Source organism: Coptis chinensis, chromosome 9 (genome assembly GCF_015680905.1).
Source record: "Coptis chinensis isolate HL-2020 chromosome 9, ASM1568090v1, whole genome shotgun sequence".
Lineage (NCBI taxonomy): Eukaryota > Viridiplantae > Streptophyta > Magnoliopsida > Ranunculales > Ranunculaceae > Coptis > Coptis chinensis.
Genome location: NC_141464.1, coordinates 46,997,178 through 47,069,266, shown reverse-complemented (window position 1 = coordinate 47,069,266; position 72,089 = coordinate 46,997,178). Strand labels below are relative to the sequence as shown.

At 36.5% G+C, this 72,089-nt stretch overlaps 2 protein-coding genes across 4 annotated transcripts; both read left to right on the top strand.

Annotated features, from left to right (window-relative positions):
- Nucleotides 1-23,217: 23,217 nt before the first annotated feature.
- LOC147476329 (Ubiquitin carboxyl-terminal hydrolase family protein) lies at nt 23,218-24,901 on the top strand. The gene is made up of 2 exons (XM_086583995.1): nt 23,218-23,303; nt 23,610-24,901. Exons 1-2 carry the CDS (start codon nt 23,268-23,270, stop codon nt 24,780-24,782), a joined length of 1,209 nt encoding a protein of 402 aa, XP_086440121.1. The 5' UTR covers nt 23,218-23,267; the 3' UTR covers nt 24,783-24,901.
- Nucleotides 24,902-30,838: 5,937 nt separating this feature from the next.
- Nucleotides 30,839-39,461, top strand: PHO2 (phosphate 2). Of its 3 annotated transcripts, none has more exons than XM_086581700.1 (9): nt 30,839-31,267; nt 31,823-33,000; nt 33,214-34,872; nt 35,595-35,732; nt 37,035-37,469; nt 37,554-37,617; nt 38,200-38,339; nt 38,583-38,894; nt 38,992-39,461. In XM_086581700.1, exons 3-9 carry the CDS (start codon nt 33,379-33,381, stop codon nt 39,235-39,237), a joined length of 2,829 nt encoding a protein of 942 aa, XP_086437826.1. In that variant the 5' UTR covers nt 30,839-31,267; nt 31,823-33,000; nt 33,214-33,378; the 3' UTR covers nt 39,238-39,461. The 3 variants fall into 3 exon arrangements, with proteins under 3 accessions (XP_086437826.1, XP_086437827.1, XP_086437828.1); XM_086581701.1 differs by having other exon boundaries at nt 30,945-31,267; nt 31,823-33,015; XM_086581702.1 differs by lacking the exon at nt 30,839-31,267 and having other exon boundaries at nt 32,102-33,000; nt 33,196-34,872.
- Nucleotides 39,462-72,089: the final 32,628 nt, after the last annotated feature.

Below are 72,089 nucleotides of genomic sequence, written 5' to 3'. Positions count from 1 at the left end.
AAATGTTGTTTTAGTGTCAAATATGCTTTCAACCTGCTAAACTAAGAGCATTAGGTGGAACAGGACTCAAGTTTCCACACTAAATCTATAAAAAGGATATGGAAAACAAATTTGGCTGCAAGAGAACAAATGCTCTTGTGGAAAATATATCTCAATATTTTTCACACTAAAGATAGAATAAAGAATAGGGTTTTTTTTTATTTATTTATTGGCAAGCCTGTTTTAAATGAGATTTAATCTTTGATGCTGGCGGGGTTCGAGTCCCAGACCTGTGGTATCATCACCCAAAGGTTTTACCGACTTTGCTAGTCGGCACCTGCAAGAATAGGTTATTAATTATACTAAACCCCGCAAAGTATATACCAGTTTAGATTAAATCCTCTATTGTTTAAATCATTAGACTTAAATACTCATTCAAGTTGATGTTTCACTTAATTCCATAACTACCCCTATTATTTTTTTCCTCGATCACTCTCCTACTCTATTTTGCTAACATTACCATCATATTTATACAAAATTATAACTCAAGTACCAAGAATTTGAAACGATATCTACTTGGTAAATTATTCAAACTATATTATAATCCCTTTGAGCTCTCTTGGAATGGAAGATTTTAATTTTTAATCAAAATTCACTCAATAATCCAATTTGTTTTGGACTAATGATCAAAGGAATTGAGTATTTAGAGGTTGAAATTGAGTATCATTAATTGGGTTTACTTAAGGTTGGGTACGTTATTGTTGTTGGGGTTATGGGATTTTGGTTGTGATTGATTGTATTGTGGAATCAAGTTGGGGTTGGGCCATTGGGGAGGACGAGTGATCGGGAAAGATGGAAATGTCAAATATAATAGGGGTAGTTCTGGAATTAAGTGAAATAACAATCATAATGGGTATTTAAGTCTAATGATTTAAACAATAGGGGGTTTAATCTAAACGGGTACATACTTTGGGGGGGTTTAGTCTAATTAACAGTAAAGAATATAATCAAGATTGATGATATTTTATGCCCTTTTTGCTCTAATGATTTTGAAACTATGGAACATCTAGTCTTTGAATGTCATTGGGCTAGGAGCATTTGATTAGCTTCACCTTTAGGCATTCGAACTGAAGTGTATAAGGACTAGAAGGTTCGAAGGTGGATTGATTGGATTCTTGAATGGTGTATAGCACATATAAACATATTGCTAGTTTGGGAGTGTATGCATGTACACTGTTGCAAGCTATGTGGGACAATAGGAATTTGTAGAAGTTTGAGAAGGGGGCTATGATCGAGAAGAGTGGGGTTACTGGCATTTACCCACACACAACGGCAGAGAAGGCTTAAAGCCTTTGGAAGGGAAGACTCTTTAGCCTTAAGAAGGAACTCAACTCAAATAATAATTTTGATGTTGTTAGCTCTAGTAGTCATGCATACAACCATAATACTAGAACTATTTTTAATTTTGCAAATCATCTGGTTGATTTTGTGAATATTAGGTTTGATGGAGATTTTAATAAAGAGAAACAAATTGGGACATGAGTTGTTATAGCCTGGAATGAACATGGGAAACTAGTAGTTGTTGCAGTTACGCATTTTAAGGCTAGGTCTGCTGAGGAAAGTGAACTCTATGCGGCTGAAGTAGCTGTCAAGCTGGCGTCAACCTTAGCTGGAGGGAACTTTTGTCTTTGAAGGGGATAATATTGCAGTAATTGGAACCTTCTCAACACAAGATTCTACCCTCGATCAACTAGTCCCTTCAGAGTATTGTGGAAGCCATTAGTAGTAGGAATGTCAGTCTTTTGGATTATGTTGTGTTTAGACTAGAACTAGATTTTGGACCCGGGCATACGCCCAGGATCTATTAAATATTTTGTGTGCTGAAAAGGCTTTACAAAATGTCTCACATAAATTTTCAAATCAGAATATATTTTTATTGAAAATAAACCGAAATACGTTAATGAGCAGCGATTATAATGCATAAGTACTTGAAAACTAAGGGATCAAATTAAGATAGCCTCTTCACTTTGTGGTTTAGGAAATTAATCCATAAATTTCAAATATAATTATCTTAAACTCGATTTAGCTTTTATAATAGTTTTCTTAGATTTATGGTGATTTAGCGGGAAATTTTCGAATCAGAATATATTTTTATTGGAAATAAATTGAAATACGTTAATGAGCAACGATTATGGTGCATAAGTACTTGGAAACTAAGGGATCAAATTGAGATAGCCTCTTCACTTTGTGGTTTAGGATATTAATCTGTAATTTTCAAATAGAATTATCTTAAACTCGATCTAGTTTGTATAATAGTTTTATTAGATTTATGGTGATTTAGCGGTAAATCATCACCGCTCAGCTTATGTACTAATGTGTACAAATCACTAAAACAGATTGATTATTTCTATATCCTCAAAGAATACGTTACTCCCACTTAAAAAGATTTATCACATGAACGTGTCCTACGAACGGGAGCCGTTATATTAAATTATTCTAAAAAATATTAGCAACTATGCATAGCTATGAGATATGAAAATTATATTAATTACTCATTTAAATTTCTTACACCACTCTCTATAAAAAGGAAACATCAAACCTTGATAAAATTCATCGACTTCTTTTTATTGTTAGATTTAATAATAGAAGTTTGATTGAAATTTTGTGAGAATACCCAACGTGACGAAGATAATATTGAAGCTACTTGAATAGCAAGGCATTCCCAATCACAAGAAAAGAATTATGATAAACACTACTTAAAATGCAAAACTATATTTGTCGAGACATTTATTCTCCCTAAATATAATACAAATATGTTTTAGGGTTATTAGTTCAATGCATTTGCATCAAGTTTCTGATTTTCCATTAATTATTCTTTGAGGTTAGTTTTATATAGTACGTTGCATCCAGTTTCCAAATTCTCATAAATTATTCTTTGAGGTTAGTTCAATGCAGTTGCATCAGGTTTCCGATTTCCCATTAATTATTATATGAGGTTAGTTCAGTGCAATTGCATCCACTTTATGATTTCTCGTTAGTTATTCATTAAGGTTAACTCAGTACAGTTGCATCCAATTTTCGATATTTCGTTAATTAGCATTTGAGATTAGTTCATTGCATTTACATCCAGGTTCCAATCTCTCGTTAATTACTCTTTGAAGTTAGTTCAATACATCTGCATCCAGTTTCTGATTTCCCGTCAATTGTTTTTCTAGGTTAGTTTGATAGTTTATAATTTATAATTTATATACAGTTTGCATACATGTAAGAGTATATTTTTATAAACTCACTTTCATTTTGGGTTCCTAATTACTCGTAATTACTTATGTGAGAAGGCTAAAAAAGCAGACATTTATGCTTTGAGGTCAGTGCGATGCAGTTACATCCGACTTCCAACTTCCGATTTCCAGTTAACTATTTTTTTAGGTTATTTCAATGCATTTGTATCCAATTTCTGATTTCTCGTTAGTTAATCTCTTATTTTAGTTTAATGCAGTTGCATCCAGTTTTTGGTTTTCCGTTAATTATTCGTTGAGGTTAGTTCAATGCAGTTGCATCCAATTTCCGATTTTATGTTAATTGTTCTTTGAGATTAGTTCAATGCATTTGTATCAAGTTTCCGATTTCCCGTTAATTATTTTTTTAGGTTAGTTCAATGCAGTTACATCAAATTTATAATTTCCCGTTAATTATTCATTTAGGTTAGTTCAGTGTAGTTTCATCCATTTTTCAATGTTTCATTAATTAGTCTTTGAGATTAGTTAATTATATTGCATTTGGATTCAGTTTCTGATTTCCCGTTAATAACTCCTTAAGGTTAGTTCAATACATTTGCATCTAGTTTCTGATTATTTATGTTTTAAGGTTAATTCGATGCAATTATATCCAATTTTTGATTTCCCGTTAATTATTCTTTGAGATTATTTCAATGCATTTGCGTTTAGTTTCCGATTTCCCACAAATTATTCTATGAGGTTAGTTCAATGCAATTGCATTTGGTTTTTGATTTTATGTTAATTATTTTTTGAGTTTAGTTAAATGCATTTGCATCCAGTTTCCGGTTTCCCATTAATTATTATCTAAGGTTTGTTTGATGTATTTGCATACCGTTTCCGATTTTTCATTAAATATTTTATAAGGATTTGCATCCAATTTCTAATTTTCCGTTAGTTATTATCTGACGTTATGTTAATGGAATTGCACCCAATTTCTGATTTCTAGTTAATTACTTTTTGAGTTTAGTTTATTGCATTTGCATAAAGTTTTCGATTTCCCGTTAATTACTCTTTGAGCTCAGTTATGTATTTGAATCCAGTTTCCGATTTTCTTTTAATTATCCAATGTGGTGTGTAATACCAACTTCTACTGATCCATTTGTAGTGGCCTTGCAAACATGGCATAAAAAGTAAATTATGCTTGATTTACTATGTGGGATCATCGAAGATTATCCAGTTCTCGATTTCCCATTAATTATTCTTTAAATTATGCATGACTCACTATGTAGAATCTTCAAAGATAATCTACGAATGGGTGTTGTTATATTAATTATTCTGAAAAATATTTGCAAATATGCATAACTATTATATATTAATATTATATTGATCACTCAACAAAATTTCTTATAATGTGAAAACCTCACTCTCCATTTAAAAAAAAGAGAACTCACCTTTAATAAAATCCTTCAACTTTATTTTGTTGTTTAATAATAGAAGTTTGATTGAAGTTTTATGAGATTGCCTAATAAGGTGAAGTTCATATATATTGAAGCTACTTGAATACCAAGAAGTTCCCAATCATAAGAAAAGAGATAAGATAAACACCATTTAAATACAAAACTATACTTATCGAGACATTCCCACAACATATAACCCAACTATGTTTTGAGGTTAGTTCAATGCATTTGCATCCCGTTTCTGATTTTCCGTTATTTATATTTGGAGGTTAGTTCAATGCAGTTGCATCCAATTTTCAATTCCCGTTATTTATTTTTTTAGATCAGTTCAATACAGTTGCATCCAGTTTCTGATTTCTCATTAATTATTTTTTTCGATTAATTAAATACATTTGCATCCAATTTCCAATTTCCTGTTAATTATTATTTGAGGTCAGTTCAATGCATTTGCATCCAGTTTCTGATTTCCTGTTAATTATTCTGTGAGATTAGTTTAATGCATTTGCATCCAGTTTCCGATTTCTTGTTTATTATTTGATAAAGTTGCATTTGCATCTAGTTTCCAATTTCCCATTAATCATTGTTTGAGGTTAGTTCAATGAATTTGCATTCAGTTTCCGATTTCCCGTTAATTATTTCTTGAGGTTAGTTCAATGCATTTGCATCTAGTTTATTTTTTGAGATTAGTTCAGTGCAGTTGCATCCGATTTCCGATTTCCCATTAATTATTTTTTAAGATTAGTTCCACGCATTTGCATCATGTTTCCAATTTATAATTAATTTTTCTTTGAGATTAGTTCAATGCAGTTGCATCTAGTTTCCGATTTCCCATTAATTTAATATTTGAAGGTTAGCTTAATGCATTTGCATCCAGTTTTCAATTTTCCAACAATTATTTTTTTATATTAGTTTGATGTATTTACATCCAAGTTTTGATTTTCCGTTAATGATTCTTTGAGGTTAGTTTAATGCAGTTGTATCTATATTCTAATTTTTTTTATTAATTACTTTTTAAGATTAGTTTAATGCTTGTATTTGCATTCAGTTTCCGATTTCTTGTTAAATATTATTTTAGGTTAGTTCGATGAATTTGCATTCAGTTTCCGGTTCCCCCATTAATTGTTTTTTGAGGTTAGTTTCATTCAATATTATATATTTTTAAAATATTTGTCATTATTGCTTTGCCGTTATTTTTTTTTCATTTTCTATTATATATTTTGTGATGTTATTTTTTGTATAATTATTTTTAACTATGTTTTGAGGCCGTGTTAAGAATATATTCGAAATAAGTCGGTGCTTTAACATAGACACTAAAATTGTATGATTTGTAATAGGGAATTAGTTTCTACAAATTACCTATTTTTTAGCAATTTTTTTTTATTTGATCAAATATATAAGAATTGGAACACTAAAAGTGTCTGATTCGTAATAGGAAATTACCTTTTACAAATCATCTATTTTTTAGCAATTTTTTTTATTTGATCAAATATATAAGAATTGGAAATAAACTCAAACTCTCCAAATATAAGAATTAGAAATACACTCAAACTCATATACGTGGGATTGTAGGCTATCAGAAGATTATCTTTAATATTAGAGTGAGAAAAAAAACTAACTCTCATATTAGAGTGCCACATAGGAGAGAGAAAATCCTCTATTAGAGTTATCTGCTTCAGTATATAGACTAGATTTTGGACCCGAGCATACGCCAGGGATCTATTAAATATTTTGTGTGCTAAAAAGGTTTTACAAAATATCTCACACAAATTTTTGAATCAGAATATATTTTTATTGAAAATAAATCGAAATACGTTAATGACCAGCGATTATGGTACATAAGTATTTGGAAACTAAGGGATCAAATTGAGATAGTCTCTTCACTTTGTGGTTTAGGATATTAATCTATAATTTTCAAATAGAATTATTTTAAACTCGATCTAGCTTGTATAATATTTTTCTTAAATGCCCAATGTGGCGAAGATAATATTGAAGCTACTTGAATAGCAAGGCATTCCAAATCACAATAAAAGAATTATAATAAACACTACTTAAAATGCAAAAGTATATTTGTCGAGACATTTATTTCCCCTACATACAATACAAATATGTTTTAGGGTTATTAGTGTAATGCATTTGCATCAAGTATCTGATTTTCCATTAATTATTCTTTGAGGTTAGTTTAATGTAGTACGTTGTATCCAGTTTCCAATTTCTCATTAATTATTCTTTAAGGTTAGTTCAATGCAATTGTATCAAGTTTCGATTTCTGATTAATTATTATTTTGAGGTTAGTTCAGTGCAATTGCATCCACTTTATAATTTCCCGTTTGTTATTCATTAAGGTTAATTCAGTACAGTTGCATCCAGTTTTCGATGTTTCGTTAATTAGTCTTTGAGATTAGTTCATTGCATTTGCATCCAGGTTCTAATCTCCCATTAATTACCCTTTGAGGTTAGTTCAATACATCTGCATCCAATTTCTGATTTCCCGTTAATTGTTTTTCTAGGTTAGTTCGATAGTTTACAATTTCTATACAGTTTGCATACATGTAAGAGTTTGTTTTTATACACTCACTTTCGTTTTGGGTTCCTAATTACTCGTAATTACTCATGTGAGAAGGCTAAAAAAGTGGACATATGCTTTGAGGTCAGTGCGATGCAGTTACATCCAACTTTCGATTTCCAGTTAACTATTTTTGAGGTTATTTCAATGCATTTGCATCCAATTTCTGATTTTCTGTTAGTTAATCTCTGATTTTAGTTTAATGCAGTTGCATCCAGTTTTTGGTTTTTCGTTAATTATTCTTTGAGGTTAGTTCAATGCAGTTACATCCAATTTCCGATTTTATGTTAATTGTTCTTTGAGGTTAGTTCAATGCATTTGCATTAAGTTTCCGATTTCCCGCTATTTTTTTTTTATGTTAGTTCAATGCAGTTACATCAAATTTATAATTTCCCATTAATTATTCATTTAGGTTAGTTCAGTGCAGTTTCATCCATTTTTTAACGTTTCGTTAATTAGTCTTTGAGATTAGTTCATTGTATTTGGATCTAGTTTCTGATTTCTCGTTAATAACTCTTTAAGGTTAGTTCAATACATCTGCATCTAGTTTCTAATTATTTATGCTTTGAGGTTAGTTCGATACAATTATATCCGGTTTCTGATTTCCTGTTAACTATTCTTTGAGGTTATTTCAATGCATTTGCATTTAGTTTCCGATTTCCCACCAATTATTCTAAAAGGTTAGTTCAATGCAGTTGCATTCGATTTTTGATTTTCTGTTAATTATTTTTTGAGTTAAGTTCAATGCATTTGCATCAAGTTTTCGATTTCCCATTAATTATTATTTGAGATTTGTTTGATGTATTTGCGTACCGTTTCCGATTTTTCATTAAATATTTTTCAAGGATTTGCATCCAATTTCTAATTTCCCGTTAGTTACTCTCTGTCGTTAGTTTAATGCAATTTGCATAAAGTCTCTGATTTTCCGTTAATTACTCTTTGAGCTCAGTTATGTATTTGAATCCAGTTTTCGATTTTCTTATAATTATCCAATGTGGTGTGTAATACCAACTTCTATTAATCCATCTGTAGTGTCCTCGGAAACATGACATAAAAATTAAATTATGCTTAATTTACTATGTAAGATCATCGAAGATTATCCAGTTCCCGATTTCCTGTTAATTATTATTTAAATTATGCATGACTCATGATAAGAGCCCAAAACTGTAGTTTTAACCCTGTAACAGTCATACTATTAGACCAATTATGTGAGTAATAATTAAGAGTTAACATTGATTACGTGTTTTTATGCATTTCAGGCTTCAAAGTCCATTATGTGCAGAAATGTGTCACTTTAGCGAGATAAAGGAACAAAGGTCGGTTACTAAGGAGTTCCGTGATTAAAGGCCAAGATTCAAGAAGATAAAGCCTTTCTAAAGCCCGGTCAAAAGCTGAAAAGTCGCTGGCGTAAAACAAAGACACAAGTAAGTCGAGAACTTCCGAAGGCCGTATCTTTGGACTCAAACCTCGGAATGGAGCCTACCTTATGTCAAAATGACCGGCTCGGAAAGAGCTTTCCAATGGTCCAAGCCTTGACCCAATCAGAGGAGCAGAAGTAGACAAAAAGTCTGTTAAAGCCAACTACAACTGAATAGGCCTTTTTGGACTGAAAGAATTGGGTTTTGGGCCTGATTCTCTGGCCCAAAACATGGCTCCAAGCCCATGCACGATTTTTGGATCTGAATGTATAAAAACCAAAGCTTCACTCTTTGTTAATGGTAGATAGGGTAGATAGTTAATGGTAGCTAGTTAGACCTAAAAATATATAGAATTCTAGATCTAGTTTTCAGTAGATTAATTAAGTTTAGTTCCATTTCAATTCTTGTTTTAGATTAAAATCTTAGAATAATTATTCTTAATTAGTTTGATTAATAAATTAGCTAGTTTGTCAATTTCGATTCTTGTCATTTACAATTGTGTAGATCTAATTTCCCTTATTATGTAGATAGCTAGACTTAGATTAGTTAGATTATTAATTTAGTATTTGAATCATTATTTTATTATTCATTAGATTAATAAAATAGTGTTCTCCATAAGTTAGTTTCATTTCCATTAATTGTTTAATTTCAATTCGCAGATTTAAGTAATTGTCATTATTAGTTTAATTCAAATTATTGCATTAGTAGTTTTGAATTGGGTTTAAACAAGCAAAGTTTCAATCTTTATATCATGTCTTGTTTGAATTCCATTGGGAATGATAGCGTGATGATTCTCGGCTAAACCTCCATTGAGGGGGTTGAGAAACCTTGATGAAAGCTTGATTCGATTATCGTAGAATTAAGTCGCCGTAATTTCCTTTCCACTCTAGAAATTATTAGTTCACCATGAGAATGGGTTTAATCGTTCACATACTAGTTATGAATTGGTAGAAATGCCATGTGTAATTAGGGATTAGGAGTAACCATATTGTTGTTAGCGATTCATTTCGGATTCTGACGATTAAATGTCGATTAGTAGGATTAAATTCGAGTTAAGGTGGAATCAATCCCCTCTAACTCCTTATCACAGTAATCAACGTAGCATTCCCATAGTTGTTACGATAGTCGACTAGTTGCATCTTGTGGGTAGTTGCATCGTAGTCTAGTTGCCACTTCGTAAATCTCTCATTAGACTTTAGAGTTAAGAGTACTTATACGTAGAGAACACAGCATGCGGAAGGACTAGGAGTGAAACGAATCACTCTACTCCACTATATCTCATAGGATTGAGAGTAGAAATCTTTAATAAAATATAGGCACATAAGATAGTTTTAGTTTACTTACGTTTTTAGTTTTATCGTTCATTTCGTAGGTAAACTATTCATTTTATGTTTTATAAAATGGGGCCGCTGCCATCTTAGTTTCACTTTCGCATTGTTTTTGTAGTGTAAGTACTTTTCTTAAATTCCCATTTCACCCACCCACCCTTGTTTGATTCATACTGTGGTTTTCCGTTTCATCGTTGAAAAGTCCCGCGAGAAATTACACTGAGCGCACCCGCGCTCAGACGGAGCGCACCTGCACCCATAAGCCTAGAACACTGAGCGCAACCCGCCCCCATGTGGAGCGCGACCCGCCCTAAATCACTGTAACTTGAAGTTACACGGAGCGCGACCGCGCCCTATGCAAGCACACCCGCGCCCTAAGCTAGATTTTTCCGGATTTCTACAGTTTTGATTCGAACTTTGATTTTTCAAGTTTTTCAGTGTTCTAACTTGTTATATACACTGAACACGCGTAAACAAGACGCTATTCATAAGCGAAGCAAGGACACAATCAGGTATTCCTTTCTTCCACACCTCGCATCTCCTGTTAGAGGTTTATACTAGTATATCATAATTGTTTGGAGTGTTGATATGTTTAGCTAAGTTTGGTTTTAGCCTTGTATGAGATTAAGGTCTGGCCAAACAAAAACACCGAACATAATTACACAACAACGTCAACAAACAAGTCTATCTAGTATACCACCCACTACACCTCTAGCTACTATTTCGCACACATCACCTGACACAATGCCCGACGAAGAAGAGACTCCTCTCTCTGACTTCTACAAAGCCTTGAGCGATAGCCCCAAATCTTGCATCGTTCTAGCGGACCGATTGGGGATTTCGAATCCCCAAATATTTTTAATTTGTTACCCGTTTTTCATGGATTAGACCATGAAATACCTTATCAGCACATGCGTAGGATTGAACAAGTCCTAACAACATTCCACCATCTTACGGTTGGTGACAAATTAAACTAAGGGTATTCCCTTTCACCTTAGCCGATAAGGTGGCGTCTTGGTTAACTGCCCAAGCGCCTAATTCTGTGGACTCATGGGCTAAACTTGTTCAGCTGTTTATGGAACATTTTTACCCACCCCTAAAGACGGATGAGATGCTTTCCAAGATTCATTTCTTTCGACAAAATCCTCATGAATCATTTTCAGAGGCTTGGAATCGTTTCACCGATCTCCTTATAGAGTGTCCACATCATAACTTAGCGAAAGACACGTTAGTTTGTGCCTTTTCAAAGGACTTCTATACCACCATAAAGAAGTCCTTGACATAATGAATGGGGGTAGTTTCTTAAGTAAAGGAGCCTCGGAGGCTTATAAATTTTTAGAGGATCAAACTAAAGCTTAAATAACAACTGGGGGGGTAGTGACGATATCCACCGCCCGCTAGTTCTTCTAATACAGTTAAGGCCGTCAGTATGTTTGAAATTAAACACGATCCCGAGCTTAACACTCTAATTGAATCACTCACTAAAAAGGTAGAGGCCATTTCGGTTCAACAAAAGCATATCCCCGTCATGAATGTAAATTCAAATCCATGTAGTTTCTATTGGAGCCCCGAAAGCATCCCGACTTCCATCGTCCTATAGCCTATGAACAGGCTTGTTCCATTAATAGTGAACCTAACGCCCTTGGGAGACAAAATCCCAACCGGTTGGAGAAATAACCAACACGCCACACCTCCGTGGTACAATAATCAATATGTTAGGCCAACACAAAGTTTTAACCAAGCTCCACCACGACACGGACAGGGTCAGGGTAATTTTAATAATTATAACAACCAAGTGCAACCTCGACAAGGTCAAGCACAAAGTCAAGGTAGTTATAATAATTATAATGCTAATAGAGGTATCGTTCTGGTAAATAATAACTATCAAAATCCACCCATAAATAATTCATGTGAAATAGTTCCAGTCACACCACCCATGACTACTACGCCCACACAACCGGATCGTCTTGACACCTTCATACAAGTGAGCCAAAAACTTTTCCAAACCATGGCTCAATCTAACCAACAGCTTCTACAATCCGTTAATAATTTAACCCAACAGTTGGCTCAAGATAAAGCCCAACCCAAAGGTGTGTTTCCAAGTCACGAAATACCTAATCCTAAAACAACAAGTACAGCCTTTGAGGTAACCGATAATACTAGTAATGAATATGAAAATGTAGGTGAGCTAAAGGCCATCACCACTCTCCGTTCTGGCAGAGTGGTTGATAACAAAGTAACTATGCCTACCCCCACCAGTAGCCCCTACACCTGCTATTTTACTAGATACCGAAATAGAAACTGAAGAGCCTACCATTGTAGAGGTACCAGTTACAACACAACCTAAGAAACAGAAAGCCACGGTTAAACATCCAGGTGATACTATTGCTAAATATAGAAAGAACCCACTGTTTCCACAAAAATTAGCCGTGTTAACTAGGGATACTAATTATGAGGAGATTAGGGACGTTTTCAAGAATCTAACTATAAACCTTCCTTTCCTCGAAGCTATTAAAAAGCTACCACACCATGCTAAGTTTCTTAAGGAGTTGTGTACTACTAGGCGTAAGACCAATATACCAAAAGACGCCTTTTTAACAAAACAATTCCCAACTCTATCTGAACATAATGGAATTGTTAAGTACAATGACCGGTGGTAGATCCCATCGCATAATGCACCTTAGGAGATTTTTTTATCGACGACCGTGTTATTAGACTTGGGGGCTAGTGTTAACTTACTCCCGTTTTATTTGTATAGACAAATAGGTCTAGGCGAGATGCAACCCACTAAAATGGCGTTGCAATTAGGCGATCGGTCTATTAAGTATCCTAAGGGTGTCGTCGAAAAAATGTTACGGTAAAAGTTCGGGATTTTTACTATCCGGCTGATTTTGTCATCCTCGACATGAAGTCGATTAACGACTCTGTCCGATCATCTTAGGCGTCCCTTTCCTTGCAAACCGCCAATGCGCATTCATTAATTGCGCGATGGTTCAATGTCCATGTCTTTTGGCCATCTTCTTTGTTGAAGTTAGTGTTTTAAAACAAAAAGACACGCATTACCCGATTCATCTACGGATGGAGAGGTTAGCATGATCGAGAGCTTTGCTCGAGATTATTTCAACAACACGTTCCATGATAATCATATGCCTAAATTTCTTTCCTTTGGAAGTTCAGACTCCAACATTTCCATCCCTACACTAGTCGATACACATATTACGGATGAGGATGAGATAGATGACTTTCTCAAAGATGTAGAGGACTATCATAGTAATGAGGATATGACCAATCTAGATGAGGAATTCGATGAGTTTCTTAGAGCAGGTGATGAATCACCCTATCAAGAACTACTTTGCACAACATACACCTCGACTTCCCTCCTTCCACCCTTTCAAAGGAATCTCGAGTTTGCACTCGATCCTTTTGTTTCTTCTGTACTTCATAATTTTTTAAATCCACCTAGTAAACAAATAATTCAGAAGACAAAAGCATTTGACACCTTCATTTTCAGACTTCAAACAGTCCCTACACACACTATGAATGAGTTTTGTGCTAAACCCACATCCTCATTATTTACATGCTGTCCTTCTACAGCTTATCCATATCCACCATATTCTCCACAACCATTCACTTTTCCACACTTATTTACTAGAACACCCGCTCGTTCAAAAATTAAAAAGAATGTGCATGCTAGGTTACGTAATAGGGTTATCCGACTTTGCTTTCATTTCACTAGGTTGCGTCATAGGAAATCTTGGTGCTTGATTATGTTTGGATATGTTCTCTGTGATATTTATTTATAGAATGATCCACAACTATTTCGGTTGTTGATATATGATAAACTGCATGTTCATACATATGTTTAGATAAAGTCTCGAGTATCTGACTATAAACGACTCAACTTTTGTGTTTGGTGCATTTCCTTTCATTTCCATATATTGGTGAGTGCACCATTAAGGTAACCGGGCCCTCCCTACGGAGTGTGTGGCTGTAAGTACCGGATCCTAAGTCCACGTTTGACATAATTCACGTTTTCCACTCTTGCATGTTTTCTCGGATATTTTAGTCATGTTTCTCTATGGGGTGAATTATGTCTTTCTTGTTTATTGTTTTTCTTCAATATATATATATATATATATATATATATATATATATATATATATATATATATATATATATATATATATAAAAAAAAAATAAACATAGAAATCTAGGAAGTCTCGAAATCGACTTTAAAAGACCGCTGCTAAAAACAAATTTTCTAAGCTTTGTTGTAAAAATTTGTTTGGGGGTGGGGTGTTCGTGTTTCCGTCCTAGAATGTTTATGTCCCATTACAGTTGCTTAGGCCGTTTAATTGTATTTCAATCCGGGTTAACATAATCATGAATTTAGAGTTCAGTCCTTCGCATAACGTACGTCATGCACGCACTTCGAGGCATTTTCCACTATCTTATATGTCATCCATAGTCGGAATAGAGTGTTTTATGGATCATTGGATTGGAAATTCTCTCCTGATCATTTCCATATCTCATTCGCAAAAATCGGACCGGTAACGAAGCGGCAATTGTGATTTGAAGTTTCGCGAAAAATCGAAAATTCAAAATTTCGAATTGGGCTTGGGCCCAACCCGCGCCCACCGACAGCGCACCCGCGCCCTTACCTTCGCCCAACAGTCGCGTTCATCTTCTCAAAACCGCCATTAACGCCCACCAAAGCTCCAAAAACCTAAAAAAACCAAATTAACCCATGCCCACAGTTCAAATCTACTTCCAATCTAATCTAAAAGCTTTCCACCACCACCTCCACCAAATTAAATAACCAAAACCACCGAAAATTTCAAATTTTGACTGCCCCGCGCCACCACCACAGTTTGTTTAAGTCCGTCGATTCAAATTCCAACACCACATCCCATTTAAACCCCCACTACATTCCAAACACTAAAATGGCTCAACAACGTCGAATTTTGCCGGAGCAAGCTTTTACTGGCGACCACTTCGCGCCGTTTTACGGTGACGAAATGATCGATGAAGATGGGAATAGCTTGTGGTACTTTCGGTGAAGCCTTTTACCACGAAGACTTAGTTCGATGGTTTTACAACACGAAGGAGGTGGAGGGACTAGAATTTTGTTATGGTGGTGTAAGAGGAGGAAGGAAGTAACTCTTGGGTTGTTGGCGGAGATTCTAGGCATTCCGCCTAGAATCCATCCGATGTCACGCGTTGCAGGAGTCCCAATATAATGGGGTAGAGCCAGCGATGAGCGTGGATAGTTATCGAAGGAACTACAATGCGAGATCGCGATTGTGTTCGCCAGCATCCTAAGAAACAAACCGGTGGCTGCATTTCGGATGGATTGGTCGGACGCGTCTGGGGAAGGAGAAGGTCGGCGACATCGGTCCGAATCGCCTCCACATTTTATGGATACTCCAAGAGCGAAATACGAAGTTCGTATCTTGGAGTTTTTGCTTAGCATGATTAGGGGAGTAGGGAAGTCTGTTGCACCTCTTCCTGTGTTGATAACCAAGATCATGCTGAAGTTGAGAGCAGCTCAGGCGTCTGATAAGTCTTACATCACCCTACACCGAAATCCTAGCATCTATAAGGAGTGTGTCCAACGAGTTTGGAGGTTGCCTGAGGATAGGGTAGAGGACGAGGAGGATGGGGGAAACAAGAACGACGAGGAGGATGGGGGAAACGAGAACGCCGAGGAGGATGGTGGAAATGAGAATGCCTCGGAGGATGAGGAGGACTTGACTTGTGTTGATGCGGATGCCCTGGAGAGATGTTGGTCAGATGCAGAACGCATGGCCGTAATTCATCGTGGCATGCGTTCGCTCAACACTATCTGCGAAGACCTCCGGACTCGACAGGCAACTATCCATCATAACTTCGAGATCCGTACCCAGAGAGAGGATGAGAGGTGGGAACAGATGAGGGCCGAGCTAGAAGCTTAGCGTCAGTTCCGGGCCGACAGGCTTGAACGATTCCCACCTCACGGGGATTCTCCTTCTGAGGACACACCATCGAGGCACGAGCGTCGTCGCCGAAAGACGAATGGTGTTGGCCCATCGGGAGCTCAGGAGCCATCCCCGGACCGTATGCCCTCCGCTACCAGTACTGGAGTGATTAGGGATAGTATCGTTTGATGTTTCTATTTTTATTTGTAGTTTCATTATTGCCATTTATTTTAATGTAAGTTTTATTTCCGTAATTTGAATTTTGTAGTGAAATGTACTTCGAATGAAAATTTTAATATAATGCGGTTATTTTCATTATGCGTGGTTGTTTAATATTGATCTCACCTTCCCAAATTGTTTGGGGGTGGTTTTATCTATTCCAGCATGATTTTTATATGACCCTCGTCTTAGAATTTATTGCGGAGTCAAGGTGAAAATATGGCCGTTAGGCATATCTATGAATAAGTATCATGGTAGGATGAAATCTCGATTAAATAGGTAGATTCTATCATAAATTCAACCTAAAAGATACTAGGTTTGTTTTAGAATCAAGAAAATGAGTTGTTTCCGTTTTCGGGTTTGGAAAATTTGGTATTTTCGGAAACTGCCGTAAAAACCTTTTGGCAACTTCCCGATCCGGTTTAGCAACTTAAAACCTATATAAACTTCATACATTCTACACTCACAACTCACACTACACCTAACCTCCATCACTCACCTTTCACTCCCACGATTCCCACATTTCGTCTCATTTTCCGAAGTTTCAAGAACTCCGAAGCGACTCAAGGCTCTTTTTTTTTTTTCAGATTTTTTTGTCGAGGCCTTTTTCTTTTGTGAGCGAGCGACCCGCACTCAAACACTGGAATTTCAAATCTTCGAGAGCGCACTTTCAGCTACCGACTGTGGACCTGAAAAATTCCAGTTTTGCGGGTAGTTTCGGATCATTCGCAGGCTATTCAGGCGTAATTTTGAGATGACATCTCCAACATTGATACCGGAACAGTCTTTCAAAGATTTGTTCCAAAGCACTACTTACGGTGCTTGGTTTCGCGAAGCGATCACATATGTAGGCTGGGAACCGCTTATGGTAAGACCTGATGCACTTTATTCTCCAACACTAGCATCTTATTTTTACGATAACTGCATTTTCTTTGAAACACCAGATGGAGAACAAGTGTTCTCCATCAACATTGATAATGAACCAATGGAAATTACCAGGTTCTTGCTAGCATTTGTTTCTTGGACTTGCTATGCCCACTGAAAAACAAGACCCATGGTGTTATTGGGTAGATAATATGTATATCTACACTTACGAGTTTTTGCATGAGTGGTATGGCACGGGCATTTTCCGTATCGAGCACCAAGGGGAATATAACGTCGCCTTTGGTAGCCTGTCCATGAACATAGGAACTGTTATGTTTTGGATCATGCTAAACATTTTAGGGGAATGGCATTTTTCTTCTGTGAATGATGCCACTTGCAGCGTCTTCCTTGCTTTAGCCACGGGACGTATGTGTCATGACCTTCCCCGAACCTTGATGTCAAGTTTAGCTCGATCCCATAGCATGAGGCATAAGTACCTTCTTATGCCTGTTCTAATTTCCCGTATTATGCTATGTTTCTTCCTGTTTTTTGTACACGTTTCACGGATTGGATTACGGATTATTAATCGCATCGACCCACCAATAGTATTATTCGATCTTTCCGCAATGACTTGGCAAGGGTGGAGGATACACCTCATTTAAAGTTGCACTCTACACCCCGTCCGGACCAAGTGGCTCTTAATAGGTTAGCAATAATAGATGATAAATGGCGGGAAGCCTGGCAAATTATCATGGCATGGCAGGACGCGAAGGAACCTCACTTCTTTATGGAAGAAGAGGATGAGGAAGATGATGAGTAATGCGAGGAGATAAGGTAAGTTTTCATTCTATTTAGTGTCTGCTTATGTCCCAAGCAATTTCATTCTTGTTAACCACATAATGGGTAGAACTCTTATAGAGTTGAGTCGGTTTTATTTCCTATATTAAGATGCGTTCTAACTTTGTTTTGCAGATGTTCGAATTTCACGCTTCAATGGTAATTTTCCTACCCTTTTTATTTATATGCTTTGAGGACAAAGCATGCTTCTTGTTTGGGGGAGGGGGCATAGAAAACGTGTAATTAAGGCATCTGATAGGGATATAGATATGTATAATATGCATTTGTTTTCTAGTTAAAATTTCAAAAATTCAAAAATATAAATAAATAAGTTATGTTATACACTTAGGAATAGTGGTATTGTTTTCTTTCTCTATGCTCTTAACAATCTAGAAGTCTCACGTAGCTTTTGCATCAGAATAATTTTTAGAAATTTAGGTTAATATGTAGGTAATAAGCTTTGCATCTATCTATAAATATATTACATGAGTATCGATGATTGTTAGCGATGAAGTTTGAAATCTAGGCTAGAGTACTTATTCTACAAATCCTGTGAGAATATAGCCTAAAGCCTTATATGAGCGAAACATTTGAGAAATGACACAAGGGAGAAGTAAAATCCGGATAGAGATATCACACGTCCACTTGCTTGATCACTAAACCATATCCTAAGCGAGAATTTAGGCCCTCTTTGGATCGATATAGCCAAAAATTCAAACCAATGAATTATTTTCCGCTAGTCGCCCCTCTGAACCTTTTTTTAGCCTTCCATAAACCACAATTCCTTTACCCTGTTACAAAAACAAACCAAAAAAAAAAAAAATCAACCTACCCAATTTAGATAAGTCTGAAAATAGAATGAGGAAGAAAGAAGAAGAGAAAAACTTGTGTAAACAAAAGTTAGTTAATTGCTTCAGAAAATAAAGAAAAGAAATTTCCATCCAAAGAAAATAAAAATAAAAATAGAAATAAAATAAAAACTCCAAAAATAGAATAAAAGGGAGTCAAAAGCCAAAGAAAAGAAAAATAAAAAAAAAATATGGCTAAGGATGGAAACAAAGTATAGAAGCAAAAGAAAATAACAAGGTTTTCTCTAAGTTACATAATATGAAGACTCTATTATCTCAGACTTGTCCTTTTTGAATATCCATTTCTTTCCTTCTTAAACCATCTCCTAATTCCCTTGACACCTAATAAAGACCTCTAGCTCAATTAGGAATAGGTTAGTGTGATAGTAAGTGGCGGATGATGTGTTTGATCGACTCCGGCTTCCTTGTTGTCATTGAGATTTAAGGTAAAGTGTGCCCAATGCGCATTAATGGAGTAAATAAACTTGAGTGGAAAAATCAGAGTGTTGTATCTTGACTATTATTGTGAGAACCTACTTAAGGACGTTATTCCGAGTTTCAGAAACGAACCTGCTAGGCATTTCATAGTATTTATATTTGTATCATAGATGATTGATTATTATGCATATATTAGCTTAGGTTTCGACTTGATTACTCTATATGCATTGCTAGTGAGAGGTATAGTTAATTTAGAGCATGAATACGGAAACAATAGTTTTATTTCTTAGTCGTTGTAGTATAGATGAAGTTTGTGAGTACCTTCACTGGAAAACTCTCACGAGGCTATAACTCATCCACTAGGGAATTCTTAGTGGTTTAAGGCCTTGTTGCATATGGTCAATGCAATCGCGACTCAAATAAAACGAGTAGTTAGAACTCCATTTTTGTCACTTATTCTAATTTCTCATCTTTGCTTGAGGACAAGCAAAATGCTGTTTGGGGGTGGTTTGATAAGAGCCCAAACTGTAGTTTTAACCTCAGAATAATGATCATACTATTAGACCAATTATGTGAGTAATAATTAAGAGTTAACACCGACACGTGTTTTATGCATTTCGGGCTTCAAAGTCCATTATGTGCAGATATGTGCCACTTTAGCGAGATAAAGGAGCAAAGGTCGGTTACTAAGGAGTTCCGTGATTAAAGGCCAAGATTCAAGAAGATAAAGCCTTTCTAAAGCCCGGTTAAAAGTTGAAAAGTCGACGCGGGCAGAAACAGCACACAAGTCAGCAGAATTTTCGAAGGCCGTATCTTTGGACTCATACCTCGAAATGGGGCCTACCTTATGTCAAAACGACCGGATCGGAAAGAGCTTTCCAATGGTCCAAGCCTTGACCCAATCAAAGGAGCAGAAGTGGACGAAAAGTCTGTTGAAGCCAACTGCAGCTGAAGAGGCCTTTTTGGACTGAAAGAATTGGGTTTTGGGCCTGATTCTCTGGCCCAAAACATGGCTCCAACCCCATGCACGATTTTTGGATCTGAATGTATAAAAACCAAAGCTTCACTCTTTGTTAATGGTAGATAAGGTAGATAGGGTAGATAGTTAATGGTAGCTAGTTAGACCTAAAAATATATAGAATTCTAGATCTAGTTTTCAGTAGATTAATTAAGTTTAGTTCCATTTCAATTCTTGTTTTAGATTAAACTCTTAGAATCATTATTCTTAATTAGTTTGATTAATAAATTAGCTAGTTTGTCAACTTCGATTCTTGTCATTTACAATTGTGTAGATCTAATTTCCCTTATTACGTAGATAGCTAGACTTAGATTAATTAGATTATTAATTTAGTATTTGAATCATTGTTTTTTTATTCATTAGATTAATAAAATAGTGTTCTCCATAAGTTAGTTTCATTTCCATTAATTGTTTAATTTCAATTCGCAGATTTAAGTAATTGTCATTATTAGTTTAATTCAAATTATTGCATTAGTAGTTTTGAATTGGGTTTAAACAAGCAAAGTTTCAATCTTTATATCATGTCTTGTTTGAATTCCATTGGGAATGATAGCGTGATGATTCTCGGCTAAACCTCTATTGAGGGGGTTGAGAAACCTTGATGAAAGCTTGATTCCGATTATCGTAGAGTCGTCGTAATTTCTTTTCCACTCTAGAAATTATTAGTTCACCATGAGAATGGGTTTAATCGTTCACATACTAGTTATGAATTGGTAGAAATGTCATGTGTAATTAGGGATTAGGAGTAACCATATTGTTCGCAGCGATTCAATTCGGATTACTGACGATTATGCCGTTAGTAGGATTAAGTCGAGTTAAGGTGGAATCAATCCCCCTCTAACTCCTTATCATAGAATCAACGTAGCATTCCCATAGTTGTTCTGATAGTCGACTAGTTGCATCTTGTGGGTAGTTGCATCGTCGTCTAGTTGCCACTTTGTAAATCTCTCATTAGACTTTAGAGTTAAGAGTACTTATACGTAGAGAACACAGCATGCGGAAGGATTTGGAGTGGAACGAATCACTCTACTCCACTATATCTCATAGGATTGAGAGTAGAAATCTTTGATAAAATATAGACACATAAGATAGTTTTAGTTTACTTACGTTTTGAGTTTTATCGTTCATTTCGTAAGTAAACTATTCATTTTATGTTTTATCAACTCACTATGTGGAATTTTCAAAGATTATCTACAAACGGATGTTGTTATATTAATTATTCTGAAAAATATTTGCAAATATGTAGAACTATTATATATTAATATTATATTGATCACTCAACCAAATTTCTTATAACGTGAAAACCTCACTCTCCATTAAAAAAAAAAGAACTCACCTTTGATAAAACTCTTCAACTTCATTTTGTTGTTTAATAATAGAAGTTTGATTGAAGTTTTGTGAGATTGCCTAATAAGGCAAAGTTCATATATATTGAAGCTACTTGAATAGCAACGAGTTCCCAATCATACGGAAAGAGATAAGATAAACACCATTTTAAATGCAAAACTGTACTTATCGAAACATTCCCACAACATATAACCCAACTATGTTTTGAGATTAGTTCAATGCATTTGCATCCAGTTTCTGATTTTTCCGCTATTTATATTTTGAGGTTAGTTCAATGCAATTACATCCAATTTCCAATTCCTGTTATTTATTTTTTGAGATCAGTTCAATGCAATTGCATCCAGTTTCCAATTTCTCGTTAATTATTGTTTAAGGTTAGTTCAATGAGTTTGCATTCAATTTGTGATTTCCCGTTAATTATTTATTGAGATTTTGCATCCAGTTTATTTTTTGAGATTAGTTCAGTGCAGTTGCATCCGGTTTCCGATATCCCGTTAATTATTTTTTAGATTAGTTCCACGCATTTGCATTATGTTTCCAATTTATAATTAATTTTTCTTTAAGGTTAGTTCAATGCAGTTGCATCCAATTTTCGATTTTCTGTTAATTTAAATCTTTGAGGGTTAGCTTAATGCATTTGCATCCAATTTCTAATTTTCCGACAATTATTTTTTTATGTTAGTTTGATGTATTTGCATCCAAGTTTTGATTTTCTGTTAATTATTCTTTGAGGTTAGTTTAATGCAGTTGTATCCATATTCTGATTTTCTATTAATTATTTTTTAAGATTAGTTTAATACTTGTATTTGCATCCAGTTTCCAATTTCCCGTTAAATATAATTTGAGGTTAGTTCGATGCATTTGCATCTAGTTTTCGGTTCCCCATTAATTATTTTTTGACGTTAGTTTCATTCAATATTATATATTTTTTAAAATATTTGTCATTATTGTTTTGCCCTTTTTTTTCTATTATATATTTTGTTGTTATTTTTTGTATAATTATTTTTAACTATGTTTTTGAGGCCGTGTTAAGGATATATTCGAAATAAGTCGGTGTTTTATCATATAATTTTTTATGATTTGTAATAGGGAATTAGTTTCTACAAATCACCTATTTTTTAGCAATTTTTTTTATTTGATCAAATATATAAGAATTGGAACACTAAAAGTGTTTGATTCTATTTTTTAACAATTTTTTTTTTATTTGATCAAATATATAAGAATTGGAAATACACTCAAATTCTCTAAATATAAGAATTAGAAATACACTCAAACTCTCTAAAAAGAAAATATTATCTTTCATATTAGAATATCACATATGATAGAGAAAAGACTAACTCTCGTATTAGAGTGCCACATAGGAGAAAGAAAATCCTCCTTTAAAAGTCTCTGCTTTAGTATATAGATAGTAGATAGTAGATTTACAATAGTGATGCCCATGACTTAGCAAAATGGGCGAGTAGGTCCGGAGACGTGGATGCACAAAGACTTTAATTGTACTCCTTGTGGTTTTAGCGAAAAAAAATAAAATAAAATAACAAATGAAAAGCCCACTTCGCCAGCGTTTTCTTATTTGGGCTTAAAGTGTAGGATCCATCTATATGGGCTCTAGATCGGGCCCAAATCGAGATATAAATCGGTATACCATTGAAATATCGTGTCAACTCTTCAGATTCCGGTAAATGCATTGCAATATCGTGGCATGATGTAGTGTGGTTTATATAACTCATGGGAATTTGTTTATTTTTGAGGTGAAATGCAATTGGTGGTTTAGACCGAATGTTTGTTAGGATTCGGTGGCATGAAAGAAATAAGGTATGGGCTGGTTTTATTTTTTTTTATCTTTTGTGAAATTTATGTTATACTGCTCCATGAACACGGGGTTGATGGAAAACACCAAGAATTAAGGACATAGCTAAAATGTTTATCTTATTATTATTATAGCGAAGATAAGAAGAGAGGAAACTAAGAAAAGTGATTATGAGTCTGCATGGGTAGTTTATTTTGAATGATTTATATGTTTATGGATTTGTGGTTCCATATGATCCTGATATTGATGTGTGTTTTGGATCGAATCGATGTTAACTGGGCGTTACAGCTACCTAACTCGAACATTGTCAGGTCTCATTTGCGTATCAACAGACGGCCAGTTTGGTGAACATAAAGCTCAAATGGGTAAAAGACAGAGCTTTGGATGCTGTGGTTGCTCAGGAGAAAGATCTCAGACCTGTATGCCTCCTTGTCTCCACTATCTACTCTGCTCCCAGCCATTGCCTCCCCATATACCATCTCTCAAGGCAACGCAGGCAGCTTGGTCTGCCAGAAGACCTCAAGCTCTCTGCCTTGATACGGAGGTATCCCACACTCTTCCATGAAATTCCTGTCAATGTTAAAGGAGGTAGTATCCCTTGGTTCCAATTGACAAACGAAGCCCTTAGACTTCACCAGGAAGAGTTTGACATTTTCCAGAAAAATGAGACTGATCTTGTTCAAAGGCTTCAAAAGCTGCTGATGCTCACGCGAGAGAGGATCCTTCCTTTGCAAACAGTTGAGCAGTTGAAATGGGACATGGGCTTGCCATATGACTACCAACACTCATTGATTCCCCGTTACTCCCAATTATTCTCATTCGTTCGTCTCCCTGATGATCGCATTGGCTTAAAACTCATATACTGGGACGAGTGTCTTGCCATCTCCCAATTGCAGAAGAATGCTTTGGCTTCCATATATGGAAAGAGTGATCAACAGTTGGCATTTCCAGTTGGGTTCACTAGAGGTTTTGGACTAAAGAGAAAATGCATGAAATGGCTGGAAGAGTGGCAGAGACTTCCATATACATCTCCTTATACAGATGCATCCCATCTCGATTCTAGAACAGATGTTTTCGAGAAGAGGATTGTTGGAGTCTTTCACGAACTTCTCAACCTTATGATACAAAGGAAGACAGAACACAGGAATATGAGCAACCTTCGCAAACCATTAGGCCTCCCGCAAAAATTTACTAAGGTGTTTGGCCGCCATCCTGGTATTTTTTACATTTCCCAGAAATGCTCCACCCAGACAGTCATTCTTAGAGAAGCTTATGACCGTCAGGAACTACTCAATAAGCATCCCTTGGTGGCCATCAGGGAAAGTTATGCAACCTTGATGAACATAGGGTTCCTTAATAGGAGCAGAGGCTTGTATAAGAAAAGTACACCTGAGGACCAAGAAGATGACGATCACCAGAACATTATATCTGACTATGAGCTAAGTACAGCTGAGGACCAAGAAGAAGAGGATTACCGATCGTGAAGTTCAAATTTTTCAAAATTTTCTTACACGATAATTTGGAGAAACCGGATATGTGCTCCGTGCCAAACATTATTATTTCTGGTCATCAGATAATTATTCAAAAAAAATTATTTTTGGTAGTGATTAGTGTAATACAGAATGGTTGAGTTTTTCTTTTTTTGGCAGAACAGTGCATGTGACAAGTGGTGCTTTTTGCTAGGAGCCACTGATCCCAGCCCCTTCAATTCACTCTGGGGAGGAAAACATGGGGTTTTGCTGCTCCGACTCCCATGCTAGTACTCTTTTAATGTGACTGCACAGATAAACTCCTCCAAAACGTTTTATCCATGTTCGACAGGAGTTGCAGTTGAATGTGCTCTTGATATAACAGGTCAGGTTCTAACTAATACAGGAAAACAGTCTGTTCAATATCGTTAAGTATTTTAGATGAAGAGGTTTTTAGTGCATATATTTTTCGAAGCTCAAAAGAAGTTGCATTGCAGTCCAAGTATCTCTAACAAAAGAGAAGAAGAAAGGCCACCACATGCTCATATATTTTAGTGCATATATTTTTTGTCTTTGAGATGTCAGTACGTGCTCTTAAGTATTCTACTGGATTGTTTTGTTTAGTGGGTTACATAATTACAACTCTATGTGTTTGTATTTTCTTTACTGGAATTACATGTCTCCCCCTTTCACCTACTGAATTTGAATGGAAAGTAGAACACAGTATGACATCCTTTGTTCAGTTCTGGTTGAAGTAGGAATGACGGAATGAGTTTACAAGAGTGTTTACTAGATTTAGGGGTCATTTTGACATGCGGTACAGTATCACTTCCAGATGTTGTGGCATCTACAAAGGTGGTATGTAATCCTAATTGAATGGAGTACACTGCTGAAGTTCCTAAACTGAATATCAGGGTGGATCTTCTAATAAATATAGATGGTACTTTGTTAGAGCAAGTGTCTCTTACATGTCGAGCCACCACCAACTTGAGTAGTGTGATTCTTTTTGTCAGCTCCTTGTTATCATTATCATCTATTAATCCAGATATATCTTGTAATAGTATTATTAGCAACGATCTCTTACAATGTAATAAAAGTGGAGAAGGCTACGATTTTAAGACCTTTCTTCAACTCGGCATCAATTGCCTAGCCATGCTTAAAAAGAAAGTGGATACACTTCATCACGTTCTCCAGTAAACAAATACAAGTAGGGGACAATGGAAGTACCAAGATTTAGTAACAAATGAAATGAAAAAGGCAGTATAAAGGTAGAAAAAGTATACATGTGACCAACCCTTCAGTTGCAACTCTAGTTATAGATTTTGAGTTCATACTGAAATGCTATTGTATTGTCAGTTTTTCCATAAGCCAATTAGTCAATTACCATTAAAACTAACCATCAATGGGGGTTGGAACCCTTTCATGCATCATATGTAGGGACAGACCACCCCTTATTGCAATACCTAAAACAGTACATAAACAAAAGATAATATAAAAGCTAAATCTAGCAAATAGAAAAACAACACAAGCGTTGGCGTCAACATATTTCCCATCCGACAACCTGAATACCCGACCATGCACATTGCATTGTCAGTCTATTTAGGATTTTGGGCTGAGGAGATGAGTTGGTGAGCTATTTACTAATGGTCTTAAGATCCTGATTGAAATTTTCATATTGAAAATTGACTCTGACAGGTGCAAGAAAAAGAGATATAGATAAGGAAGAAAGTACTGTAGTCTTCTTTTAATGGACCAAACATATTGTCAGTTGCATTTTTATCAGATTACATTAAGAACACAACAATAGGCTATAAATCTCTCTATTGAAAGTAGGAGTGTTTCAGGCAGATCTCTGTAACATGCTGTGTTTTCATTGCAGAGAGCTACGTCGTTTTTGTTTAGGTGTTGTGGTTGTATAGAACTCATATACAAATGGATAGACTCATGTACAGCTTCAACATGCTTTACATGAGTGCGAAAGAATTGCATGAAAGGTGCACTCGTACAGCTGATAATCTCATTTTAGAGTTGATATGGATGAACCTTTTCAGTTTTTCCATTCAGTCATAATCCTAGAAAAGATCTACTTGGTTCTGTGATTGATATAAATCTTAAACGGGCATACACGCTTTCATCTTGTTTAGGTAATTTCTATGTGCCAATATACAGCCTTTTTTAATGATTTTTGCCCTTCTTTTTTCTCTTTGCTCTTTTTTGACTTTATCTGCCTATCTCCATCTTTCATTACTAGGCAATGTGAATGGCTCAAGAGTTCAGAATTTTGTTATTGGAGCACATCCTCTCTCTAGTTAGTAAGTGCTTGTGGCTTTACATTCCAGGCCACCAACTCATCCCAATTCCTACCACAATTCATGTTAAACATGTATAATTTACTAAAAGTTATCTCAGTGCTCCCACTTTTGTTTTGAATATATTTTAAGTTAATGGAATTCACACTCACAATAATTTCCCACTTGAGTGCAGCTTAATCATCAATATTTAGTGTTAAGCAATCTCCAGTTGATCAATATGACAAAGACGAATAGTATCTAAAACCATGTACTTCATCCATTATAAAGAATACAATATCATTCTTCATCTGAAGTAGATCTGGCATTTTAATAAAGAGAAATACTAACCTTCAGTGCCAATGTAATATAAGTTTCATACCCTGCTTAAATATTGAATGAGATCCGTTAGCCAATCGGTTTCTGTCATTGTTACAACCTACAGGGCACTGCACTTACGTTGCCTCATATACATGCAATGGTATCTAGAATTACTACTGGAAAAATATACAATTGATCTTGAGGGTAGGTGAATTTTTATATATCCAGATATCCATGCGTTTTGGGCCATAATTCCCTGGTACTTAAATGGTCACACAAAAACTCCCTATAAGTGAACAAATGTATAAAACCTCCTTATTATTTAAAACATAACATCAACAAAATACTCCTGTGAAAACCGAGCTGATGTCATCAATCTTTACTTATAATTTCGGCTTAAGGACAAACCGGGCTGACGTCATCCTATGTAAATTTGTATTTATATATGACAATATAAAATTACACAGTCTTCTTAACCTATTTAAATTTAAATTTTCATATGAAATTTTTTTTCATAGAAAAATTTAAATTTATATTCTGTCTGGTGTCGTCGGAAAATTTTCAATCCCAAAAGTTATTATGTAAATTTAAGTTTTCATAGCTCCAATTACTATATAAATATAGTTTTACATATATATGACTATGTAAAAGTACATTTACATATATTCTGTCAAGTGTCGGAAAATTTTCAATCCCAAAAATTACTATGTAAATTTAAGTTTTTATAGCTCCAATGACTATGCAAATAAGTTTATAATATATATATATATTATGATTATGTAAAAATACATTTATATATAATCGGGAAATTTTTAATCCCAAAAGGATAAAAAAAGAAAATAAGATAAAATGGGAAATAAAAACAGACCAGATTTTATCTCTTTTTTGGAAAACAGAGAGATTATTTAACGAGACCTAAATAATAGGGAGGTTATGTGATATGGGTCGATGGGAGGGAGTTTATACTCAACCGAGTTGGAACCAAGGGACTGAGCCTCATTTCTTGATTAATTATGACCCATACCTTTTGCCAGTTTAGCTGTTAATACAAGATTACAATAGTCACAGCTTAGTGCACACTATGGTTTTGCACGAGGATGTGCGTACACAAATCTCACAAATCTCTAAACCATTGATGGTGTGCACTGACCACTGAGCCAGTCTGCTAAGCTGGTGGCGTGTTTGCTTTTCTTGATTTTCAGGGAGTAGCGTGTTAGCGGATTTAGTAAACCATCCAACTGAAAAATTACCAGTATGAATTTCAGTCTTTCTATTTGTAGCCGTTTTTTGGCCTTCCAAGGCCATAGTTACAGTACATGCGGATATTATTCTATACAGGAGTGAAAATGTATTTGGTACTCGATATTATTCTGTCGAACCGTCACTGATCCATTGGTTCGAAGATTCAAATGTGGTGGCGGTCAGCGAAAAAAAAAAGAAATACGATACTCAATAGAGTCATAAAGTTTTTTTTTAGCATAATGCATGTCTATTACACTAGAGGAAGAAATATATACTGTGATCGACTTTCTTAATGATCATTATTAGCGATTAGTTGAATTATGATGCACATTGAAATCTTAAACAAATACACTAAATCTTAAGTCGAATCCACCGGGACTATGTTACTGTCATTGTCAACTTTCATTAAAATATTTATTGCTTTTCCAAATGAGACAATATCTTTGTGCTGGTCCGGCCTTGGGTTTGCTCCCCAAAGTTCACTAGTGCGATTATTCTAGGGCCGGCTGAATTTCCGACCAATACCCGAGATTAGTCAAGGTGGGCGTAGGCTGCCCAACACCCCATCATCATAATAAATAAATCAAGGATTTTTGACAAAAGTTATCCTGAACTTGTCCCGATAACCAGTTACACTCTTAAACTTTTTTCTAAGCAAAAAAAATTTTGAAGTTGTTAATGCCAAACACAACTGTTAGTTTGTTTGACGCCGTTAACAATATATGACGTATTTTATTTTTAGATAATGTCATATATAATTGTTATAAGGATTTTTGACAAAAGTCACCCCTGAACTTGCTCCCGATAACCAGTTACACCCCTAAATTTTTTTCTTAGCGAAAAAAACCCTGAAGTTGTTAATGCCAAACACAACTGTTAGTTTTTAAGTTCATTTTATAATTGTTCTTTGTTTAGTTTGTTGTTTTAAAATAATCTGACTGATTTTGATGCAGCATCGTGCCTATGCTCTACCTTTTTCATGGGCTTCGTTAACAATGCGATTTCCTCTAATGATTACACCCACCACCATCAAATAAATTCTCAACCTCTACCAGAAGAGCCTCTTAGACATGTTACCTATGTCGCTCCAACTAAATTGAACGTTCATATATGAATCATTTTATAATTGTTTTTTGTTTAGTTTGTTGTTTACCAATAAATGGATATGTATTACTTTTCAACGTTGTTGTTTTTTGGTTGGAACTTGCAATAAATGGATTATGGATGTGTACCGTTTTATATTGTATTAAGTTGTTTTCAGTGGTAATAAATCTGGGTTACCCATAAATATTATTTGTATTATCGAAAGATTTTAAAGTTGACGTCTAATCCACTTTTCGTTCTTATTGGGTTGTTTGGTTTTGGTCATTTGGAGATCATGTACACCATGCAAAATGTAAGAAATTAACTTAAATTTTTTTGAAATTTTGGTTGTTAATTTCGGGTGTACACGCATGGGTTTGGCATTAGCAACTTAAAAACTAACAGTTGTGTTTGGCATTAGCAACTTCAGGGTTTTTTTTCGCTTAGAAAAAAGTTTAGAGGTGTAACTGGTTATTGGGGGCAAGTTCAGGGGTGACTTTTGTCAAAAATCCAAAAGATTATATATAACGTCATCTAAAAAACGAAATACGTCGTATGTTGCTAACGGCGTTAAGCAAACTAACAGTTGTGTTTGGCATTAGCAATTTCAGGATTTTTTTCGCTTAAAAAAAAATTAGGGGTGTAATTGGTTATCGGGGGCAAGTTCAGGGGTGACTTTTGTCAAAAATCCATAAATAAATAAAAAAGAGAAGACAATATCTGTGCTAGTTTGACTAAAATATATCAAACTGCTCATTTAACACCGGAAAGAGAACATAGGTGGGAAAAAAATAAATACAAAATCTAGAGTATGCCGGTTTATGGGTACGCATGCCATCGGAGCCCTCCACCAGCAAAAGATGAGAGTGTATTGCATGGCAAGGTACTGGATCTAGGTTCTCCTAGCCCTACCTACCGGTACAGTCGGCGCATTCTAGAAATGCTAAAAAATAAAAATAAGATTGGGCGTAGGCGAATTTTGCTTTGGGCACTATGTAAGGGTATGGCCTTATGTCATTATCAAAGGAAAAAAAAGTATGAGTTATGACAGTGCTCATATTTGGCAATACTAAAAGTGCACCTGGAAGTGGAAGTATAACCTGTAGAATATACCATACCTTTCTTGTATTTCTAACTACCAACTGTTTTGACACTTGTGTGTTGTACACTTGCACTGTTATCATTACCAAGTCAAAACTGAAAAACTACAAGTACAGTTCGAACTGTTTTATACGACTTCTTTCTTTCAAAAAAGAGCTAAAATCAACTAAAAGAGAAAGCAAAACCAAAGGCAACAACCAGCAACTATACCATGGTTGGAAGGTTTTTTAATGGGGTGATTTATTGGAGTTTGAGAGAGCATGGGTCTTTCTGACTTCCCCTGCTTTGTCTGCTCATAGCCTCATACTGATATAAAAAAAAAAAAAAACTTCCTTTGATCATTGGTTTTCAGCTTTGGGCTAGTTATTTTGATCATTTCATCATTGGGTGTGAGTTGGCTTCTTGAGTTTCATCTCTCTTTAGTAGAAAAGTTCGGTTCTTATTGATCTTTGGAAGTGCTATGAGGTAAATCACTTATTTTGGCTTTAGTATAAAATTTGCTGTTCTTCTCTAAAATGCTTTTAACTGTTTTCTAGAAAATTCTACTATTCGTGAAAAAATCTGTGAGTTATTTTAAGGGGAATGTCCTGGTGAATTTCTAATTTTGGAGCAGAATAGGAAGTAGTCCTCACATATGCCGCCTTTCGATTACATACACTACTAGAGTTGTCTGAAACTCTGAATGACATATATCATACTGTTATATTCAGTTGGTCAAAAGAATTTGAACTAATTTCGATGGTTTTTTGTCGCTCAAGCAATCTATTTATTATTTGTATAGCAGAGTTGATGAAACATGGGTATATGCATTTAAAACACATTGGGGGTTCTAGATAGACCCGCAATCTTCTTTTTTGGAGTGAATACTTGTAGCTGTACATCGCTTTTTATTTCCATTGGCTTCCTCTTTATAGACTCATGCTGCAAACATTCATTTAGGAATTGAAAAAGCTGGTTTTACTTTCCTTTTTTTAGTGCTAAAGGAATTTGCTAATCAAATACCAGGTTATTTTGTTACAGGTTGCATCACGATATCAGTTGCTCTTTCTGAGTTCACCATGTAGGCACCATTCTGCAAAAGCTCTTGGGAGCCATATTTAACATGGCCTAGTCTGTATAATTACATGCATGATTTTTCTGTGCTGTGATGTATCTTTAAGGTGGCTTTAACTCTTGGACCGTTTGTGAATTTAGTTTTATATTCAGAGAAGATTCATTTTGGACAAATGGTTGATCTTTGCTAAGTGAGGAAGGTGTTTTGGACAAATCTCCTCTGGCAATTCTTGAACGAGACACCTTGATTGTTGTTGGGACCTAATATCCTTTCGCAGTAGACTCTTCAAGGAAACTCTTTATTTGGGAAAATGTTCTTTGGCATCACCTAATTTCTCGAGGACAAGTTGGCTTTAGGCGAGCAAAAGATTCCACGAAAGATTAAGCAGTGTTGGGCAAATCTCCTTTGGCAAATAACTTCCAGTTTCCTCGTGCAATAAGTTTTTCAGAGATTGGGCAGACCTTCTTTGGCAGGTAGTCCACCTGATCTTCATTCTGGCATTTCAGCTATACTCTTTCAACTGGTAGTTTGGTCAGAAACTTCAGCAACTCCACCTGGGAACTTCACAGGGGTAGTTGGGCAAATCTCCTTTGGCAGTTATTCTTTCTGAACGTATTCTGGGATCTGGAAAATATCCCTTGAAAAGTTGAAAGTTCTTTTGTTGATAGTCAAGCCTAGCTGTTGGGCAAATCTCCTTTGGCAGTCCTTGCGGACATATACTTGTTTTTTGTGGAGTCTACAGTCTACACTGGTGCTCACTCCTGTTAAAACACGTCATCATTTCGGCAAATCTTTATTGGTGATTAGTCTCCAAGACACTTGTTCCATCTATTGGGCAAATCTCCTTTGGCAATTGGTCCTCACGGCAATGTAACTCTAGCAGTTGGAAAAAATTACACAAAGTTCTTGTAGAAATTTTCCTTCTGCTGGGCAAATCTCCTTTGGCAGTTCCTATGGCTCTCTTTTCTAATCTAGAGTCACCTCTGTAGTTTTCTCTGGGAATCTCTCCTTTGGCATTTATCTCCAGTATATATTGAAAATACTGATCTGATTACATCTTGTTTGCATCTTGTATCTGTTTACAAGAAGGTCATAGTAGTGGCACAGGGCTTCACTTCAGGTGTGGCTACTTCGCTTATTGAAGGTAGGAAAATTGATGGTAATCTTCAAACTTTTGCCTTTATTTTCGCATTCCCTTCTTGCTTCAAAAGACAGTTTCTCAATTGAAATAAATTTGAAGTTCTGAACGTTGTAGCAGAGCAGTATTTATTGATATGACTGCTTTGTTTTCTTGACCTCATTACTTTTCTGTTGAGATCCTTGGTCTTTAAAACTGCAGCTCTTTCCCTCATTGCAGCTGGAATATCTGATGCTGCATCCTCAAGGAATGTATCTTGTTCTTTCCATGGTTGTCAATTGTCTCAGTCTTCAAAATAGATTCTGAGATCCTAACTTAATTAGCTGAACTCTCGGTGTGAATTACCTGCTGTTGGGGTTTTATTATTTGTACGTGCTGCGATTTATGTATCCCTGCCACCTACAGAGATACAAAGATATGGAGATGTTCCTCAGTGACTCAGATAGTGGGAGTTCAAGCGATAGCAGTAGCAGTGAGTATCAAGATGACATTGACTCTCTGTATGGTGGACAAGCGCAGAGCATCCTATCAAACTTGGAAAGAAGCATTGGAAGAATTGACGATTACCTTGCATTTGAGAGAAGTTTCATGTATGGCGATGTTGTATGCTATGAGACAGATCCTTCTGGGCAGTTGGGCAAGGTGGTTGATGTGGATATAATTGTGGATGTGGAAACTGTTCATGGGGAAATTGTAAAAGAAGTAAACTGCAAGAAGCTTTTAAAAATCTGTCCCTTCATTGTGGGGGATTATGTAGTTAAGGGTCCGTGGCTAGGAAAGGTGAGCAGAGTAATTGATCGTCTCATCATCCTGTTTGATGATGGAGCAAGATGTGAGGTGACTGCAGTGAACCCAGGAGATATCAGACCCGTCTGTCCAAGTCTACATGAAGACACTCAATACCCGTATTATCCAGGTCAGCATGTTCAAATCAGGGTTTCAAGCATTTTCAAGTCTTCAAAATGGTTGTGGGGTGAATGGAAGGAAAACCGGGTTGAAGGTATTGTGTGTCATGTGGAAGCAGGAATAGTTCATGTTGATTGGGTTGCTTGTGCTATGATCGATTGTGATATGAGTGTGGCTACTCCACCTTCTCAGCAGGATTCTGAAAACCTATCTCTATTGTCATGTTTTGCGCATGCTAATTGGCAGCTTGGTGATTGGTGCATACTTCCAAATAATGATCAAAGCATTGTTAAAGAGCAGTTCCTCAATGTTTATGGAAATGGGCATATCAGTAAGCAACACAAATCAGAAAGTGAACTACCCCAAGGGAATCATAATCCCAATTATGAAGAGATTTATGTTATTGTGAAGAAAAAGACCAAAGTTGATGTCCTGTGGCAGGATGGAACCTGTTCCAGTGGTTTAGATTCACAGTCCTTAGTCCCTGTAAACAATGTTGGTGATCATGAGTTTTGGCCTGAACAGTTTGTATTGGAGAAGACCTCCTGTGATGATCCAAACTTTCCTGGTGGTCAAAGATCAGGAATTGTGAAAAGCGTAGATGCAAAAGAGCGAACTGTAAGGCTGAAATGGAAAATGCATGCTGGAAATAGAGAGAATGATTCGGATGGGAAATATATCGAAGAAACTGTGAGTGCTTATGAACTCATTGAGCACCCAGACTACACTTACTGTCTTGGTGACATTGTTTTTAGATTGGGGAAGACTATTTCTGTTTTTCAAGAATGTGACAATCACATAATTACATCAAGGTCAGGCCAACAACATGGAGATGGTTTTCTTTCAAGCAAGTTACCTAGTGAACATAGCTGGAATTATAATGACAAGCATTATTTATCTTGTATTGGAAATGTTATTGGGTTCAAAGATGCGAGCATCATTGTCAGATGGGCAAGTGGAGATACGTCAAAGGTATGCATATTAGTCCAGTTTGTTATCCTTAACTATATATCTATTCCGCATCTACTAGTTTTCCGAAAATTGTTCGGGTGTTTATGGTTGTTGAGCTTTCCAGAAAGATGGAAAAAGGAAAATTAACAAAAAGTGTTTTTTCTGTTTAATAGAAAATTATTAATTTGAAAGGTAAGAATGAGTACAAAATAATAAACTAAGTGGCACTTCTAGATATGTACTTCATGAGACTGCAGATCAAACAAGGCAGGAACGCGCAGAACAACACCCTAGAGATAGGGAAAGTGACAACGTGTCAACGCATCAGCAATACCATCTTGGGCTGTACCAGTTACACCAACCTCTTTCCCTTGTCTTGGATCTACCCTAATGAAATTTTTTAATTTCTTAGGGGAACAATTTTTCAGCTCAATGAAATATAGAATTGAAACCTTGTATTTTTTTCTTACTGATTCATCGTTCTTGTAAATTGGTCATATAGCGTAAGTTTTGAGCGAGTTTTTCCCATTTTCCACTGTAATTTTACAAACTGCTAAACTTTCTTTACTGACTGATCAATGTTGTAAATTTGTCATGTATGATGCTATCATCTTATGGTGCCAGAGATCTTAGTGGCAGGGTTTTCAAAATGCATTGGGCGATTTACTCTTGTGCATCAGTTTATGTTCATGGAGTCCTACTTAAGGTTTAGTTATGTATTTATGTTCTGAAAATTGTTTCAGGTTGAACCTGGGGAAATTGTTGGGATCGATAAATACGAAGATCCAGTTGTACCTCCTGTAACTCATGAAGATATTGAGGATAAGTTGAGCAAAGAGATTCCTGAAAATGATAACCGATCTTCTCACGAGAAAGATAAGGTAAATTAGTCTCTCTCTCTCTGTTTGTGCACATGTCTGTGTGTGTGTACACAAAAAACACACACAAATATCCAAACATGCATTTGTTGAGATATATGAATAGTAGTATACTACATTATGAATAGTAGAAAATATTATGGGAACACAATTTTCCACGAAGGTTTTTACCACTTCCACGGAGTCTCAGTGCATTGGACATAAATACCCCTAATTATAATTTGATATGAAAAGTCTAAACTCAGGATTCAGGAAGGAACCAACAAGAACTTATCCACAATCTCGTTTTACAAGCATGAATGCTAAATTGTTGTTGGTGACTTGGTGCTGAGAATTCTATTCGTTAGAAAGGTTGTAATTCAGGAAAACGTGAGTGAGTAAAATATAAACATGAGTCTTATGAACAAGAGTACATGGGCTTCAAATCCAAATTGCTCTTCTCGATGTGGAGTGTTAGTTAACTTCATGATGCTAGTACTTCTTGTTAATTGTACAAGTTGTTATTTGGGAATTTGGGGTGATAGCAACATAATAAGAAACAAATCAAGCAATAAGAAAATCAGTGCCGATGCCAAATTGCGATTTTTTTAAATTGTAACACTCCTTCAAACCCAAGTATTATCTAAATCTATAATGGGTATTCATTAGCTCATTTCAATCAACGATTCAAACGGAAGAAAGCTTTATAAAACAAATAATTGGATCAGTTTCTAGAACTTTCCGATGGGGTTTCATTGAATAGACAACAACTTTTTTTCTAATGTAATCGAGAAGGTAAGATTTGCAGAAGATTTTAAGGGATTAAGATCATCAGAGTGATTAATGGTGCAAGAAGATCGATAATATTGATGGGTTTTGTTGCTTTGTTAGTGTTGAAGAATTGAAGATGACGATGCAGAAGAGAAGTTTACGTGAGAAATTGAGCATATCCAGTTGTTTGGAAGGGTATTTAGGTCACACAACTTGTAAATCCGGGTAAGTGTAAAAAGTAGGCGTGGAAAAATGCGGTCCCAATATTATTATTCTTGAATAATATTACATAGGGATTCACTCTCTTTAAATAAGGAGACAACACATACTATAACTCCTACATACTCAATGTGGGACTAAAACCCATAATGTAGTATACTACTATTCATATATCTCAACAGCATACACGAGTATCTTCATGGTATAGGTAAGGCACATTATGTCTGGCAGTCAGCCCACTATTGAAAGAAGTGAACAACCAAAAAGCATAAGTATTTTTACAAACAGTTCACAGTCTGCTGTTTGCTGAGCGATACAGAACTGTCTGTGTTTTAGGAAGTGCTGTGTTATGCTGGTGGAAATCACACTGAAGACATTTGGGAGACTCATGCCAGTTTCCTACCTCAAGCAGCTATTGGTTTCTTTAAAAAAATTGCTTCGAGTTTATTTGCCTCCCATGGGTCAAGTTCACTGTCAGGCTCAAGTAGTGCTCTTTATAACCATCATTCAAACCAATCACCTTCAGAAATTACAAATGAATTCGAATCTCTCGATGAGAAAGAAGAAACAAAAGGTTGCAACCTGACCAGCAAACAACTAGTTCCATTAGACGATTTCCAGACATATTTGAAACAGCAAGTAGAAGAACCTCGAGAGAACAATTCATCAATAAGTGAGAAACCTGGTCGATTTAAGCAATTTGACACAGTTTGTGATATCTCAGACCAATACTTTGTTCATGGAGCTGGGAAAGGATCAATGTTGCCACAGGTAGAACAGCTAAAACTGCAGTCCTATTTTTGTCTATTCTGTTTTAGGTGTATATTCAAGAATTAAATTTCTCCCCCTTTGCAGGTAAAGAGAGGTTGGTTGAAGAAGGTACAGCAAGAATGGAGCATTCTTGAAAGAGATCTTCCAGGTTTGTTTTTTTTCTTTCTCATACCCCTTTCACAGTTTCACTAGTAGGCGCCCTCTTATTTTATATGCCGGTATTATTTGGCAGGTTTCTCATTTTAATTCTAATTGTGGCTCTTTATATATTCATACAAATCATTAGTGTGCCCATGCCCTGAAGGCCTAACCGATTCATATGATCCGTTACACACGATTAAACTTAATGGAGATTAGAATCAGTGAGGTAAAGATCAATTACCTATTTAAACCCTTTACGACTAGGGATGCATGTGTTGGCTCAGGATCGACTCAACCACAACTTTGGAGCAGAAAACTTGACCTGTATCTGACTCACAGGATTCAGAATCCAACGTTTGATTTTATTTCTCCAATCCACAACCTTGCCATTGTAGAAGAGTGTATGAACATAGTTTTGGTATGTTTGTATACTCTAAATGCAACTAGTGCTTCAGTTAGAAAAAAACAAAAAACAAAATAAACTAGCAGAATCGGCTGTTGTATAAGCAACGAATCTCTAAACGCTTGGATATTCAGAAGTATTTTCTGTGGTATTCTACTAATGGTGTCCTTTTTTAAACCTCTGCAGATACTATCTATGTCCGTATTTGTGAGGAAAGGGTTGATCTTCTGAGGGCTGCAATTGTTGGAGCTCCTGGAACACCATATCATGACGGTCTCTTCTTCTTTGATTTTTTTCTTCCTCCAGACTATCCTAATGAACCACCCGTAAGTATGTTGGACACCACTTCTTAAATTGATATAGGTGTAGAGTCGTAGATTCATAATACCTACTGATCTATTCATTTATATGCTTATGTCTCATATTTGTTGATATATATACCAGTATACCACTTGATACCCTAGTACATGTTAATCCATATCTTCCTTTTCTGTGTGTGGAACATGGAAATACATTCTTTATGGTTGAAAAAACTGACCATTACTAAACCTGAAAATTACTTGATGCAGATTGTGCATTACCATTCTGGTGGGTTGCGTCTCAACCCCAATCTGTACGAGTCTGGAAAGATCTGTCTCAGCCTCCTAAATACATGGACGGGCACAGGCACTGAAGCCTGGAATCCAGGGAGCTCCACCATTCTTCAAGTTCTCCTTTCTCTCCAGGCATTGGTTCTCAATGAAAGACCATACTTTAATGAGGCCGGTTATGATTCGCAGATGGGAAGAGCTGAGGGGGAGAAGAACTCCATAACTTACAATGAGAACGCTTTCCTTCTATCTTGCAAGTCGATGCTATACATAGCATCAAAGCCACCAAAGGTGCAATCAGTACTTTCTTCCCATGCCTCTTTGTTGTAGTCTGCTATTACACCTCACAGTGCCTGATTTAATGGGATCTTCGTTCATTCTAATGCAGCATTTTGAAGCACTCGTGAAGGAACACTTCCGCAGTCAGTCGCACTCCCTTCTCCAGGCCTGCAAGGCATATATGGATGGAGCGCCAGTTGGTAGTGCGTTCAGTTGTGCGAATGCTGCACAAGATGCTCAAAGGAGCAGTTCCAAAGGATTCAAGATCATGCTTGCGAAGTTATTCCCTAAGCTAGTGTCAGGATTTACTGATATAGGAATTGATTGCAGCCAATTCCTTGACTCCGGGAAATGACTGCATCATAAAATAGGCAAGTGAACAACACTCTACTGGACCCAGCATATTTGTAAAATACACGATTGTAGTTTGAGTGTGATGTCTCTGAAATTTCTGGTTTGTGTTGTTTGGGATGTTTGTTGTACATATTGATGAAGAAAACTATTACACTGAGCACATGATGCTGTCTCTGTGCTTGTCTGATGGCTTGTAATAATGGAAAAACTGCTGGATTCCACTTTGGTTTCATGTGTACTAAATGATTGGTTTAGTTTGTGAATGTTTCTGGGAAGTTAGTAATTACAACTGACTATTGAGTCCCATAGTAAATGACTCAAAACAGGAAGTGGTCACCAAGAACTCCTGCTTCACCTGCCAAGTGCCAAAGCGTTTATCATGGTAAGCCTAGGAGGAGCGTATTGAACCATATTATTCCAAAGCTGATATACAAATTACTGGTCCACAATAAATCCGTCACACATCCAAGCTAATATTTCAAGGGTCAGCTTAGTTTTATATTTGTACACAACAAAAAGGCGAGGTGCCCCTCTTGTTAAGACCATAACGATGAGATGGGATCAGTCTGTAATACAAAGTCAGGTGATACACTGATACCACGCATATTTTCAGATCCTCCAGGAATGCAAGCAAGAAAATCAAATATGTTACTTTTATGTGTAAAACCTGTAATGAAAACAATTGGAAGTAACTTATAGAGCAGCACTATTGCATTAAATCAACTGTGCTCAAATGTCAGTAACAGAAAATGCATTTGCTTGTTTCAAAATGCCAAATCCACCTGAATTACGATTAAAACTGGTCAGTGTAGAGGTATAGATTTTGTGTTTACGACCTGATATTGAGTTTGATAGGAAATGGCTGCACTCTTTCTTGGGACAAGAGTTGCCTACATATCAAGTTTCTTGGGTAAACTTGAATCAAACCTTACGTAGTTCATCTCTCTCTACTTATAGATGTTTGAGCTGACATTCCTTATTTGTTTCAGGCCATTGTCAAGTGTAGATCCATATTTTGTGCTATCTTGATGATTCGTCATTACTCCTGATGTTACAAAGTAAATGTCTCCTTCATTGGTGCGTTGACTGAGCTCCAGGATCGCGGTAGATCATTTGCTTCCATATATGACTGTAACTGATATTTGAACGACCTGAGTTTGGATCGTTGTTACGTCCTGATGGCTTGGTACGAGCTGGTGAAGTACGACCTGGTGTATGGACACGTGTGCTGCAGTGATATGAATGTAGAACGGATGGTACTTACACAACCCCCTTTATTTTATTTATTCTTTGGACAGCTGTGGTGTGAAAAGAAAAGATAAAAATAAAACTTTCAAACACGTGTCATACAGTTGGTTCGTTTGAATGGTTTTGAAAAATGTGCGGGAACTGTTGGACTTGATCCATGGGCTCAAATCGCGGCGGTTTGTGGGCGAGGTTATGATTGCTTTTTGTGGGAAGGCAAAACGTTTTGTCAGTTTTCGAGATTTGTGCAACTGGTTTTCGCGTGGGAAGGCTTCTCATTTCTCATTCTATCAACACAAGTGAAGAAAAAAAAACAGAGAAAAAAAAAACCAAAAACTTCTCGTCTTCAGGTGCATTCTTTCATTCTAAAAAAATTGATCTTTTTTTTTTTTTTTTTTTTGCTTTCTTAATGTCTATTATCAGTGATAGTTTGAGTAGGGAAGTTGAGTTGGATCAATGGAAAGAGAGAACTGTGAGTGATGAAGATGGTGGTGTTAGGGCTCGTAGTGGAGGTGAGACTTCATCGTCTTCCTCATTGGAGATGATGGCTGAAGAGGTGGGGCCTAGGTCGGTAGGTTGTACTGCTGCTTTGAGGGAGGAGTTTGGTTGGGTAGACTCCGACTTGACTGTGTACGACTTGGGTGGAGAAAGGAATGTGTTTAGTGATAAGCACCCAAAACTGTAATATGAAACCCCATTGAGACATATAAATTTGGTTAATTATGTGTTTAATAATCATGAAATAAGTATATTTTCGTACTTTTGCAGGTATTCGCAGTAAACATGAAAATATTGGTTAAACCTCCGTTAAAGCACGGGGAACGATGTATATATGAATTCTTCCAAATCAGCCATGTGAAGCCCAACAAATCCGCACAGAAGCATCAAACTTCCGAAGCTCCTACCTCTTGAACCAGGACTCCGAATGTGACAAGTGAGCTACTCAGACAATCAGGGCGATAAACTCTACGCATAGGTGGGAAGTTGTAAAATTGCCAAAAGACCCGACCGCCACTGGACTGCATGTGGACCCACTATGTGGGCCCGCAAGATTTGATGAGTCATCATACAAGTCAAGACAAAGGTGCAAATATTTGGTGCAAAAGTGACACCTTGCATGTAGTTAATAAAGTTAGATGAGATTAGGTGTTAATAGTGAAAAAAGATAGGTGTCACTTTGTTGTGGATTGTGTGGTTAAGAAGGAAGTAAATGTGGTTTGGTGTTTCACGTGGGAGGAAATGAGATTTCTCTCAAATGGAGAAGAAAACAAAACAAGGGGGGAGACACTCCATTTACTCCCTTGACTTCTTTTCCTTTACCATGCATTATTTTAGTTCTTTAGTTTTAGTTTTTATTTAGTTTTTAGTTTTTAGAGAAAGCTTGTAATAGTTTTAATGGAAGAAACTTTGTGTTCTTCTAGTTCAAAATAAATCTAAATACAAGTGAGTTCATATATATAGTTTCTTCTTCTTTTTGTTCTTTCTCTCTCATTTGATATTTATATTATGCACTTTTCTTCTTTTATCCCAAGGATCATGAGCTAAACCTTCCCTTTGTGGGGGGTTAATGATGCTCATGTGAGGGATAACCTTTGTTATTTGATTTTAGTAAGTTTGTTTAGGAAGAACAACTAGACCTACATTCTATCCCAAAATGGTAGTTGGTGTAGAGTCTAGTTAGGAATCAAGGTGATGAGCTTAGAGATAAATCATTGTTTTGGTTCTACATGCTAGCATGTATGATCTTAGAGATAAGTCATAGTGTTAGGGATCAAGTTAATATTTATTAGGACTTGTCTATGAGTTCTAGGAAGATTAAGATGCAAGAACTTAAAATCACACAATAGAGGTTATCTTTACATGAGGAAAATTAACTCTCCACTTTTGTCTTAGTCAATTTTTACCTTGTCTTAGTTATATGTTTACGTAACTTAAGGTTTTCATTTTTTGTGCATTAAAAGAAACCAAGTAGTAGTATTAATACAATCATAGCTAAACTTACTTACTAGTTTCCTAAAAGAGTAAAACCAAGTTGTAAGTGGTCCTAGAATTTAGGTTGGTTCGAATCCCTACTCAAAAACTATATGCACACGAAGATCGTGAGTAAGGACTTATCTTTGAATTCGCACTTTGTCCAATAAGAGATTCAAATCTCTAAGATACGCAAAAGGTGAACATCAAAATGGCGCCGCTGCCGTTCTAAAGACCAAGGACTTGTGCTACAAACTGGAAATTGCTCCAAGGGGAACTCCCCACTCTCATCCTTCCTTCATTTTTCTATTTTCTACGTTTTTTTTTTCTTTTGTTTCAAAAAATTTTGCCGCGCAAAAGACCTGACCGCTATCGGATTTTTTGTTGTACTTCCAGGAACAAAAAGTTAGGACCGGAAAAGTAAATTACACCATAATATAAGGTTGCTGTGAAAATTTGAGCTCTCTGTGAAAGAATCTTGCGCGTGCATGATACTGGACTCGCATCCGCTGGTGGAACTCGCGTCCGCGGGTGTCTATTCTCTATTGGTGCTCCTGTTCCATCTCCAGCGTCCACTGATAAATCTTGTTCCATTTCCAGGCCTAACTCTCTGGACTTATAACAGATACTTCAAATATCTTCTGGGATTAATAACGTCGACGGGTTGAAACGTCTGTTTCAATTCTTTGGCGGACTTGCGGGACGCTACAGGTTCCAAATTTTATACTGTTTTTGCATGAATGTCATGTATGTAGTTATTATGTACTAGTTTATGGATCATTATTTACGTATTAGGCTAGAAATATGCATGAATCATGTTAATACGCCTGTAAAATATATATATATGCGATTAAGTGGGTATGAATTGCATATTAATGTATACATATATACATATGGTACTGTTTTGCATGGTTATCTCTATTTATATGTATAAGTGTCTATTGTTGCATGTTTAGTATTTCTCTACGTATAAGTACACGGTCTTGTTTAATAAGTCGATTTTGTCAAGAAAGAGGAGAACATTCCAACGAGGGTTAAAATCTGAGTTGGGTAAGTTGTTTCTAAACCCTACGGGGTGAAGCTACTCTCTATATGACACTCGCAATCTCAATGAGTATTGCCGAAATCGAATTATTATACAATACAAGAGTCGTATTTTAGTTTATGTATAATACGTTGCATGTTTAGTTTTCGCATTGTCGTATCTATCCGTGTACGTATACTTCTTCGCATGCTAATATATCTAGATATGTATGAGTGATTCAAATTTGCCAGTAACTATAGATATCCGTCTACGTAATATATATTTACAAATTAGCGTACATATACGTATTACTGATGTATATTTGCCTATACGTATCGAAGTATTTATCAATGATACATCCTTGCCTATTCGTATTCCTATACGTATGAGTAGAGTATCTTCACATGCTACTGCATCTAGTATTGTATGAGTAGGTCGTATTTGCATGCTTGTACTTTCACCCTTGCATAAATCTTTAAAAAAAAAAAAAAAAAAAAAAAAAAAAAAAAAAAAAAAAAAAAAAAAAAAAAAAAAAAAAAAACTGCATAAATTTTAATTCCATAAATCTTAATCATATTCCAACGGTGTCTAGGAAACTTGAAAGATTGAGGTTACTTAATTAGAACCGTGCTTGCACGGAAAGCCTCCCTCATATCTCTTTTGTAACCTGGCCGTTGGTTTATGCACACGTATTCCTTGCTTCACTGCTACATTAGCAGCAATTTAGGCCTACGTTGTTCAACTCTAATACTTCAAGAGAATCATAAAGTTCAAGTAATAATAAGTTCCTTCTGTCAATTAGATCTAATTTTATGCTTGCATGAGATTAAGGCCTGGTTCCACTAAAGAATTTGAACATACCTATCGTCGAAAAAATATGATAAGCAATTGCGTAAGTTCTCACCTAAAAATTGTTCTTCTTCTGTTAATTACCTTCATCAAGATCCTTCGTCGCCATTAACTTCTGTCGTTATGGCCGACGATCCTCCACCAGCTGAGAAGCCCCTGTCGGACTTCTATACTGCATTACAGGAAGGACCTTCTTCCTACATCAAACTTGTGGACATTGTCGGTGATTTTCGAATTCCGCCAAACGTTTTTAGTTTGTTACTTGTGTATCATGGTTTGGATCACGAAAAACCATTCAATCATCTTCATAGGCTTCAACAAGTGGCCACAACATTTCACCATCCAACCGTCTCTAAGGAACAACTCTTGCTTCAGCTGTTTCCATTCACTTTAGCGGAGAAAGCGTCAATTTGGCTAGCAGGACAACATCCACAATCCATAGACACATGGAATAAACTTGTTCAAGCTTTCATGCTTCAATTTTATACTCAGAAGAAAACAACTGAAATGCTTCAGAAAATTCAATTCTTTCGTCAAAATCCTCATGAATCATTTACGGAAGCATGGAGTCGCTTTACTGATCTTCTTTTAGAATGTCCTCATCACCAACTAGATAAAGCTGTCCTTGTTCGTTCATTCTTTAATGGACTTTCTGATTATCAAAAAGAAACTCTTGATATAATGAACAGCGGTTGCTTCATGGACAAATGAGCTACTGAAGCATATACTTTTCTTGAAAAACAAGCGAAAAAAGGTACACACTGGGGTAACACTGAGTCGTCTAGGTCATCAAATGATATTGTTACAAAAGCTACATGTATTTTTGAGGTAAAACCCGATCCCAAATTAAAAAATTTGATAGAATCCCTAACTAAAAAAGTAGATGCCCTTGCAGTTCAAGTAAACGATCAACGACCAAAATAGGTCATGAACGTTGACACCTCCCCATGTGTTCTTTGTCTTAGTCCTGACCATCCTAATGCGTATTGTCCCTTATTATATGCTTCCCCTACTCAACCATCAGAGGAGGCATATACATTCAACATTCCTAATGCACCTTGGAGATAGCATCCGAATTTCGCTTGGCGCCAAAATAACCAATAGATGGGGGCTCCTCCAGGTTTTGCAAATCCACCTGTTCGACCACCCAACAACTTTATTCCATACCGCCAAGAAAATAATCAGCAATACCAACAAAGTCAAAATCAATTTCAAAATACTTCCGATGCTAACTATCAAACCAACCGCAGCCTTGTTCCAGCCAATCCAAATCGCAACTATAATCAACAACTTCTCAGCAATAATCATGAACTAGTACCTGTTGCACAGCCTGCGCCACTCATTACGGATAGGACAAGCGAGACTTTCTTAGCTTACATGAACCAACAATCTCAAATTTTAACGTCTACCCAACAATCACTTCAATAATTGGCGAAAGAAAAAAGTCAGAAAGGCGTGTTTCCTGGACAAACAGTTCCAAACCCTAAGCCAGCAAACACTGCCTTTGAACTCACCAATGCACCTGGTACAAGTACTCCCAACCAAGGTGAGGTGCACGCAATCACTACTCTTCGATCTGGAAAAATTGTAGACAATCAAATACGTATGCCAGATGATCAACCAAAGGAATCCGACGGTTCCAATGAATCTATTTCCAATAATGAACCTAAGGAGGATTCACTAAATCCAACAAAGTCTACATCTCAGAATTTAGGAAACAAGCCAGTGACCCCTTTGCCAAATTCTGCCCTAAGGCACCGTTTCCTGCACACTTGGCAAAGAATAAACCTAATGAGAATTTTGATGAAATTCGAGAAACTTTTAAGAATTTGACAATCAACTTACCTTTTCGATCTCGATGCCTTAAAGCTATTGCCAAAACATGCAAAATTTCTGAAAGATATGTGCACCACAAAAAGGAGAACTAATGTTCCTCAACAAGCGTTCCTTACCAAACAGTTTCCATCCATCACCGAACACAATGGTATTGTCAAATACAAGGACCCTGGTAGACCAACGGTTTCATGCACCTTAGGTGACAAATATACGGCTACTGCGCTACTAGACCTAGGAGCTAGTGTGAACTTACTTCCATATTACTTATTTAAACAACTAGGTCTTCATGAGCTTAAACCTTCCACCATGACTCTACAGTTAGTCGATCGTTCCATTAAGTATCCAAAAGGAATTATGGAAAACGTCCTTGTAAAAGTCCAAGACTTTTACTATCCTGTAGACTTTGTTATTTTGGATACAGAAGTTGCATGTGATTCCATTCCTATCATCTTAGGACGTCCGTTCCTAGCAACTGCTAATGCTCTTATTAACTGTAGGGATGGTTCCATGACCATGTCCTTCGGGAATCTTTCGGTCGAGGTGAATGTGTTCATGTTGATGAAACAAATTCTAGAGCCTGACATTGATGGTGAGGTGAAATGGGTTGACAGCATTGTGCAAGAGTATTTAACAAACTCTTTTCCTGAAAATGAAGTATACCAATTTCTTTCCTTTAGCGAATCTGAATTTGAGGACGATGATTATACACAAGAAATAAACGAGTTATTATAGTCAATACCATTATTTAACCCTACGACTGTGATGTCCAGTGACTTGGATGAACATCAATCTATTTACTCTATGGAAGACGACTTTCCTCAAGAATCTTTAATACCCACTCCACCCACCCTTGACTTAGAACTTCTTCCTTCAGAATTAAAATATGTACAGCTTGATCCAGATGGTCGTCACCCAGTTATCATTTTTTCGCAATTGACTGATGATCAGGAATCTCGTTTAATTAATGTCATTCAACAACATCGTTCTGCTATTGGATGGTCCCTCGATGATATTAGAGGCATTGACCCTACTGTGTGCACCCATCGCATACACCTTGAAGAAAATGCTAAGACGTCGTGCGAACCGCAGCGTCGTCTAAACCCAACCATAAAAGATGTGGTACGCGAGGAAGTTTTAAGATTACTCGATGCGGGTATTATTTACCCTATCTCTGATAGTGTTTGGGTTAGTCCTGTACAGGTGGTTCCAAAGAAATCTGGCATTATAGCTGTGTGAAATGATAAAGATGAATGCATTTCCGCTCATATTCCAGTGAAATGGCGAATATGCATTGACTATTGCAAACTTAATGCGGTCACTCGTAAAGATCATTTCCCACTTCCCTTCATCGATCAGATGCTCGAACAGTTAGCCGGTCATGCATATTACTGTTTTCTTGATGGTTATTCAGGTTATTTTCAGATAGTCATAGACCCTGCTAATCAAGAAAAGACCACGTTCACCTGTTTTTTTGGTACATTTGCATATAAATGAATGCCTTTTGGCCTTTGCAATGCACCTGGTACATTCCAACGTTGTATGCTTCATATTTTCAGTGATATGGTTGAACGTTTTATGGAAGTATTCATGGACGACTTCTCAATATATGGAGATTCTTTCGATAGTTGTCTATCAAATCTTGAAAAGGTTTTTACACGTTATGAAGAGAAAAACCTTGTTCTTAATTGGGAAAAATGTCATTTCATGGTTACAAAAGGAATAGTTTTAGAACATATCGTTTCAAAGGACGGAATCAAAGTTGACAAAGCTAAGAAATTGCTTCACTTCCTATACCAAAAACAGTTTGTGACATTCGCGCATTTTTAGGACACGCAGGTTTCTATAGGAGATTTATTCAAGATTTCTCAAAGGTTGCTCGACCTTTAACCAATCTCTTGCTTAAAGATGCCGCTTTTGACTTCAGTTTCAATTGCAAACAAGCTTTTGAGACTTTAAAATCCACCTTAACTACCGCTCCCATAATTTAACCACCTGATTGGTCTAAACCTTTTGAACTAATGTGTGACGCGAGCGACTATGCTATTGGAGCTGTACTAGGGCAACGCCAAGAAGATAAGCCAATTGTCATTTACTATGCGAGTAAAACCCTTAATGAAGCTCAACATAACTATACCACCACTGAGAAAGAGTTTCTCGCCGTTGTATATGCCTTGGATAAGTTTTGTCCTTACCTAGTGGGTTATTCTACAATTGTCTACACTGATCATGCGGCGCTTCATTACCTATTAGCGAAAAAAAATGCAAAATAGAGGTTGATCCGATGGATTCTCCTTCTGCAAGAATTTACTCTAGAAATTAGAGATAAAAAAGGTTGTGAAAATGTGGTTGCAGACCATTTATCAAGACTTGTCAGTGATGTTGATATTGATACCGAACCTATCTGTGATTCCTTTCCGGATGAACACTTATATTCCGTTTTTTCGTCCTCTTGGTACGCTGACATAGTAAATTACTTAATTACCGAGGAAGTCCCTTCATCTTGGTCTCGTAATGACCCGGAAAAAATTCTTATCCATCTGCGGAAATTTTATTTTACGGGATGATCCCTACCTCTTCAAGTATTGTTCCGACCAACTAATCCGTCGTTGTATTCCCGACTGGGAACACAATAACATGTTATCATTCTGCCATGAACAATCTTGTGGTGGTCATTTTAGTGATAAGAAAACTGCGGTCAAGGTTCTACAATGTGGATTTTATTGGCCAACACTGTTTAGAGATGCACATGAGCATTGCAAAGCAGGTAACCGCTGCCAGCAGCTAGGACGCATTACTCAACGCAATATGATGCCCTTAAATCTCATTTTAATTGTGGAAATCTTTGATGTATGGGGCATCGACTTCATGGGTCCCTTTCCAAATTCTCATGCTTCCTATACATACTGGTAGCAGTTGACTACGTGTCAAAATGGATTGAGGCATTGGCATGTCGTGCTAATGATCACAAAACAGTCGTTTTGTTCGTAAAGGAAAATATTTTCTCTCGATTTGGCGTTCCAAAAGCTATAATTAGTGATGGGAGAAAATATTTCTGTAATAAATTTTTTGAATCATTAGTAAAGAAATATGGAGTCACGCACAAAGTGGCAACTCCGTATCATCCTCAAATCAGTGGCCAAGTAGAAGTCTCTAATAGAGAGATCAAATCCATTTTGGAAAAAACTGTTAATCCATCTAGAAAAGACTGGTCTCTACGATTATCTGATGCCTTGTGGGCATACATAACAGCTTTTAAGACACCTATAGGGATGTCTTCTTATCGCCTCGTTTTTGGAAAACCTTGTCATCTGCCGGTTGAACTTGAGCATCGTGCTCTATAGGCCATCAAAAGCCTCAATTATAATACTAATGCAGCAGGCGCAAAGAGAAAATTGCAGTTAAATGAGCTTGAGGAATTCGGAGTGATGCCTATGATCTCTCAAAATCCTATAAAAGCCAATATGAAAAGAGTGCATGACAAGCACATATTGAGAAAAGATTTCAAAATTGGTCAAAAAGTTTTGTTGTACAACTCAAGATTACACATTTTTCCAGGAAAATTAAAAACTCGATGGTCTGGTCCTTTCATTGTCTCTATTATCACCCCTTATGGGGATATATCTTTGAAAAACTTAAATGATGACAGCGAATTTCAAGTAAATAGCCAACACGTTAAACATTATCATGAGTTGCGCTCTCCAGATGTCGAAGAGACTCTTCTCAAAGATCCAGTCTACACAGACTAATAGATTCATTGGTGTACTTCTTTCCATGTGATATAAACAGGGAAAGTACGCCATTAGGGTAGCTTGGCCCTCTTCTATTTTCTTTTCTAAAAATCCCTAGAGTGTGTGGTTGCAAGTGCCTGAACCTTAGTCCATAAAAACTCTACTTCAGAACTGAGTATAAATGTCTTCTGTTAATCGAGCAAACGTGCCTTATGGTAAATAATGGGTACCAAAAATTTCAACTCCTTCCTTCTCTTCCCTTTTCTATTCTCTTCCTCGCGAACTTCAGCTCATCATTTGGTGTAAATCTCACCCATCTCAAATAGGTAATGGTCGTAGTACTTTTGCTCGAAAGCGACGTGCGAAAAGGATGGGGTGGTGTATGAATTGTCAAACACCTTTCTGTCCAGGTCTTGATCTGCTATCAGAGACACTACAAGAATACTGAGCATTAGCCACGGCCATAGACTGTGGCTAAAGTCCTTTTGCCACGGCTATAGGCTGTTGCACGACCGTTGCTAATGCGCCTGTGGCTAACCTTTTGCTACGACTATGGGCTGTGGCCAAAACCTGTTTTTTACCCACGGTTTTGGACCGTTCCATGGCCCGTGGCTAATAACCCTTATACCACAGCATTCAACCGTGGCCAATGCTGCCATGGACCGTGGGATATGTTTTTTTTTATCTAGATCTATAGTTTGGCCACGGTTCTAGGCCGTGGAAAATGACTTGAATTGGGTAAAAAAAAAATCGGTTCGAACGCCTTTATATCACACACCACACCTGCCGTTCATATAAAATTCTACCATTCCAATCAAACCCGCAGCAATACTGAGAATTATCCACAATTCAACATTTCATACATAATATGTACTTAACATAAGACTTTTTTACATAATAGATCCAATTAGGAATGCTAACCTATATAAAAGAACAAATATAGTACTCTTTAAGATTTTACAAATACTATTGAAAATGACTCCTAAAAAACCTGAAATAGCGCCTAAACATCACCATTCCTAGCATCTAAACAACGCCTCAACTTTTTCGAATCAAAGTTTGCATATTCTTGTTCGCTCTCTTGTACCTTTTCATGTAACTGCCTTAGAGTAGGCTTTGAAGATATAGCTACAACTGTTAAAAACCAATCATTAGAACTAAAATTGTCTAATATAGCAAATATCAAATTAAAGAGAAACTACTAACCATTACATGTTGTAAATGTATATAGAATGTTTTTCTAATTAATCCCTGCCAATGTCTGCATCATAATCACTCATCGCCTCTAACTTCTTTTCTTAATTTATATTTCGAACAACCTGAGCGAGTAAATATCCGAATGAGATATAATAAAGAAGAGTAGAAGTCATTCTAATTTATGATTCGCAGGGTTTCGTGTGCATTGGGGGGGGGGGGTAATTTTGTATTTGTAGGATACAAACCAGACTCTACTATAATAAATACCAAACAAGGGGGTGTGCTTTGTAGACATTAGGATGTGTACTTCATCCAAACAAAGGCTACAAAACTTACATTAATTCTATTGCAAACAACACTCAAGGTTTATATAAGAACTCCTAAAGCAAGATTGACTCCTTTAGAAAAAAAATTTTTTGATCGGTGTTTGACTTCGATATATTACCGTAAAAGCGGACATCAAGTCTTCAAACAGAATTAGAATTTGAGTGGCAGAACCCCTTGCTCCAATTCTAATTTGTTTTTTAGTATAAAGAAACCCCGGAATTAACATTGGCACAATAATAAAAAACAGAAAAATAGAAGAAACAAAACTATAAAAAAACTCGCCTTTAAGGCCAAAAAATGATAGTTGAGCCCTAAAGTGAACATTTTAATCCTTTATATCAAAAGAAACAAAAGAAACAAGAGATTATAAAGATAATTCTAATTTCCCGCACACAAAATTAACAACTATTTTCCAGAATTTGAATTCCTATTTTTTACCAACTCAGCACTGCTCACATATCTAGCAAAGAAAGATATCATATATAAAGGAGACCTAGTCAATGGAGTATCTGTAATTGGAACACTTGTAGCTTCGGGTCCAATCCCTTCATTGAAGTCCTTAACACTGTTTACATACTTCCAAGCACTTCCACCAATAGTGAAAACTCCACAAAATAATTTTCAGCGATAAAAAAGTAAAAGAAACGCTAATCAACCCAAGGAATTGAGTTCTTATGACATATGCAAGTGACTTGAAGCTGCGCAGCTTGGTCAAAGGACCTCAGTCCAATGGCCAATATGAAACCAAAAATACTGGACTTGAGAATAAAAAAGAACTTACAAAGAGCAAAATAGTGTGAGTTATTATGCACAACATATAAATGACACAATCATAAAAGTCAAGCAAAAGTCTACAAGTACTTTCTGTTAAATCGAAGTCCCACTAGAACACCAACCAATTAGTCAAGCTCACTTCTTTTCGTGATTGAAGTAGGGGTTAACTTGGAATAGTCAAATTCTACAAAAAGATGCATTTTACTTTTAGGCAAGTGCTAATAGCTGGTAGCGGAAATCTAAAATTAGGCGTGTATAAGGGTTCAAAGAATGGAATCAGATATTATTATTATCTTGGCCTAGGCTAATTGAGAAGTTAAACGGTGGATTGGTATTGACACTTCTTGAAGGATATTCCAAATTGGTTAGTGTGATGGCAACAATCACTTGCAAAAGTTAATGAATAATGTCTTGCGCAGTTGTAAGTCATAACATATAACTAGTGAACACATTATAATATACATTTAATATAAATGAAGGACGTTATGTTGAAGGAAACGTGTGCACGCAAACATTATCTAAAAGCTCAATGGGACTACAAATATACTGCTAACTAAAGGAGTGGACTAAAGCCTATAGCTAAGTTAGCCATAAGAACAACCGGACAACATTTACGAATGGTTTTTTTATCTGTTATCACAAAACCCGCCAAAAAAATTTGGTAGACAGAGAAATGATAAAAAGAGATTGAGCAATTAAAAGGTACCCGCAAATGATCGAATTCATCTTTGGAATACTGGCGTCGCGAGAAAGGCCCGACAAGTTAGCAGTAGAATTTCGCCCTTGATGATGTCCCGAGCATCTACTTTTACAGATTCTCGGTCTCGCAATGCTAAGAAAAAGGCAGTCTAGGTCATTCTTAAATGTCATTGAGTTGTGATAACTCAATCTCTATGAAACTGAGAAGATTGTTTTAACATAAATAAAACCACCATGGTCAACTCAAAATAGAACATCAGGAGAAAACATAAAAAATTCTCATACTTGACTTGTTATGAAGCATTTTTTCCATTAAGGACATCTTCAAGAAGGAAAAATGCCAGAGCATGAGAACGAAAAGCTTCAGAAATGGGTAGAGGATAAAAAATTAAGAGATTATACTTGCTCAAGGAAAGAAGGTACACGGCTAAAGGAGAACAAACCTACATGGCTAAAGGGGAACAAACCCATCTGGCTAAATTATCGAAATTTGGTGGCTAAAGGGGATCAAACCTAAAGGATACATAATCGACATTTGTTGGCTAAAAGGGACCAAACCTTAACATTGGTGTGATGAAAAGCCATTGGTGGAGCATACTCGAGGCTAGGCGATTACCTAAACCTACATAACAGTTCATGTGTTAGTAATTCAATCACTAATTGTTCTTTGGAATAACAAGGTGACAAGGATGCCTAAATATGGTTTGAAACATAAGATCTTAATGTTGATAAATTCTATGCTAGACTTTGAGCGGGTCATTTGAATACCATCACACTCTGGTCAACTTCTTCTAAATCAGCCTACATGGCTTTGAAGAATATTGGAAATGAAGTAAGATGGAGTAATCTTGTAGCATATAAACTTCTTGTGCCTAGTCACTCCTGCAGGTTGGCGATGGTCGCCATGGGGAGTCTTCCCACTCAAAATCTGGCGGGTCAAAAAGGGTGTTCGACACATTCTATATGCTTTTTGGTAACAATGAAAGGGAACTCAGAACACCTGTATTTTGATCATCCTTTCTCTTAACAGTTTCAAAGTTAAGGGTTTGGGTAGACGAACGCAACGCAATTAATGAACCGATCTAATTCACTCACATTGCTCGAGCGAGAGGTCAACTAAAGTTTGGAGAATGGCGTTTCTATGTGCCACTATAGCAATCTAAAAGATTCAAGAAAGGAGACGGCTTTCTCATAGTAAGGTGGAAGTTTTAGAAGAACCAACAAAGCTGCGGATTATACGGCTAAAAACTCTGGTTTAGGTGATGAATGTAATATGTACTACACAATTCCTCTAGATTCTAATTTTGTATCTTCCAGGAAGACGCAAAGGGAACTAAAATGTTTACATACTTCCAAGCACTTCCACCACTAGTGAAAACTCCACAAAATAACTTTGAGCAATAGAAAAGCAAAAGAAACGCTAACCAACCCAAGAAATTGAGTTCTTATGACATATACAAGTGAGTTGAAGCTGCACTTGATCAAACGGCCTCAAATCCAATGGCGAAGATGAAACCAAAACTACAGGACTTGAGAATCAAAAAGAACTTACAAAGAGCAAAATGGTGTCAGTTACTATGCACAAGCACAACATATAAATGTCACAATCATAAAAGTCAAGCAAAAGTATACAATTACTTTTCGTTAAACGAAGTCCTACTAGAACACCAAACACTGTTTACATACTTCCAAGCACTTCCACCAAGATGTAATTGGAACACTTGTAGCTTTGGGTCCAATCCCTTCATTGAAACACCGACCCAGTAGTACTTTGCTTTTTGCTTTTTTACACTGAATATGTAAATAGAAGGTTTCCATCCAGATCCAAATTTCAGCCACCACCTCCTTCCTTGCATACATGCATGGCCACCTCTTACTAATATACTAGCATGAGGTGTTCGACACCACATAGCCCCATACCCATGTCACTTTATCAACTATCCCTTATACTTCTTGGGGCCCAATACGGTGCTTGCACACCAAGCAAACCAACTATTTACTACTAAACACAAGCACAAGTAGATCTGAGTGTACCACAATCATGCAACTTAACAAAATTTTACCAAATTAACAATAAACCAAGTGAACCAAACAAAATTGTTATACATCTAAAAGAGCTAATAACCAATACCCACCAAGCACAACGAGACTTGGAACAAACAGTTTTCATTCTAAAATGAGTACGCTCTAGTCGAAAATAAAAATACTACAATACCCTAATCACACATAGAAAATTGTCAATTTCCTTTAATTAATTTCTAGATTACTATAAGCTCCTCCTTAGCAGAATTTATAAATTAAAATGATTATGAATTTGCAAATAAAACAATGTATCAGTAGAAAGGATGCCTCATTAGAAATAAACAATTGATATTCTTATAATTGAGGTCTTAAACGCGATTAACACGACCAAACCTTAAACAAAAACATACTTCTCTTACAACAATTAAAATCAAAGAACCCTAAATTAGCACCTAACATCAAAATAAGTAAAAAAAAACAAAAACAGATATAAGAGTGCAATCGAACCTGGTCCAATTGACTCTAGCGTAAGACAGAGAGTGTGAGGGAAAAAAATTAATGTTTTTCCTTGATCTTCAACCTTGGTGAGAGACAAAGAGAGGGGAGGAGGAAAGTTCTATTACATGAGGGAAGTGAATAAAAGAGAAGTATTGTTTATAGAAGAGAGAGAAGGAAGACAAACCTTGTTATTGCTTTAATATCGAGTTTTCTTTCAAACAACTCGAGTCTTCTTCTTCGATTGTTGTTGCTACTCTTTATTTTCACGATGGCTTCATGAGATCTTAACGGACATCAAAATCCAAGTCTAATCCAATGATGGACGAAACAAATGGACATAGCCGTGGCCAAAATGGAAACTAAACCCAACTACCCAAACAATACCCCATGGCCACTTAAAAACTTGGCCACGACTGTGGGCCGTTGGACCCTGGCAACAGCTGATGACTGTGGCTAAAGCAAGATTGTACCTGTGGCAAAAGCTCAATTTTCTTGTAGTGAGATGAGCCGGTATAAGGTATATTATTGTCTGACACCAGCTCAGCAGGATAAACTTTGTCGTCGTCCCGTTGTTCCCATAGGTTGGGATTCGTCTTGAGGATCTGACGTTAAAAGACTCACATTCGTCCTGAGGATCTGACGTTAAACGACTCACATTCGTCTTGAGGATCTGACGTTAAAAGACTCACATTCGTCTTAAGGATTTGACGTTAAACGACTCACATTTGTCTTGAGGATCTGACGTTAAAAGACTCAACATGTATATACTCGTGTCTTTTATTTTCACCTTTGCACTAAGTGTTGTGCACAAAGAGAGTCGTGATATGCAACATCGGATGGTCCCTCGTTCGCACGGGCAATGGATTTCACCAGGCCAACTCCGAATAGTTTTCTATTTGATGACAGTTCGGGGCGGTTTGAGGCTATACCATATGTACTAATGGTAATATTATTATTAGACCATTGCACATTGGTCAAGGATGGTACTGTCCTGAACCCTAGGCCCCCCAAAACATAAGGGTTAAGCCACAGTTTGGCTGGATTCGCCCCAGAGCCGACATGACAGTTGCCTAATTTTACAGTAATGATTTTCTTCTTGAAGTCCGGTGTTGTTGACACGTTCATCTCTCCTTGTACATTTATATATAAAATTTGTAAATAAATAAACTTCTAAAAAAATAAAAAAATAAATGGGGGGTTGCGTTCTGTTTTTACAAGATTCAACCCCCCAAAATAAAAATAAAAAGGTTTGAATATGCCTTCTCCATACTCCTTTGGATGGCATTTTTAATGCCGATCATTTTCATATCTCATTCGTTCAATTTGGAGTTAAAACGAATCGAAATTCCACATTTGAAATTTCGGGACATAAGGGTAATTTATGGAAATCATTTGGGCTTGGGCCAAAAATTAGAACCCGACCCAATTCACGAGTTCGGTCACAAAACCCAACCTGCGAGGCAACCCATGAGTCAGCCTCTCCCATTTATTCCTCCCGAAATTCCGGATCTTGCTTCCCCTCAAACTCCCTCGCGCACGCGACATCCCAGGTCTAAAATTGACCAGCGCACGCGGGCAATACACCACCAATTCGTCCAATTTTTTTTACACCACCATCCCCTCACTCCGCGCAACCAATATATACCCTCAGAAACTCATCTCGATAACTCTATGGCTGGAAATCGGAGAATCACAGTTGAGAGAAATTTTACAAATCTCTATAATTCCGGCATGTTTCATCCCTTTTTTGATGAGGAAATTGCTAGTAGGGAGTGGGAATACCTTTTGCATCGAATTCTAGCTCATTACTTCGAAGATTTAGTGTTGAAGTTCTATAACAATTGAGGTTTTCGGGGGAATGAGTTTTGGATAACGGCGGAGGGGTTGGAACGTGAACTCACATTGGAGTTGATATCGACTACGGCGAATATTCCAATCAACTCCGATAGTCCGACACTGTTGATATTGGAGTATCCGAATACAATGGAGTTGATGTTTGACACACTTCTCGAGGGCAAATACAATGATGCCTCGAAAAGCGTGTACCAACATTCCCTCCGACGAAACCAACTGGTAGTCACGCAATGACTGGCCTACAACGTCATCGGTACATCGAAGACGTCTGACGTCAACAAGACGTTCTTGCATCTGCTCTGGATACTTCAGGAGAAGAAGGAAACTTTCTGCATGGTCCATTTCCTTGGCCATGTCCTCACGACTGCATCTAACAGGTCAGCTCCTCTTGCTGTACTTGTTACACAGATTATGCTTAATTTAGGGTTCCAGTCCGCTAGTCCTTTAATTCAAACAAGGTCTTTCGAAAATTTTGTGATTTTCGAGACTTGTGTCATGGATCACTGGGACCCTATAGCGAGAGATGATATTGAGCGTGATAACGTACCTCCCCTTCCTCCTTCACTACCCAACTGTTTTAATGAGGATACCATGCGCCGAATCAGCACTCCCATGGAAGCTTTGAGACACATGAACACTAGCATGCGCAGGATGTTTCTTCGTCAGGAAGAGATGCTTACTTCCCAAAATGACTTCAAGCAAGAAATGCGTAATCGCCAAGGCCGTTTCCAGAGAATGATGATAGCAAATCAACGGCAATTCCAAGATCAAGTGCTATAGTCTCTAGGCCACATTCCAGACCAGTCAGCTCAGCCAGGAGTTCATCGTGGCCGAAGAAGTAGAAACCCTGGTTCATCTTCTGCTAACCCGGAGGATTCCCAATAGCTGTTTATTTCCCTTGGTTTAGAAATGACTATGTCATTTATTTCCCTTTTGCACTGCATTTTTATTTTTCTAGTGATGAAAAATTATATATCGTTTGATTTCTCATAATTTTGTATCTCCAGACGGTTTAAATGAGAAATTATTTATGTTATGCAATTATTGTACTTCCTAATATATTAGTTTGTTCCTGGATGCATTGGGCCTACTCTCTAAGCCCAACGATCAAAACCCAACGGACTGATCCAAACGCTCAGATACCCAACGGTCAGATTTTCCATTATAAATCTAACTCTCCTCGTCCACTTTCACTCATCCCCTTCTCTCACTCTCCACAAATTCCTCTTCACAAATTCTCATTTCCTTCAACATAATGGATCCAATCAAGCAATTGGAAAAGGAGCAATGTGAATGGGCTATCACGGTATTCGTGATAACAGTGTTTATCATTGTTCTACTGTCGCTCATGCATAACATGATCCAGAACATCTAGATCTATGTAACCGACATCTCTCTTTCCCTATATCGTTTTGTATATTAGTATGGTGTGTTAAATAATTCTCACACATTTGTATGGTTTACGTATTAAATGGAGAAATTCTCTATTTTATATTTATGTGTATTAGTTGTTTTTTTTTTTAACTCTATCTAAAAAAAAAAAAAAAAAAAAAAAAAAAAAAAAAAAATTCAACAACAACAACAACAAAGAAAAATCAATAACTCACCAAAATAATTCAATCTATCTCAAATTATGATGTTTAGAGAAGATCGCGCACGCTACACAATACGCATAACACTTGTCACACAAGCAACTCGATTATTTTATCCATATTATATTACTGAGGTATGATCATTAATTCTGAAATTATGTGCAGGTCTAACTGCCCTGTGAAACCTTCCCCCATACTTTCTATCATTTTAACATCTCATTAATTGTTTTTGGAAATCTGACATGAAAAGACTTACTATAGATACCCATTGTTGATGTTCATAAAGGTAGGTGTCATAACAACACATGAATCATTTGTGTTTTCATATATTAATTCTGGATTTAACTACACTTGGAATCCTGATTGGTACAGACTCATGGATTGGCTATAAATCTCTTCTTTTCAACCATTCTCATTTCAAGCATTCTTCACTATCCTTCCCTCCGTAATACTTCCAAATGGATCAACCAAGAAAAATAATGCCTGAGAAAGACTACCTGAATATTTTTGAAGATGGCAGGTTTTCTCCTTATTTTGACACCAAAATTGTACGTCGAGGATGGATACCTCTTCTATATCATTTAGCTACTGGTTATTCCCGAGAATTGGTTTTGATGTTTTACCAATTTAGTGGACCTGAAAATGGAAAATTCTACTTCAATGCTTATGGACGATGATTTGAATTGACTAGGGAAATTATGTCCGACATACTTCAAATCCCAATGAATACCCAGGAGTTCCTTTTTCCAGAGTCATCATTTGATTCCGTCAAAACTTTACTACGAGCTATTGTATCTCATGGCGAAGTCGGAAATAGACATCACGTTGTTCTTCAACGCTCTTTGAAACAGAATCAACGAGTTGTGCTCCACTGGTTGGGACACAATGTGGTAGGTACGTCACACCAATTAGAAGTCACAAAGCCTCAACTTCACCTACTTTGGATTTTGCAGACTCAAAGGGATGATTTTTGTCTAATCCAACACCTTTGGAATGCGATCGCCAGGAAAACAAGAAGGTCAGCACCTCTACCTACTTTAGTCATGCAAATTATGATGCGTTGGGATTATCCAGTAATTTCTCCAGAGACACCCCTTCAAAGAGCAAATATTACTGTACTCCACACAGACTACTCCATTGGTTTTTGGACTCCTGATACTCTGACAGATGAACAGAACGACCCAAGCTCAAACTCTGAACATTTCTTTAATGAAACTGCCATGCTAAACATTTTTAATCCCATGGAAGGCATTCAATTTCTTCATCAAAGCATGCGGGAACTACACGCTCGTCAGAATATCATCATTACAACTCTTAAGGATTTCCAAGAACGTCAAGCAATGCATGATGTTGAACAGTAGGAAATCTTGGAAAATCATTCTCAGTCCTTGCAAAATCACGCTCTCCTAATGGAGAATCAAACTACACTTTCACCCGGCCAGGGGACATTCGGATCAAACCGCTTAACAAATTGAAGAACTAAACAGTGTGGTGCACGATTTGTGTCTCCAGAATCATCATAATAATCCATGATTTTCTTATTAAATAAAAATAGAATAATAATACTAAGTCAATAAATAAATAATCGTATATATTATTACGTTTTTCGTCGTATTATGAATTTTGTTGCTATCTTTGTGTCTTTTTTGTAAGAAATGCCTATTAGAATTGTCATATTTCACGTTATGACAAGAACAATTTTAACATGTGATTTTCAATGTCATTACAGGAGGGTCTATTTTCTTCCATACTCATTTATCCATCCAGTTTGCCTTTATCCTTACCCATTTCTTTACTTCATCCACCATGGCATCTTCATCAAACATTGCATCTTCATCAAACATGACACCTCCAAAACTCATTCCTGAGCAATCCTTTCAGTCTATGATAGATTCCAATACTTATGGTCATCTCTTCCGTGACTACATCACTAACATTGGGTGGTCTTCCCTAGTTCTTCAACCTGACTGAACTTATTCTCCGAGTTTGGCTGCATACTTTTATGCTAATATGGAGGACACACCAGCATTCAACCATGCTCATGGCTTCTACTTAGACGGTTTCACAATCCGAGTTGGTGACACACAACATATTTTTTCAGAACAACAGCTTGCCCTAACTTTGGATCTTCCATATCACCAACCGGTCGCATCATGACATTACATCTATCACAATTCTTACCATTCCTTTCATTGGCATGTTTTTCGCGAAACTTACGGTGATGGGCTTGGGATTACACGAGAAGGAGATGGTCATGTGTCATGGCGCGTCATCACCATTCCTTTAGCAAGCATGACCATGAACATGGGGACTGCGATGTTGTTTATACTCTTGAACATCATGGGAGATTGGCACTTGTCCACTGCCAATAAGGTTACCTGTGTAGTATTCAATGCACTGGCTTAAGGTCATACATTATTTAATATCTTAGGTTGTGTTATCTCCAATCTGAAACGAGCTCGCACTTTTCAGGATCAGTATATACTTTTACCTGTAACCGCTTGCCGAATCATGAAGACACATTTTCCACAGTTTTCAGCTACTTTTCATGACTGGGTCAAGGTAGATTCTATGTGCCCAGCAAACAAAATCATTCGTTCATTAAGGTTTAGGCAATGGAAACGTCCCGCTCGGTACCTGAGGCATGTTCGTTGTTACCCGAAGGATGAAAAAATGAGGACACATTTGAACAAATCTGGAGACAAATAATGGGCAGAAATTTGGTAGACTATTATCTTTTGGCGTGATGCTAAGGAAATGCATTTCATTCTTGAGGATGCCAGACCAACACATCCTACTGGATGGTAAATTTGAGCATGCCATTGTATATATATCTAGCTAAATAGTTATGTTTTGTGTGCTATTGTTTTTCATTGTTTCTTTCTGTATAATATATTATGTTCTCCAACCTTCCTGTTCCAGCAATCTAGCCCTAATTTTGCTCACGGTTCTCAGGTAATTTCTTTCTTTATCTATTGATACTTTGAGGACTAAGCATCATTCTGTTTGAGGGTGCTTTAAACCTGTAACAAAAATTAGGCAAATTGTAGCCTGTATATAGTTTTTATTAATAATTGTACTTAGTGACAAAGTCTTATTTCCTTGTCAATGATGAAAATTGTCTAGAAATCTCACATTAGTATCCGAATTAGGATTTGTTTTTAAGAAATTTAAGATAATACATATGTAATAGTTTATACATCTTTTCATGAACATTCATGCACCGAGTATCATCGATTGTACATAACATTAAGTTTCTGGAACCAACAGTTAATTACTTAAACGATCAATTCTTTGAGAATCTAACCAAAAAGCCTCGATATATGTGATATGTGAGTAATGGCATAGAGGAGTAGTTTTTCCGAATAGAGAAAATCACGCGTTTACTTACTTGATCACCACCCGAATCCTAAGCAAGAATTTAGGCCTTCTTTGGATCGACATAGCTAAAAATTCTTACCTGTTACAAATTTTACCGCTAGTCACTCCACTGAACCTTTCATTAAACCTTTCACTTTCACCAAAAATTCCTTACCCATCTATTAACCGTAAATAGAAGAACCTACTTAAGTGATGAGTATGAGAAATAGGATGAAATGTAGAAAGGTAAAGAGAAAGACTTGACCTAAATAAAAGTTAGTTACTTGCTTCAGCCAAGGAAAATAGAATTATGTTTCCTAAGCTTCTTGTTTCAAAAAAAAAAAAAAAAAAAAGTGTGAAATAAGTACAAAGCTTAAGAGCAAAGTAGGAAAACTCAGGTAGAAGCAGGAAAAGAAAACAAGGATTTCTCGAGTGTAAATATCTTGAAGACCCTATTCTCTCATACTTGTCATTTTTTATTATCCATTTCCATTTTCTTCTACACTACCACCTAAGCCCCATAATACCTAATAAAGACCTCTAACTCAATTAGGAGTAGGATGGTGTGATAATAAGTAGTAGATGTGATTGATCGACCTCGGCTCCTGATAAGAGCCCAAAACTGTAGTTTTAACCCCTTAATAATACTACTTTTAGACCAATTATGCGAGTAATAAATAAGAGTTAATGCTAATTACGTGCTTTTATGTATTTCAGGCATGGAACTCAATTATGTGCAGAAATGTGCCACTTTGGTGATATAAAGGAGCAAAGGGTTGGTTGCTAAGAAGTTCTGTGATAAAGGCCAAGATTCAAGGAGACAAAGCCTTTATAAAGCCAGGTCAAAAGCTGAAAAGTCAACACGGGTAAGTAATTACACAAGTAAGTCGTGAGAACTTCAAGACCATATCTTTGGACTCAGGCCTCGGATTTGGGCCTACCTTACGTCAAAACGACTGGCTCAGAAAGAGCTTTCCAATGGTATAAGCCTTGACCCAATCAGAGGAGTAGAAGTGGACGAAAAGTTTGCTGAAGTCAAAGCTAGTTGAATGGGCTATGTGGACTGAAGAAATTGGGATTTGGGCTCGATTTTTCGGCCCAAAACATGGCTCCTCAGCCCATGCACGAAATTGTGGATCTGGTCTCCTCTTTTACATAAAACAAGACTTAGCTCTTAAGAAAGATATAATTAGATAGCTTAGAATAGAAAGTAGCCATTAGAATAGCTTGTAGATCTAGTTTTTGAATTTCAATTAGTAATTAATTAGTTTCATTTCTTGTTTTAGATTAATTATTTGAATCATTGTTCTTCATTCATTAGATAAATAAAATAGTAGTTCTTGTTAATTTCGATTTTGTCATTTAAATTTGTTTAGATCTAATTTCAATTATTGTTTGTTATTCATTTCCTAGTTATTAATTTGGATTTCAATTCTTGAGTAATTAAATTAGTAAAGTTCAAATCTTTATATTATGTCTAGTTTTAATTCAATTGGAAATGATAGTTTGATGAATCAAGGCTAAACCTCTATTAGAGGGGTTTGATGAAGCCTTGATGAAAACTTGATTGTGTACGTAGTATAGAATCGTTGTAAGAATCTATTCCACTCTAGAAGGTCGTTGATTCGCCATGAGAATGGGTGGACGACCTCACATGCAAGTTATGAATTGGTAGAAATGCCATGTATAATTAGGGATTAGAACGACCAATTCTTACCGTAAGAACGTAAGGTAAGAATTGGTTTACAACAAATCTATGCTAGTTTATTAAGTTGGATTCAAGGTGGAATCAAATTCCCCTAATTCTTTATCTAGATTCAACTCTTAGCATTCTGTCATTCCGTTATTTGTATCTTGTTATTTGAATTCGCATCGTAGTATAAATTCCCTTCGTAAATCTCTCATTGACCTTGGATAGACCATCAATTATAGAAAACTTGAATGCTAAAGAACTAGGAGTGGAACGAATCTTCTATTCCAACTCTACGTCAATAGGATCGAGAGTAGAAAACAAATATCTTTGATAAGTCTAGTATAAGCCACAGTTTGTAGTTTTACTTTCGTTTAGAGTTCATCGCTTTATTCATTAGTAAAACTATCTTTTTACGATTATCAAATGGCGCCGCTGCCATCTTAGTTGCCTTTAACATTGTTTTCTTTAGAATTGTTAATTTTTCAAAGTCCCATAACCCACCCACCCTTGTTTAATTCTCACTGTGGTTGTCTTTTTCAGCACTGAAATTTTTCTCAAAAAAATTACTCGGAGCGCGACCCGCGCCCTGGGCAAAGCCAAATTGGAGCGCACCCTGCGCCCACACGCCTGGAATTCCACTTTTTGCCTGAGCGCGACTTGCGCCCACACGCATGGAACTCCAGCTTGACCTAAGCGACGACTGCCCTGACCTAGGGTTTATTCCCGAGCGACGGCCGCTCTCATTGAAACTACCCGATTTCCACAGGTTTGATTCGAACTTCCATTTCTTCAAGATTTTTAGTGTTCTAATTTGTTATATACACTGAGCACGCGTAAACAAGACACTATTCATAAGCGAAGCAAGAGGCATTCAGGTACTCTTTTCTTCCACTCCTTACCTCTTCTGTCAGAGGAGTTTAATTCTAGTATAATCAGGCTTCTTTTTCGTAAATGTCAATGCACATGCCTATCTAGAAATTTATAGTTAGAGTTTCGTTTGCATATTAATTGTCTTAGAATATACTTTTTAAAACCAATATGACATATCAATATGTAGACGAACAATCATGTGATTATTATGTAAACCCTTCACCATGTTCATGCTGTGGTAGTCCTTACCATTGGGCTTCTCATTGCCCATCATTCCAAGAGTTTGGACCTACTATAGAATATAATAATAATTATGAGCCTCAATTTTCAAATTTTCATAGTAACCAATACAATAAAGAGTTTTCTAGTTATCCAAACTATACATAAAGTCAACCTAACCCAGCACAATATGAAATCAACCAGAGTTACTCAAACACCAATAACTATGACTATCAAACACTGTACCAACCAAAACCACACCACCAAGCTTCCCCTCCGCTAACAACATTTGATAAAATAATGGCCCAAAACAAAATAATACTTCAGAACCTAGAACGGACAAGATTGATGCTAACCTCACCTACGTCAGACCTTTCCACCATGCCAGAAATCACACACCCATCTAGCTCGCCACCCTTCCCAGACCAAATTTCCCAACAAATAGCCAACAATGGAAAAACGTTTAGAGAACAAAATACAAAAACCCAAACTATGCTTCAGAATCTAGCTAAAATGATTTCCATGATCCCCTCACCTAACATAGAGCTTTCAACCTTGCCAGATATCGACACACAAGATGAACCATTACCTTCCCATGACCCTCCCATTAACCATTATATTAACTCCACATACAACCTGGATGAGGAAATTCTTGAAGACGACTTTGTAGAACTTGTTTCAGATGACCATGATGCCATTGAGGAAACTTATATTGTTTTAGAAGACGAGAGTGAGGAAATAGAAATCAACAATTCTAATCTAAGGCATGAACAAGGTAATGTGCATGAATTAAAGGAAGTAACATCTTTAGAGCAATATGAATCTAAATTTAGTTTGGCAGCTGAGGAAATAACAATGGAAAACATAGATAAAATTCTTACAGATAAAGCCACGAACCACAACTTTATAGGTTCAGCTAAGCTAGATGAAGAATTATATGATTTCTTAAAAACATGTGAGGATCCACCAACTGATAAACCATCAACTGACCACCATCCACCTGAGTTACCACCTCCTACAATCCAACCATCTACCACAACTAAGCCATCCATTCACTCACCATTTTAGAAGAACCTCGAATTTGCACTTGAGCCTATTGCCTCAGAGACCCTCTATAATTTTTTCAACCCTCACAGTGAAGAGTGTTTGCCTAGTACACAATCCCATGAGTACACCATTTCTATAGTTGAGAGCCAAGCTTTGACCGAGTGTATGTAGTGAGAAACCTAGTTTGTCTTATTTTTCCTCATCTAAGCCTCATGAAAGACATCAAAATCCATACTTCATTTCTTTCTCACCTAAAATATCACTAATTCATCTTTTGGGTCATTCTAACTCTTTAAAATAGTAACAATATGATGGTTTGCATATATTCTTTGATGGGTTGCATAAGTTTTCTTTCATTCTTCTACATGATTGCTTCCAATTATACAACTTCATTCTGTTTGGAGGTACATTTAGTATCATGTTTTTATGGCTAGACCCCCAACTCTTTCAACTATTAGTTTATAGTTGACCACGCATCATCTATTTTGTGCCACCCCAATTTCTTGCTTGTTTAGGGGTGTGCACAGTCTAGGGGAATCTGACTTAAAACGACCCCATATTAAGTCTAGGGGAATCTGACTTTAAAAGACCCACGTTTAAAACAAATTTTCTAAACTCTGTTTTATAAAATTTGTTTGGGGGTGGATTGTTTATTTTTTCCATTCTTGATCACTCAACTTCCTATTCTTATCCCTTCCTCATCTCGTAGCTAGATTTCTTGTTGTTTGTGGTTTTGATGTTGTTTTTATTTTTTTTTAGTAGATTGGATGTTAAGTTGTTAAATTCAGTAGTTAAATTTGAATTTGGTAGTTAAATGTTGTTTGAATTTCAATTTTAATATAATGTGGTTCTTTTCAAATTGTGCGTTGTTTTATTGTTAATCACACCTTCCCGAATTGTTTGGGGGTGGTATTATTTACTCTAGCATGATTTGTTATATGATCCTCCATTTTAGAAGTTGTTTTGGAGTGATAGTTGAGAATATTGCCGATATGGGCATGCCTAGGATTAGATGTGGTGGTAGGATGAAATCTATAAAAGTTTAGAAGTTACTATTCTAAATTCAATCTAAGAGATATTAGGTTTGTATTAGAATCAAGAATATGGGTAGTTTCCGTTTCCGATTTTGAAAATTTCTATTTCCGGCAATTGCCTTAAAACGTTTTGGAAACTTCCCAATTCGTTTTGGAAACTCAAACCTATATAAACTTCATTCATTCTCCACACAAAACTCACATCTCTCACATTCATCTCTCACCTTTCACTCCTAAATTTTCTTTCTTTTTCCTTCTCACTTCCGCATTTCAAAGACCTCGGCGACTTTTGCTGCAAGATATAAGCGCCACCCGCCTTCTAGGCAATCACCTTGTCTGGTCAAAATTGAACCTGAGCGCGACCCGCACCCATCCCAGGCAAAAAGTGAGCGCGACCTGCGCTGAAGCACCTGGAACTCAAAAAATTTCCTGAGCGCGACCCGCGCCCTACCAAGACAAAAAGTGAGCGCGCCCTGCGCCCAAATGCCTAGAACTAGAAATTCACCTAGGCGCACCCCGCGCCCTACCCAGGCATAGGTTGAGCGCACCCCGCGCCTAACCCCTGTGGGCACAAAAAATTTCCAGTTTTCCGAGGGTTGTTCCAGGATAGTTGAAGTTGTTAAAGAGAGTAGTTTTGTGATGACTTCTCCTATAGTAATACTGGAGCAGTCTTTCAAACACTTGTTGGGGAGCGAGTCTTATGGACATTGGTTCCGCGAGAGGATCATGTAGTTCGGATGGAGGCATCTTCTGGTAAGTGAAGACGACTCGTATTCACCTAAGTTTACTGAATTTTTTTACAATAATGTTAAGTTCTATTGTAACCAGGATGGAGAACAATAATTATTCTCCGTCACGGTTGATGACACACCCCTAGAATTCAATAAGTATGTGGTAGCATTAGTTTCAGGAATACCAATACTTGATCCTATTCACATGTGGGGATATATGACCGATAATTCATACCTCTATAACTATACATATTTCCATGAGTATTATGGGGGAGGTGTATTTCGTATAATGGACCAAGGGAGTTACAACATAGCCCTTGGTAGCCTGTCCCTAAATGTAGGCACCACCATGTTATTCATCCTGATGAATATTCTAGGGGAGTAGCAGTTTACTTCTGCAAATAGTACCGCTGGTGACGTTTTCCTTGCTTTAGCTGAGGTACGTCACCGATATGACATTCCCCGAGTATTAGTGGCTAGTCTTAAGAGAGCCCAAAGCATACGACATAAGTATCTTCTTATGCCTGTTTTGGTTTGCCGCATCATGCTCAGTTGTCTACCTGAATTATGTACCCAGTTCACGGATTGGAAAAGGGTTGAAGTCATGAGACCCACCAATTGGGTGGTTCGCTCATTTCGAGTAATGACTTGGCCGGGATGGCAGGTGCAACCTCATTCGGTTGCTCCTTACCCCATCAGACATAGTAACACTAGACAGGTTAGCACAAGTTGACGGCACACGGCGGTAGGCTTGGCAAGTTATAATGGCATGGCAGGATGCGAAGGAACCTCATCTCTTTGGAGAGGAAAATGAGGAGGAAAATGTTTAAATGGGAGTGCAGGTAAGTTTGTAGTTTCAGTTAGTGCCTGTTTATGTCCCAAGCAATTTAATTTCTTACTACCCCATAATGGGTGGAACTCTTATAGAGTTGCGTCAATTTTTCTTTTCTATATTAGTATGTTATAACCTTGTTTTGTAGATGTTCCGGAATTTCACGCGTCTCAATAGTATTTTCCTACCCTCTTTACTTAAAATACTTTGAGGACAAAGCATGCTTCTTGTTTGGAGGGGCACAGAAACACGTGTAATTAAGGCATCTGTTAGGATATAAAAATGTATAATATGCACTTATTTTCTAGCTAAAAAATTTAAAATTTTTAAAAATATAAATAAAAAGTATGATATACAGTTAGGAATATTATTATTGTTTTCTTTCTCTATGCTCTCAATAATCTAGAAGTCTCACGTAGCTTTTGCATTAGAATAGTTTTTAGAAACTTAGGCTAATATGTAGGTAATAATCCTTGCATCTATCTATAAATATGTTACATGAGTATCTATGATTGTTGGCAGTAAGTTTTTGAAATCTAGGCTAGAGTACTTATTCTACAAATCTTGTGATAATATAGCCTAAAGCCTTATATGAGTGAACATTTGAGAAATGACACAAGGGAGAAGTAAAATCCGGATAGAGAAATCACACGTCCACTTGCTTGATTACTATACCATATCCTAAGCGAGAATTTAGGCCCTCTTTTAATCGATATAGCCAGAAATTCAAACCTATGAATTATTTTCAGCTAGTCGCCCCTCTGAGCCTTTCTTTAGCCTTTCATAAACCATAAATCCTTTACCCTAAAAAAAAAAAAAAAAAAAAAAAAAAAAAAAAAATCAACCTACCTAATTCTTTGAATATGTCTGAGAAAATATAGATGAAGAATAGAAAAGAGAAGAACCTTTGAAATCAAGAATTTATTAGTCACTTCAGATAAGAAAAAAAAAATTCCATCCAAATAAAAAATAAATAAATAAATAAAAGAAAATAAAGAGTTAGAACTCCAAAAAAAAAAAAAAAAAAATCGAAGGAGTCAAAAGCCAAAGAAAAAAGAAAAATATGGCTAAGGATGGAAACAAAGTGTAGAAGCAAAAGTAAATAACAAGGGTTTCTCTAGTTATATAATATGAAACCTCTATTATCTCAGACTTATCCTTTTTGAATATCCATTTTCTTCCTTCTTAAAACCATCTCCTAATCCCCGCAACACCTAATAAAGACCTCTAGCTCAATTAAGAATAAGTTAGTGTGATAGTATAGTAAGTGGCAGATGTGTTTGATCGACTCTGGCTTTCTTGTGTGTCATAGAGATTGTAAGGTAAAGTGTGCCTACTGCACACTGGAGTAGTGAAACTTGAGCGGAAAAATCAGAGTGGTTTTTGTCTTGACATTTATGTGAGGACCTACTTAAGGACGCTATTCCAAGTTTTCATAAACGGACCTGCTAGTTCATCTCATAGTATTACTCATTGTATATATGTTTATTCGTAGATGATAGATTATTATGCGTATATTAGCTTAGATTTTGACTTGATTATTCTGTATTCATTGCTAGTGAGATGTATAGATAATTGAAACATAGATAAGGAAACAATAGTTATTTCTGAGTCGTTGTAGTATAGATGAAGTTTGTGAGTATCTTCACTGGAAAACTCTCACGATGCTATAACTCGTCCACTAGGGAATTCCTAGTGGTTTAAGGCCTTGTTGCATTTGGTCAATGCAATCGCACTCGGCGAAACGAGATTAGTTAGAACTCCATTTTTGGTCATTTATGCTAATTTCTCATATTTGCTTGAGGACAAGCAAAATGCTGTTTGGGGGTGGTTTGATAAAAGCCCAAAACTATAGTTTTAACCTCTTAATAATACTACTTTTAGACCAATTATGCGAGTAATAAATAAGAGTTAATGCTAATTACGTGCTTTTATGTATTTCAGGCATGGAACTCAATTATGTGCAGAAATGTGTCACTTTGGAGATATAAAAGAGCAAAGGATTGGTTGCTAAGAAGTTCTGTGATAAAGGCCAAGATTCAAGGAGACAAAGCCTTTATAAAGCCTGGTCAAAAGCTGAAAAGTCAACACGGGCAGAAACAGTGCACAAGTTAGCAGAACTTCCAAAGACCATATCTTTGAACTCAGGCCTCGGATTTAGGACTACCTTAAGTCAAAACGACCGTCTCGGAAACAACTTTCCAATGGTTTAAGCCTTGCCCCAATCAGAGAAGCAAAAGTGGACGAAAAGTCTGCTGAAGTCAAAGCCAGCTGAAACGGGCTCTGTGGACTGAAGAAATTGGGCTTTGGGCTCGATTTTCCGACCCAAAACATGGCTCCTCAGCCCATGCACGAAATTGTGGATCTGGTTTCCTCATTTATATAAAACAAGACTTAGCTCTTAAGAAAGATATAGTTAGATAGCTTAGAATAGAAAGTAGCCATTAGAATAGCTTGTAGATATAGTTTTTGAATTTCAATTAGTAATTAATTAATTTCATTCCTTGTTTTAGATTAATTATTTGAATCATTGTTCTTCATTCATTAGATAAATAAAATAGTAGTTCTTGTTAATTTCGATTTTGTCATTTAAATTTGTTTAGATCTAATTTCAATTATTGTTTGTTATTCATTTCCTAGTTATTAATTTGGATTTCAATTCTTGAGTTGTTAAATTAGTAACGTTTAAATCTTTATATTATGTCTAGTTTTAATTCAATTGGAAATGATAGTTTGATGAATCAAGGCTAAACCTCCATTAGAGGGGTTTGATGAAGCCTTGATGAAAACTTGATTGTGTAGTATAGAATCGTTGTAAGAATCTATTCCACTCTAGAAGGTCGTTGATTCGCCATGAGAATGGGTGGACGACCTCACATGCAAGTTATGAATTGGTAGAAATGCCATGTACAATTAGGGATTAGAACGACCAATTCTTACCGTAAGAACGTAAGAATTGGTTTACAACAAATCTATACTAGTTTATTAAGTTGGATTCAAGGTGGAATCAAATTCCCCTAATTCTTTATCTAGATTCAACTTTTAGCATTCTGTCATTCCGTTATTTGTATCTTGTTATTTGAATTCACATCGTAGTATAAATTCCCTTCGTAAATCTCTCATTGACCTTGGATAGACCATCAATTATAGAAAACTTGAATGCTAAAGAACTAGGAGTGGAACGAATCTTCTATTCCAACTCTACGTCAATATGATCGAGAGTAAAAAACAAATATCTTTGATAAGTCTAGTATAATCCACAGTTTGTAGTTTTACTTTCATTTAGAGTTAATCGCTTTATTCATTAGTAAAACTATCTTTTTACGATTATCAACTCCTCTGACTGTCATTGAGTATGTGAGGAAATGTGTGCCCACTGCACACTGGAGTAAGCAAAACCTAAGTGGAAAAATTATGAGAGAATTTGTGTTTCGACAGATACCTGTGAGAA

Bases quoted from the DNA above. Each gene is read 5' to 3' on its own strand.
- LOC147476329 (XM_086583995.1), top strand. From the start codon at position 23,268: ATGTTTGTTAGGATTCGGTGGCATGAAAGAAATAAG. The intron at 23,304-23,609 runs GTATGGGCTGGT...GAACATTGTCAG, and splicing joins GGTGGCATGAAAGAAATAAG to GTCTCATTTGCGTATCAACA.
- PHO2 (XM_086581700.1), top strand. From the start codon at position 33,379: ATGTATCCCTGCCACCTACAGAGATACAAAGATATGGAGATGTTCCTC. The intron at 34,873-35,594 runs GTATGCATATTA...AAATTGTTTCAG, and splicing joins CAAGTGGAGATACGTCAAAG to GTTGAACCTGGGGAAATTGT. The intron at 37,618-38,199 runs GTTTGTTTTTTT...AAACCTCTGCAG, and splicing joins TCTTGAAAGAGATCTTCCAG to ATACTATCTATGTCCGTATT.